The sequence below is a fragment of the Pongo abelii genome, chromosome 2, assembly GCF_028885655.2.
Source record: "Pongo abelii isolate AG06213 chromosome 2, NHGRI_mPonAbe1-v2.0_pri, whole genome shotgun sequence".
Lineage (NCBI taxonomy): Eukaryota > Metazoa > Chordata > Mammalia > Primates > Hominidae > Pongo > Pongo abelii.
The window spans coordinates 77007394-77079482 of record NC_085928.1 but is presented as its reverse complement, the minus strand read 5'-3'; the positions used below and the strand labels follow the sequence as shown (position 1 = coordinate 77079482).

General features: G+C 37.3%; 1 long non-coding RNA gene across 2 annotated transcripts; it reads left to right on the top strand.

Moving 5' to 3' along the window:
• The first annotated feature begins 24251 nt into the window (after window positions 1-24251).
• On the top strand, window positions 24252-65691 carry LOC134761125 (uncharacterized). Of its 2 annotated transcripts, none has more exons than XR_010139402.1 (4): window positions 24252-24313; window positions 35755-35801; window positions 42493-42646; window positions 65040-65691. It is a non-coding gene; the product is annotated as an uncharacterized LOC134761125 (long non-coding RNA). The 2 variants fall into 2 exon arrangements; XR_010139403.1 differs by having other exon boundaries at window positions 24265-24557; window positions 65040-65317.
• Window positions 65692-72089: the final 6398 nt, after the last annotated feature.

Sequence of the window (72089 nt, the reverse complement as noted above, 5' to 3'; positions counted from 1 at the left end):
CTTTCTTCTCATAGAATATGCTACAGTTTTTCTTCATAAATCCTGTGTCAATTGGTGATCACTTAGCTCAAAATAAGACCAAACCAAAATAAATAAACCACTTAGCTTGTTATGACCATAACATTCTCTCCCATAAAAAAAAAAAATTGACTCCAGATTGTAGCCTTTCCTCTTATAAGACAACGATCTGCTGATGAAGCTACATTTCTCAAAATATTTCACCTCAGCCACTGAGAAAATACCTTCCCATCAGTTCTGTCATCACCATGCACAGGTGAGGCAGCATGGTGGCATGGGTAAAAGTACTGACTCTAAAGCCAAATCTGTCACCAAGTTCCCGTGAGGATTACATGAATGACTAATGGAAATTATGTAGAGTGAGCTGCATGGCACATAGTAAGCATGCAATCAATAATAGAATTTATTAATATTGTACTAACCCAGTCTTCATGTGCAATATCTACTGATTTAATATATCACTTTATCTGTTGGTGGTACTTTTATTCTGAAGAGCACTTTCACATGCATTGTTGAATGTGGGAGGCAAGGATGCATCTAGTTAGCAGTCTAGCCTCAAACAGTCCTGTTTTGAACCCTGATTCCATTTATCTGCATGACCATGGGTAAGTCATTCAACTTCTCTGAACCTCAGCTTTCTAATAAGTAAAATTGGGATTATAACAATTCTTGTTTTGCATACTAGTTGTAAGATACAAAGGAAATGCTTAGCATAATACCTGTATTTATCGTGGTATGTTGTCTTTATCTGTTCGGGCTGCTATAATAAAATGCCTTGGACTGGGAAATTTAGAAACCAAAGAAATTTATTGCTCACAGTTCTGGAGACTGGGAATTCCAAAACCTAGGTGCCAGCAGATTTGGTGTCTGGTGAAGGCTTGCTCTCTACTTCCTAAATGATGCCTTCTTGCTGCATTCTCACATGGCAAAAAAAATGAACAAGGCCCCTTAGGCCTCTTTTATATGGGCAACTGTAATGAATATTCTTACCTTTATGGAGCCCTATGACCTAATCCCCTCCTAAAGTCTCCACCTCTACTGAGTTGCAGTGGGGCTTAGGTTTCAACATATGAATTTTGAGGTGGGAGGACACAAACTTTCAGACAATGGCAACTGCATAAATTATTGTTGTTATTATTGCATTCAACCTTATAATCGCCACTCCCAAAACAATTCCGCTGCTTGGATATGTCAATATCTCTGTGACTCAACAAATCTAAACTGAATGTATCCCATAAGATAACCTTCCTCCTAAATTGGTATTTTCATTGTCTTTCCAAATATACTTATTTGATAAGACTTTATCTCATCTATCATATTGACCTTTTATATCGATGAGGAAAAAATCAGAGAGTTTATGTGGGTTGCCTATCGACACACAGTGATTAGAGAGAAGTGAGCTGATTTCAGGACTAAATTCAGAGTTGTTTTTTTTTTTCCCTCCGCTGCTGCAGTTTCCTGTTACTTTTTAGTGTTACATCATTGCAATAGGTCATCTACCTTAGTCATCCTTTAACTTTGGGTGAATGACTATAAGAATTACACATATTTTTCATCTTTTGAACTGACAAAGCATCCAGTCCAACAAAATCTATCCCATGGCCTTGTAATAAAATGTGCTTTAAAATGAGTACCACACAACCATTCATTTTGGGATATGAAGTAAACATAATGCTGGTACCTGCTGAGTAAATTGTTTTTCTTAATGCTATGTCTTTGTTACTTTTCTCTGGTAAACCCAAAGGTTGAATGTACTTTAATGCAATGAAGCTAACCAAATGTGCAAGTAAATGACAAATGCAAAGCACACTGCTAAGTGGCACACATGCATTGTGTTATACTAGAATACAGTTACCTCCCCCACAAAACTAAGCATTCTCCCCCATAAACTTCTTTCCTATTTAAAGAGATTAGTTGCATTGATACCTAAAACTTATTTGTTATCTAGCACATAAACAAAATCTGTTACTTACACAAACACTACCTTTCCGATAAACACAAACACATACATACCTAAGTCTCACAATGTAATGCTTGAGAAAGTAAAAATAATTAGCTCTACATATCACTCATAGTGGCTTTATTGTTCCTTGTGAAATCAACATTTAAGCATTTGAGACAAAGCCCACTTTATGCAAGGACTGAATTAGTACGTTGAATTGTGTATTGGACTAGAGTTTCTTGGGTTTAATTAGAGTTTTTTTTAGAGTTTTTGAGGTTTTTTCTAGTAAAGCATAAAGCTCCAAGAGTAACAATTTGCTGACAAAATGAAAATACTTTCATGCCTATCCTAGATCCTAGATGTTACAGACCAGAAAAATAATGTTTTAAAATGATAGAATAAATACTCAAAACAAGAGACTGGAACCAAAATGATGCTTTGCCAAAGGGTCTGATTTCTACCCCTTCCCATTTCTTCTGAATCCGTCTCTCCAAGGTCTGCAATGACCTGAACACAAAATGTCCTTTTGTCCTCAGGCCTCATTTTCTCTCCCTCTGAGATGTTACTGCACACTGTTTACAAGTCCCTTTCTCTTTAAACCCTCTCTTTTATACATTAGTTCATTCCTAGAATGCCTACATCAAGATATGCTATGTGCCAGGCACAATGTTAGGTGTTAGGAATACAGCAGTGAACAAAACAGGCAAAAATCTCAGCTTTCCCAAGGACTGTTTTGCTCTTTTAAACATCTTCAATATACTTGCCCCTCCAAGTTTCTACCCTTGGCCTCCTCTTTTCACTTGGTGCTATCTACCAATTTCACCTCATTCCTCCATTCTGTCATTTCTCAAGGTTTCCTTTTTGCAAAAGATATTCAGAATTACATCTATATGTCCTTCATCTCTCAATATTCTCCACCTTCAAAATGGTGCCAATGTTTAGATACAGCTGCACCTCTGTAACTCAACTGAAATGAGTTCCAAACTGAACTTTTCCCCCATAAATTAAGCTTCTTGCAAAGAAAGTTTCTATTTCTGTTATCTTTCCAAATACCCATGTATAAGAGGACTCTGTCTCTTGTCGACCATATCTAATCATGTCTCATATTTTTGGTTCTATATCTGTGATAACTTTAGAATTCATTTTCATTCTCTAGCAACATTTCGACTAATTTAATAATTTCCAGGGTAACTTTCCTATCTAAAATTGTTCATTTTTCCAGTCCAATCCATTCTCTTTGCACACTAAATCATAGTCTGATAATTTTCGCAGGCTTCTCAAAAGCCTTCAGTTGCTTCTTGTGACTTAATAGATAAATGTCTGGCCTTCTAATCAAGACCTTCTCTGGAGGATCTCTTTCTGGCTTCTCCTCACAACTTCCATATTCCACCATCTGGTGACATAAAACTACTTGCCTATAATCCATAAAGGGCCCATGTATTCTACTTCTAATTGTTGTAATTTTATTGTTCCTCTAAGCTGGAATGTCAGATTTCGTACTGTCTTCATTAAAATTATCCATGTATACTATAGTAAAGATAATATCCTCCCATAAAGATTTCCATCATTTTCCTAAATTACAAGTCATCTTTCCTTTTAAATTAATAATATCTATAGAATCTACATTAAGATTTATTATAATATCGTCTACTCAGTTGGACTACAACCATGCACCTACATGTGAAAAATAATACATTTAATGGATTTGGAATAATATATGAAGAAAAAGGCACAAAATGAGAAGTCCAAGAAATCAGAATCCTGAGGCCAAGATTACACCAAAAATTTATTATTTTTGCTTTTATCATTAGTGTCTATTTCTATTGCTACCGCTCTCATGTGGCAAAGACCATAATTAGTGGTAAGATGTCCTAATATATCTAGGACCAAAAAAAATTGAATTTCCAATGAAACTACCTATGCTGAACTAATCAGAACCCATGACACTGCTTATGGAGTTTCTAAATAAATATACTTTCAACAACATGGCAATGACCTTAAAGTGTTACTGCAGAGAAAAAGATTTCCCGAGACCCACTGAGGAGTGGTACTATTTCCTATCATCTTTAAAAATGGAAATAGCCTTACTGATGTATATTATCAAGTTATTACCTGTTTATGGTAAATAAAAATCTGAAAATACCTAAAATGTGAAGATAGAAGTGAAAATTATCTATAATCCCACTAGGCTGCTATAATCACTGTGAAGATTTGATATATTTTTCTAGGATATTTGTTCTGCATATACAAATACAAATATTTTAAATAATAACTGAGGTCTAACAGTACATGCTAATGTGGACTCTGCCTTTTTCACATAAACTATATTAGGAGCATATTCTCATGTCAGTATATATATTTAAATCTGCAACTTCATGTTCACACACTTACAGTGTATGACAACCCACAATTTAATTACTCATCTATCCATTAATGAACATTTAAGATGTTTATATTCCCTTTCAAAACTTTTAAAATTCAGCTATTAAAACACTTCACTAAACACCTTGAATACTCATACTAGAAGGATGAAATATGAAAGTATAGAGATTTGATTCTTTAAGAGATTTGATAGGTTATTTCTTTCCCAACTAATCTAAATAATCTTGGTAGCTTACAATGGACACATTGTTATGTGCTTACTGACCATTTCAGGGTTTTTTTTTTCTTTCCTTTTATAATTGCTTATCCTTGTGCATAGCTTTTTCTTAGAGGGGTTATTCTCTTTTTCTACTTGATTTACAAAAGCTCCTTCTAGTATCATTACTAATTCATTTTATTGCATATATGTTTATCATTTGACTCTTAATTTGATAATAGCAAAGCTATGGATAAATATGTTGTCATATAAGTGCTTTAATTTCAAACCAGTTATATCTCCTAATCTTATACATTTTTTTGCTTTTGAGACAGAGTCTCACTGCTCCCAGGCTGGAGTGCAGTGGCAGGATCAAGGTTCACTACAGCCTCAACCTCCCAGGCTCATGTAATCCTCCCACCTCAGCCTTCCAGGCAGCTGGGACTACAGGCACGTACCACCATGCTCAGCTAAGTTTTTTTGGGGGAGGGGGCAGGGGTGGGGGAGATGGAGTTTTGCCATGTTGCCCAGGCTGTTCTCTAACTTCTGGGCTCAATAGAGCTATGTTACTTATAGTGGCATAGACACTGGAATGTTCAGTTATTTTATCTTTATAATACACTGTAATATCTAATAGGGCAAACATCCTCACCTCCCTCTTTTAAAAACCATCCCATCTCTCCTAAGTTTTTTTGCTTGTTTCCAGATTTTTTATATCTATTTTGTTCTACAGTCAACCATCAACTTTTCAGAATGAGAACTGATGATTAGTACCCTCAAGTGGAACTATGCCTCATGATCCCACATCAACCAAGACTATGATACTAACCAAAATGCCACTTTATTAATTTTTAATTAAAAGTTATTGTCAGAGGTATTGGAATAACTCACATTCTTTAATCAGCAGATTATCTTACTATGGTAAGTCAATGATTTCTTTTCAATAAGAAATTTTCATCCTAATTATTTAAACTCCATCAACTTCATTCTCTCCTTTTATGCAGTACATGGGAAATTATGATTGGAAAATTTCCTAGTGAGCAGAGAATCAGATGATGATGACAAAAATACATAAAAATGGTGAATTGCATCAGAGTTACCCTGATGCATCCATTACACAATACAGATGGTCGAAGCGATGGAATCAGAATACTTGGAGTGTGTGGCACAATGTTCACTGGACAATAGACAATGAATGTTTAGATGGGCACTGGTGATATCAGCTGTAGTATTAAATCTGTGCCTCTTTGTCAAGTAAGACTTCCGGTGGGTTTATTCATCAAACAGCCCAGTCTTGCTATTTCAGTGAGTGTTTTCTCTTCGTATGGCTTTGCTCACGTAAGATTTAGTCCCTTGCTACTCAAACATGATCTATTGACCAGCAGCATCAGCATTATTTAGGAGTTTGCTAAGCTGTCAAGTACCACCCCATATCTACTGAATCCAAATCCACATTCTCAAGTGACTCATTTGCACAGTAAAGTTTGAGAAACACTGACTATTCCATAATGAATTGATCTTATAGTTTGACATTCAAAACAATAATCATAAATCCCTAGTTTCAGATTCATAGGAGCACCTTACTGTGACCTCCAGGTTATGACAGTAGTAAGTACCATGATTCGTGAATAATAAATAGCAGTACCCCTTATTTAATAGTCAAAATGCAAACAGCCATCTATACCTGACAACAGGTCCTGCATTCTAGTTACCTGGTATGGTTAGGCTTTGTGTCCCCACCCAAATCTCATCTTGAATTGTAATCCCCAGGTATTGAGGGAGAGACCTGGTAGGAGGTGCTTGGATCATAGGGGCAGTTCCCCTCTGCTGTTCTCATGATAGTGAGTGAGTTCTCACAAGATCTGATGGTTTTATTAGTGTTTGGTAGTTCTTCTCTTGCTCACCTCTCCTTTCTCCTGCAGCTTTGTGAAGAAGGCCATGTTTACTTCCCCTTCCATCATGACTGTAAGTTTCCTAAGGCCTCCTCAGCCATGTAAAACTGTGAGTCAATTAAACTTCTTTCCTTTATAAATTACCCAGTCTCACATATGTCTTTATAGCAGTGTGAAAACAGACTACTACATTACCCTTTCGAGTTATGGTACAAAAACATTGTCAGTGTCAAGAAAATGATGACAATTCACAATTGTTCCATGTTTGTACATTTTTTTTCTTATTTCTCCTAAAAATAGTTTAAGATTCTCATTTTGCATTTCATGTCAAGTTCTGAAGTTGTCATATTCCATTGTACAGCTTTCCTAAGCTTTGTGTGACTAATCCAACACATGTGACAACATTGGTTTCATTTTTAATAAGTTCTTAAGTCCTTAAAAACGGGGAGAAAAGAATAGCTAAAGAAAGCAAGTCTTCTAGAGGAGAAAATGACATGATTCTTAAATAAGGTTTTGCTAGAGTAACCTCTGTGTTATTTAGTGGATCTGGGACTCTGAAATTCTGCCAAAGAATTCTTTGTCTCTCTAATTCACTTGGTTAGCTTTCAGAAATGCTAACAACTATTGACTAGACTTTCACAGTATGTCAGTCTTTCCAAATGAAGAAAATGGAGGGAAAGTGAGCTGAACGTGTTCTTTGCCTAGGGATGACTGTAGGATGTTTATTGACCACTCATGTCATTAATCACTTTTTATTTCAACTGACTAAGTTCTTCTATGGTGTATGAGTTAAAAGCTAAAGTTGCTTAAAAGTATTGAGAGGAGGAAAAGAAAACAAGAAAAATGCCTAGAGGTGGTGTGCAGTTGAAGCTATTTCTGTCCTTACAGAGTAAAGCATATTATTTCAAAATGTTCAAGAAATATAGGTGCCATGGATTTTCTGCAAAAATACAGGCCCAGAAATCAGAGACTTTTGCAAACACTACACTTTGAACTGTCAAAACAAAAATAGCCACATGGCAACATCCTTGTCCTTTTATTATTGTCAGTGAATCTAGCCTTGAAGAAAAAGTGTCAGGTAAAATTCCAAGGGCCATCTGCAACATCACAACAGGGCTTTAGGGTAGAAGATAGATAGCAGTTCTGTGGATACAAGATTCCTATATAAGTTCTCTCACTTTGGATACCATATCTAACCCAACTTCATTAGACTCCATTAAAAGCATTGTGATTTGTGCATAGTAAGTGTTTGAATAATATTTTGTTGTAGGAAGAAAAAAGAATGAGGAAGGAAGGGGGTTAAAATGTTCTATTAAATAAATGGGAGTGTTCCTTGTAATACGAGAATGTCATTTCTACTTCCAAGACCCACTCCTTGTTCCCAGACACTGTAAACTTTCTCAGTTGTTCACAGTTAATAGAGACTATTGACAGAGAATCATAGAAAAGCTTATTGATATCATGAAGCTCACTGCGGTTGAAGAGCAAAATAATGAAATATCTCAAATCCTCTCAAAGGAGCAAAGTTATAAAAAGCTTCATATAGAGATGAAGATCACCCTCTCACCACATTGCACAATTTTCTTTAAGCTCTGCACATAACTGCCAACTTCCTCCTGCCCCTATCAGGAGCCATGGTTGTGGGACAGAGAATAAGCCTGACTGTGAAAATGAACTTTTCACTGAGTTCAGGATGTTTTTCCTGATGGTCTCACTTGATAGCTTCATCTTTTTGTTTTATGTCTTCTTGGCATATTTGTGCTACCCAGAACCTCCCCATTAAGGTTACAAAATTCTCCAGAGGGATGTGGGCACTCTCATTTCCTTAGAATTAGGAAAGTTATATTGTGTTCTCCTCCATATCCTCATAGCCAGGAAAACAAGTTAAATAAATTAAAAATTACAAAAATGAAAGCCCACATTTAAAATAACTTGAATTAAAGGAATGTAACTCTGTGTAACTCTAACCATAAAAAAAAAGACAGATGAAATGTAAGGCTGAAGAATGTATCAATGGCAAATAAATTAACCAACAAAAGATGCTAACTCAAGGTTACTAAAAAGAAGTAGAAATGTCATGTATTAAGGGCAGGTTCTTGACCTATGCATACCTAATGTTCATTTTTGCAGAAGTAAACTTTTTTAGATTAATTACTTATTTTTATGAATAACTTTAATAATACACACTAAGTTTTGAAAAGTAGTAAAACGTAAGAATAACCATAAAATTCTACTTAGCTTTTAGTCACTCATTTATTTCTATCATGGCTAGTATAAAACTTGCCTCTTGTACTTATGATAATACTTTCTCAGTAACTTAAAGCCTTTCAGCATTTATGAAAACAAATCATTGATTTAGAGCTACGAGCATGCTATGCACAGAGGCCAGGCTTTTGCAATTTAATTCTGCAGACATCGTCTTCATCAACATATTATACACAACTATTAAGCGACTCGGTGTTTTCCTAACAATGTACTAATAATCAAAGTTGTTATAATGTCATTTCTTCCACTTCATGTCACCAGAATTGGAAAGATTTAAATTGTGCATGAACGAATAACACCTACGCTATTGGAAGTTGGTTGATCAGATGTCCACTCTTGGTAACTTATCCCATGGAATGCCCACCATATCCCAATATAATGCGCTCACAGACTAATGTTCACACAGATGCCTATGCCATGACCTTCAGAACCTCAGATTGTTTACCTACCTGTATGTAGTAGACAATGCTAGCTCTCACCAATGTTTTTAATTCTCATATATCAAAAGTACATTTCCCAGAAACATTGCAGTGCCTGGTTCTAGAAAATTGGCTGGGAATGGCAGGATGTAGATGTCAATATGTGTCTCTCCAAGGTCCTCTTTTCCTGCCACAGCAAAATGTGACAGTCTCCTGCAAAATGGAGATACTCCAAACCTAGAATGTTGAGTACCACATGGCAGAGAGTTGCCCTGGAGAGTCACCCAGACCCAGACTGTGAAAAAGATTTTTCAATTATCTTAAGCCACTGAGATTTTGGTGATTACCCCAGTGCAACCTAGATTTTCCTGACTAAAACAGTAATACAAATCTTTTATTTTACTATGTTGTATTCTTATATCTAGTCCCATAATGACAGATTTCTGCAAAGTAACTTGCTGGGATTTCCAGAATAGTCTGTCCTGATAGAACATAAATTTCCTCTTATATGAAGGTAACTCCTTCATCCCCGACCTCTTTTCTAGGCTCTCAGCAATTGAGATAACCCACCCAAATTGGAAGAATATTACAATCAGAAGGGGGAAGACATATCTGGGTCCTAATCTGTGACATGTGAATATTTCAGAAATATTTCTGAATATTTCTATTCACATACTTACATGAGGGTCTTTTCCTTTGTCCAAGTAGGATTTTTGAGTTCAACATTTTACTGATATTGTTCTAACATAATTTTCTGCCTACTTGTGCTCTGCTGCAAAAATGGGTCACTCCCTAGGAACTCTAAGTTGAACCCTTTTTACAGCGTTTGATACTAGCAGTTGGCTATTCCCTGCTTCTGTGACAGTATGACAGGTTTATTCTGGGATGATAAATTGAACGGGTTCATCCGTATTTCACACACAAACCCCTAATGAACAGGTTAGCAATTCATTGTTTGAATGGAGGATGGATTGGAGAGAACACGTTTGTGTGTTTTTGAGGGTGCCTGTGCTTTAGATCCCTCAGAGAACACTCAGAACTGGATGTCAGCATTTATTCTGTGAACTCTTTGGCTGTTTTCTGTTGTTGTTGTTGTTTAATCATAGCTTAAAAGAAATGAGATTCAGTTAGATCCTATTAGCAATTTCTAGTGACGACGTTCTTTCTCCTTTTTTCTAAGGCTAAATTGATACTTAATAATAATTATTTTTTGTATGGGTATGCAGAGGTGAATACTGGAGAAGGTGTTCTTTGAAGAGGAACATGATGCCTATTATTGATCTGAGCCAGGTAAAATTATCCATAGAATCTTGCTCCCTCTAAACTCTGAAAGGCCATTTATTCCCAAGAAAGATCAGTTGACACGGACTTTTATCCCTCCAGGAGATGCTAGCTTCACAGCCTAAAGAGAGAATTGTTCAGGATCTGGAAAGATGAGACCCTTGCTGTCTTTGTTTCCCTCTGTCCCAGCTTCTAACACTGCGGGCACCTCACAGGAAAAAATAGAAAAAGAAGACTTGATCAAGCTCCAGGCATGGAAAATATTTTCACAATTGTAAGATGAGAAAGATGGACAAGACTGAAAACACATCCCTTTAATGTTTAGAAAATGATCTTCCTCTGAGGTTAACCTTTACAATGTTTCCTGCATTTCTCCTCTACTCTCATACTTGATCTCAGTTTGTATTTACCATGTTTTTAGCTTTACACACTGTAGTAGGCAGAATAATGGTTCCCCAAAGATGTCCAAGTCCTAATGCTGGAAACTGTTAATATGTTATGCTACGTTGCAAAAAGGACTAAGCAGGTAGGATAAAATTAAGGACTTTGACGTGGAGAGATTATCCAGGATTATTTATTTGGGTCCAGTCTAACCATATGGGTCCTTAAAATTTCAGAATCTTTCCTGGCTATGGTGAGAGAGTAATCTGACTTTGGAAAAATTGCCAGAGACATGCAACATTGCTGTCTTGGAGACAGAGGGATGAGGCCATGAGAGAAAGAATATGAGAGGTTTGTAGGAAGTGGAATTGGCAAGGAAACAAATTTTTTCCTAGAGGTTCCAAAAAGGAACCAGCCCTGACATCTTGATTTCAGACCAGTGAGGTCTACATGCGATTTTGAATTACAAAACTGTAACATGATAAAACTATGCTGCCTTAGGCCACTGTGTATGTGGTAATTTGTTACATCAGCAATAGAAAACTAATACATACACCAAAACTGTGCAAATGAGTTCTTATTGTATCTTGAAAACATCGTCCTTCGTGTTATCTATTTTGGTTAGTTATTTAGAAGATGAGATTCCAGTTTATCAGATTCCAAAGCCTATGTTTATTTCTTTTTGTTTTTGTTTTGTTTTCCCTACTTTGCCGTGTTGTGTCTCATTTGGTATACAAAATTAATCATGCATTGGTTTCAATAAATTAAGCATCATCATCCAGATCTGACACATTTGGTCAGACAGCAAAGCAGCATAATGCTCAGGTGAAGAGAAGGAGATTTTGAATGTGGCAGACCCCTCTAGAACTCTGGCTCTGCCAATTACTATCTCTATGTCATTTGGCCACTCTACTTCTCTGAACTTCAGTTCTTTCATCTGTAAAATGAGACTAATATTTGTAGCTGTTTTGTAGGGTGTGAGAATTACTGCCTTAATACATGCTTTTGAGAATTCTTAGCACACAGCGCTTAATAATGCTAACTGTTTTTATGGTGGTGGTTATATGTCATTATGATTCCAGTCAAATCCCACACATAAGCAAATAAAAGGAAGACCTTTTTGATTAATCACAGTTTTGTGGCCTCAGTGTGGATTCTCTTTTTCAAAAACGATTTTTCCTTTTATGCTGTCTGATCAGCATTTTATGAGTCTCCAGATCACCCGCCTTGGGTGTTCACAAGTTATTTTATGTTCACCATCCTCCTTTCCCATCACAAACCTTGTGTTCCCAGTTTCTGAAAGATTCCATGCTTTACCCTAAATATCTGATAATTGACTTGCAAAGAACTGCTACTTCTTAGTGAATCTCCACCCATGCAGGTAAAACCAGAACCCTCTATTAACACAACACTTATGATGTCTTTCTCCTATTTTGTACAGTTATCTCAACCACAAACAATAACCAGGGCCCTTGTAACATTACAACAAATTACAACCATCCTGAAAAACTTATGGGAAAAATGCCTGATTCCTCTCAGGGACAAATAAATCCCAGACTCAGGACAACTTTGCTCACTTTGATCAGCATGGGAAATTTTTATAACGGAAAAGCCAAACATCATTTCTGTGAGGAGTTAGAGACTCTCTAGACCTGACTTCTGTTTTAAAATCATATTAACAGATCCCTTTGACAGTTTCAGGATGTGATCCATTTATTATAAGTCTGTTATCACTGTGGAGTGCAATGATTAGCAAAGTCTTTGTAGCTAACAGGAGATAAAGATATCAGTGTGATGGCAAATTTAGAGAGCTGTGAACTTATTCTGGTTTTCCTTGTGGCAGGGCCCAAGAGCGCTTCCTTCTCTCCCCTGCTATTTAAATTACATCCATCTCATACCAATTGTGCAATTTGGGCTGCAGAACAATTATGGTTTTGCTGGTTAGGCCAGGCTGTATTTTGTTAAAAAAATTTTAATGTAATAATCTGAGTTCTATCTACAGCAAAAAACTGAGCTTTAATAATCACAGCAAAAAAAAAAAAAAAAAAAAGAAAGAAGAAGAAAATAGGTAGGCTTCTGAGCAAATCCCATTTTTTATAAAAAGAGATCTACTGGGAACTTTCTGCCCCCTTGCTGGCTTCTAGATATGGAGGAAGTTTCTAAGAAAGAGTAGGAATGATCTTTGGAAGAATGTAAGGAGAATGAGTTTATTGGTTAATACATTAAACCTGTGTACTTGCAAAAATGGAGATATTTGGCATGCTGGCCCAGAGAACTTGAATTCGAATCTTTACAACACTACTTAGAAACTGTGATTTTAGAAAACTTAAATACCTTTTATGAGTTTCAGTAATTTCATCTGTAAAGAGAAAAATACTACCTGCTCTATTCAACAGGGTTGGGAGAATACAATAATACAATGACCAGGAAAGTATTTTATGAAATATAAAGTAGTTATTTAATTTGAGGGTTTTTTTAACTACATGTAAAAATAGATATCCTGTTTCTGGAACTGAAAGAGACATTTTAGGTTATCTAGACTTAATCCTTAATTTCACAGTGAAAGAAATCTATCTAGAGATGAGATGAGTCAACCAGGTTTGGAGAATGAGTCAGTGGCAGAAGGATACAAGCACATTTACATTTTTAGCTAAAAGACACAAGCTCTGTCACTTACTACAGGCAGAAATAATAATTCTTAGTTCATTTGGTAAAGCCAGCATTGCCTCATTAACAAAAAAATTACAAGAAAACTATAGACTAATAACTTTATTGAATGCAGACACAAAAATCCTGAATAAAATGTTAGCAAATCAAACTCAGCAATATATTAAAAGGATAACAAAAACCAAGTAGAGTTCATGCAAGTAATGTAAGGCTGGTTGAACATTTACAAATCAGTCAATGTAATTCATCATATTAACAGAGTGAAAAACATACAATCATACCAACACATGCAGTAAAGGAATTTGACAAAATTCAAACCCATTCATAACAAAAAAGAAACCCTTTCAAAGAAGTAGAGAGAGCAGGTGTAATCATAAGGGTGATTTTGGATGAGAGTAACATTTAAATAGGTAGACTTTGAGTAAAGCAGATTGTCCACAATGTGGGTGGGCTGCCTCCAATCACTCGAAGGCTTTAATATAACAAAGACTGACCTCCCCAGGGCAAGCTGTTGGTGAAAGATAAACACATAGAAAAACAGAGCAGAAAAAAGAACCTAGAAATAGACCCACATAAATATAATAAATTGAACTTTGACAAAGACATGAAGGCAATCTGATAGAAAAAGGACAGTCTTTTCAACAAATGCTGCTGAAAGTATTGGGTATCTATATGAAAAAAAAAAAAACCTAGACACAGACCATACACTTTTTACAAAAATTAACTCAAAATGAATCATGGACTTAAATGGATAATGCAAAATTGTAAAGCTTCAAGAAGAAACTGCATGACCTTGGGTGGTGATGTGTATTTAGATGCAATACAAAAGTCAGGTTTCATGAAAGAAACCATTCATAAGTTGGACTTTATTAAAATTAAAAATCCAGAGCCCATAAAAGATAATAAAAACAAGTCACAAATGTGAGAAAATATTTAAAAATCACTTGTATCGCAAATATAGAAAGAACTCAAAAATTAATAATACAAAAGCAAACAATCCAAATTTTTAAATGGTCAAAAGATCTGAACAGACATCTCACCAGAAAAAAAGTTATGGCTAAAATCCAAAAAACTGACACTATCATTTGTTGGCAGGCATGCAGACCAGCAGGAATTCTCAATCATTGCTAGCAGGAATGTAAAATGGTAAAGCCAATTCGGAAGACGGTTTGATATTTTCTTACAAAGCTGAAATCGACTTACCAACAATTGTACTCCTAGGTATTCATCCAACCTATTTGAAAATTTATGTATATACAAAAATCTGCATTCAATATTTATAGCAGCTTTATTTATAATCACCAAAAACTAGCAGCAACCAAGATGTCCTTCAATAGGAGAATGTATAAGCAAACTACGCTTTATGCATGCAGTGGAATGAGTTACCAAGCCAGGCAAAAATATAATGAATTAACGCGATTGTGAAGTGCAAGTCAGCCTGGAAAGCTACACACTACATGGTCTAATGTATATGACATTCTGGAAAAGCCAAAACTGTAGACAAAGTAAACAGATCAGTGCTTGTCAGGGTCACAGGGAGGGTTGAAAAGGTTAAGCATGAGGGAGGCAGATTTTTTAGGAAAATTAAGGTACTCTATGATACCATAATGGTAGATACAGGGAACAGTTCATTTGTCAAAATCAACAGAACTCTACAGCACAAAGAATGAAATTAAAAGAAAAAATTATTTAGGTGGCTAGGGGACTCCAAGATGGAATGCAGACTGACCAGAAAAAAATTAACTGTATTAAAAAAGTATGGAATAACCTCACTGAAGAGGGTAGGAGAAAAGATACTGACTTAAGTTACTTTGTAAATAAGTAGAAACTATAAGACTAAAAGCAAAAAACTTTTCTTAAGTACTGTCTCTGGGTAGTAAAATTGTTTCCTATGGGGGTTCAGGTTAACTATTCTGAAACCACTATACATGTATGCTGAAATGGAACAATTAAGTAAATTGCCTGCAGATGGTGGGAGATAAATTTCTCATTGTTGGAAGGAAAGGCTATAGAGAAGCAAAGGGGGAAGGCTAGAATGATTCATGTGATACTAGATCAGTTTGAGACATCAGTATGAACTCACATTGACTTAATATAAGTATAGATGGAAACATACACACACATACACACACACACACACACACACACACACACATACTTGCCTATTGAAAGGGCCTGGAATCTACCACACCCTAGCAGTGACAATGAACATAAGATTTTGGTTTCTAATATCAATTAAAGGGACTAGGGCTCTTTGAAGAAATGTCTGATTCTAGGGCCAGAACAGGGACTACATAATCTGAACCTGGAGGTTTTTTGTAGTGCTAGAAAGCAAGGCAGTACTAAAGCACACACAAAACAAAGGGACACAGGAATCAACCTAAAGAAATCCCAGTGGCCAAAGCTGGGACAATTTGAGCAACAGAATAAATAATGTGGCATTATTTTATAACCCAAAGTATAAAATAAGTATAAGCCCATGCTGATACAAATAAATGATTGCATAAACAAATAAATAGGGAAGACAAGGCGCCTCTCCCATACGGAAGAATCCCAAATGCTTTATGTGTAACTCCCATCAAGGGGGTGATGCAGAACTCCCCACCCTTTATGTACAGCTTGAGTATAGTGACTTCATTCCAGAGTGAACAATATGGAAAAGAGTGCTTGGAAGAGTAACTTTACAAGGAAGAAATCTGATAAACACTACTTCAGCCAGGTGATCAAGTTCAAGTCGATGATGAACTTGACCATTAACAATGTTCAGTCATGTTGATAGCACATACCCTAATGTGATGTGATAAAGATGGCATTTTACCTCTACAGTACTCCTCTATAAAACAATAACATCAATCTAACCACAAGAAAAACATTAGCTAAATCAAAATTGAAGGTCATTCTATGTAATGCTTGACCAGCACTTCTCAAAACTCTCAAGGTCATCAAAATCAAAGAAAGACTGAGAAACTGTCACAGCCAAGATATTGGTGCATTAGTTTCACCAAGATTATTGGTGCCTCAATACTGGTGCATGAGTTGACAAATGTACCACACTAATATAAGATGTTAAAAATAGGGGAACCTGGGTGTGGGGTATATGGATTTTCACAACTTTTCTGCAAATATAAAACCATTCAAAAATTAAAAGTTTACTTTAAAAATATACATGCTTTCTACCACTTAATAACTGTGGTATCAACTGTACTACTTTAAACTCTCTGAGAATCATTTTCCTATTTGTAAACTGGGATAATCCTGTTGCGAGGATTATAATACACGTAAATTCCCTATCACAGTGCATAGCACATAGATGTTAATAAACATTAGTTCTTTGTCTTCTCTTTCCACACATAATACTATGCATTTCAAAATACATCTGTTCTATCTTTTTAAAGAAGGGTTCATTACTATTTTAAATAAAATCATTTTCTCAAAGAATATTTAATATCGTGGCACAATTTAAAAACTAGTTTTTGGAGATTCCTAGTATATCACAGTAACATAATAATTGCAAGGAGCAAATACAATCTGTCTCTATTTTATGATAACTTGCCTATAGTACAAAATGGACTGTTAATTGCATAACTGAAGTTATAGCTTATCAAATCAGGCCATCAACATTAAGCCTATGATTGATTCCCTTTTTAGGGACTGGAGCAGGAAGATGTAAGGGCCTATTTAGAGTTGACTAAGGTAAGAAAGATATGGAGGAATTACATGAGGACCCAACATTTACAGAGACAGCTTCAATATAAAATATGCAAAGATGCAAATTTGAACATTACCTGGAGAATTTCAGGGTGTAAGACCACAGAACATTGTTTCAGCAAAGGGAGCAGTAACATGATACAGTTAAATAATAGAACACTCTAATTATCTAGAAAAGTTTGAAATGCCTAAGGTAATAGTGCCTGCAAGCTCATAGTATTACAGAAATAATTCCATTTTTCAAAAATAACCACCAAATTTGCATGAGGAATATCCAAAATTGAAAAAAATTGCCTGGTGTTGAAATATGCATTTTTATTTTGATGTTAAATTTTTCCAACACCTGCTTTAACAAATTGTCTCCAAGTGAAGATGTATATATGTTATGTATGTATTTTATGTCATAAAATATTAGAAAAGGAATTATACTTGTAAAGTGACCAATATGTTATATGTGAGAATAACTTTTAACGTTTTAAAAGACTTCCACATACATCACTTGTTTCTTCTCAACAACCCCATTTTAAGTCACATTTGGCTCCATTCCCATTTTATAGATAAGTGAATGTAACCTCAACTAACCTCATTACACAAGCATTAATTGTGAAACTACTACATGCCAATGCAGTACACTAGCTGCCAGGTGTGCATTCCTAAATAACACTGACATGGTCCCACCACTGGGAAACTCAACTCCAGATGACTTTGTTTTATCATGTCGCAGACCACCCTGACAGATTAGTGGCACTGCCAGATTAGTGGCTACTGCACATCTGATAGGATCCCCAGAAGAGGACGCTGCTCCCAAAGGCTTGGGGATGTCAAGCTTGGCCCTTCTAAAAGGTGTGTGGCAAACTGATGACTGCACCCCAGAAAATGTTGTCTCAGCTCCCTGTTAATCTTTCTTCTCTTCAAACAGGGTATCCCAGCAGTGCTCAAGCTCAGGATGAAAAAGGAGAAAGTAAATTTTTTTCTTTCTTCCACCAGCAAACCACCCACCAAATAACCCAGCTTTCTCAAATGTTTAACATGATAGTAAATTTATCTTCCACAATTTTAATATATTTTGGAATGAAAGATTATCTTTTGGTCAATGGTTAGGTCTATTATTTACAAAGAACTAATTTGACCAATATTTTCAAAAGCCAGACAATGGCAAGTTGAAAGTGGTAATGCAATTATTCCCTTAAACCTTAAGACAAAGGAGAATAAATACATTTATTTACATGAACACATTTCTTATTATGGTATTTGAAGCTCACACTTTTTATTTTAAAGCATATATTAAAATTGGAGCTAGTCATTTGAGCTTTGAAATAAACATTTCAGGATAATAGATGCACACTTGATAAAAAGCTGACTTTTGCAGTACGTATCTACATTCACAAAAAAATGGAAAGATATTGACAAAGTGCAAACATTTTTATTTTTTTTCTTTTTTCTTTTATTATACTTTAAGTTCTAGGGTACAAGTGCAAAATGTGCAGGTTTGTTACATATGTATACATGTGCCATGTTGGTGTGCTGCACCCATTAACTCGTCATTTACATTGGGTGTATCTCCTAATGCTATCCCTCCCCCCTCCCCCCACCCCACCACAGGCCCCAGTATGTGATGTTCCCCTTCCTGTGTCCAAGTGTTCTCATTGTTCAATTCCCACCTGTGAATGAGAACATGCGGTGTTTGGTTTATTGTCCTTGTGATAGTTTGCTGAGAATGATGGTTTCCAGCTTCATCCATGTCCCTACAAAGGCTGCACAGTATTCCATGGTGTATATGTGCCACATTTTCTTAATCTAGTCTATCATTGATGGACATTTGGGTTGGTTCCAAGTCTTTGCTATTGTGAATAATGCTGCAATAAACATACGTGTGCCTGTGTCTTTATAGCAGCATGATTTATAATTCTTTGGGTATATACCCAGTAATGGGATGGCTGGGTCGAATGGTATTTCTAGTTCTAGATTCTTGAGGAATCGCCACACTGTCTTCCACAATGGTTGAACTAGTTTACAGTCCCACTAACAGTGTAAAAGTGTTCCTATTTCTCCACATCCTCTCCAGCACCTGTTGTTTCCTGACTTTTTAATGATCGCCATTCTAACTGGTGTGAGATGGTATCTCATTGTGGTGTTGATTTGCATTTCTCTGATGGCCAGTGATGATGAGCATTTTTTCACATGTCTGTTGGCTGTATAAATGTCTTCTTTTGAGAAGTGTCTGTTCATATCTTTTGCCTGCTTTTTGACGGGTTTTTTTTTCTTGTAAATTTGTTTGAGTTCTTTGCAGATTCTGGATATTAGCCCTTTGTCAGATGAGTAGATTGCAAAAATTTTCTCCCATTCTGTAGGTTGCCTGTTCACTCTGATGGTAGTTTCTTTTGCTGTGCAGAAGCTCTTTAGTTTCATTAGATCCCATTTGTCAATATTGGCTTTTATTGCCATTGCTTTTGGTGTTTTAGACATGAAGTCCTTGCCCATGCCTATGTCCTGAATGGTATTGCCTAGGTTTTCTTCTAGGGTTTTTATGGTTTTAGGTTTAACATTTAAGTCTTTAATCTATTTTGAATTAATTTTTATATAAGGTGTAAGGAAGGGATCCAGTTTCAGCTTTCTACATATGGCTAGCCAGTTTTCCCAGCACCATTTATTAAATAGGGAATCCTTCTCCCATTTCTTGTTCTTGTCAGGTTTGTCAAAGATCAGATGGTTGTAGATGTGTAGTATTATTTCTGAGGGCTCTGTTCTCTTCCATTGGTCTATATCTCTGTTTTGGTACCAGTATCGTGCTGTTTTGGTTACTGTAGCCTTGTAGTATAGTTTGAAGTCAGGTAGCATGATGTCTCCAGCTTTGTTCTTTTGGTTTAGTATTGTCTTGGCAATGCGGGCTCTTTTTTGGTTCCATATGAACTTTAAAGTAGTTTTTTCCAATTCTGTGAAGAAAGTCATTGGTAGCTTGATGGGCATGGTATTAAATCTATAAATTACCTTGGGCAGTATGGCCATTTTCACGATACCGATTCTTCCTATCCATGAGCATAGAATGTTCTTCCATTTGTTTGTGTCCTCTTTTATTTCCTTGAGCAGTGGTTTGTAGTTCTCCTTGAAGAGGTCCTTCACATCCCTTGTAATTTGGATTCCTAGGTATTTTATTCTCTTTGAAGCAATCGTGAATGGGAGTTCACTCATGATCTGGCTCTCTGTCTGTTATTGGTGTAGAGGAACGCTTGTGATTTTTGCACATTGATTGTGTATCCTGAGACTTTGCTGAAGTTGCTTATCAGCTTAAGGAGATTTTGGGCTGAGACGATGGGGTTTTCTAAATATACAATCCTGTCATCTGCAAACAGGGACAATTTGACTTCCTCTTTTCCTAATTGAATACCCTTTATTTCTTTCTCCTGCCTGATTGCCCTGGCCAGAACTTCCAACACTATGTTGAATAGGAGTAGTGGAGAGGGCATACCTGTCTTGTGCCAGTTTTCAAAGGGAATGCTTCCAGTTTTTGCCCATTCAGTATGATATTGGCTATGGGTTTGTCATAGATAGCTCTTATTATTTTGAGATACATCCCATCAATACCTAATTTATTGAGAGCTTTTAGCATGAAGGGCTGTTGAATTTTGTCAAACGCCTTTTCTGCATCTATTGAGATAATCATGTGGTTTTTGTCTTTGGTTCTGTTTATATGATGGATTACATTTACTTATTTGCATATTTTGAGCCAGCCTTGCAACCCAGGGATGAAGCCCACTTGATCATGGTGGATAAGCTTTTTGATGTGCTGCTGGATTCGGTTTGCCAGTATTTTATTGAGGATTTTTGCATTGATGTTCATCAGGGATATTGGTCTAAAATTCTCTTTTTTTGTTGTGTCTCTGCCAGGCTTTGGTGTCAGGATGATGCTGGCCTCATAAAATGAGTTAGGGAGGTTTCCCTCTTTTTCTATTGATTGGAATAGTTTCAGAAGGAATGGTACCAGCTCCTCCTTGTACCTCTGATAGAATTCGGCTGTGAATCCGTCTGGTCCTGGACTTTTTTGGTTGGTAAGCTATTGATTATTGCCACAATTTCAGAGCCTGTTATTGGTCTATTCAGGGATTCAACTTCTTCCTGGTTTAAGTACAAATATTTTTAAACAGTCATTTAGCCTGTCCATTATTCCAAATAATTAGGTTGGTGCAAAAGTAACTACGGCTTTACCATTAAAAGTAATAACTGGTTTGATTCATATCATTTATATTAGCTTGTCAGTTCACTCAAAATTGTTAAACTCCTGCTGGTGTGCAAGCACAAAATGGTGTCATTGACTTATTTGGGTTCTCAAGTGTATGGTAAACAACTGAAAATGGGCTTCATGGCCCTTTCACCAACTAGAGAATTAAGCATCCAGAGGAGGAAGTGGTTTGAAAAAATAAAAGCACAGCCAAGCAAAAAATGTGTTTTGATTTTTAAGTGCAAAGTCCAAATTTGTTTTCAGTTTGTCTCTAAACCTCTTTCAGAGTTTTTCTTCTAGAACCTCTGTTTCTCCTGTGGGATCATACTGAACAATGTTTTGACATCTCAGTCATTTCCATAACAACAGATTACAGAAACAAGACAAGCAGTCAAACAAGTAAAATGGTTTGAATTTAAAAACAGTTCTGGATCACTACAAAGACAGACATGGAATTGTACCCTGCTTGTGGAGAGAAAAACTACTGATCTCTTTTTACTGTTGATAATTCATTGAAGGAAAAACCACTATGACTTTGAAATTTAGTCTTATTGTGCTTTTTTTAAAAGTTATGTTGTTCCTGATATCTTTATACATTTTTAAATTCCTTTCCCACCTATCTTTTCTTCCTGCCATTCCATCCCCTTGTGATTCTTGCTAAATTTGCCAGTTGGAATGTGAAGGCTAAATTATCAGTACTGATGTGTCAATATCACTCAGAGAAAAAGGTGCCAATATTTCATCCTAGCAGTCATCATTCCCATAAAAAAACACACTTTGTTGAAAACAAACTAGTTGATTATACAAAACCTCTACTAATTGGTTATTTACATTTACAAAAAATTCAATATAGCCAAAATATTAAGGAAGCTGAATTTATTGAAGAGTGTATTCACAATGACTAAACCTGGTTGAGTACGTATGCAGCCTCAGCGAGTTACTCATAATGGGAAGAGCATGGCTTCTGGAATGTAATAGACCAGGATTCAAACCCTCGGCCTAAAATGTACATACTGTTAGCATCAACTATAAACAAGACTTATATATAAACTCTTTGAGCCTTAATTACTACATTGAGAAAATGAAAATAATACTTAGCACCAAAGGATATAATCATGTGCTGTTAAACGAAAAATTTGAAAAGCCATGATCTGCAGCATTTGTCAATTCCATGGTGTAATACTCATACCATGGCCATTTTCAAGCTAGCAACGTAACATCAATGAATGAGGACTTGGGAAGAGATGCACAGAATCAGCCCTCAAGAGCCAGGATGAATCAGTTTCAACATAGAAAGTTCTTAGAACAAAATGATCCTTAATCTTAAATTGGCACAGTAATAGTCATTCAATAAATAGTTTTTATTGTTAGTATAACTATTAGCCAAATTCACAAGGATAAGTAGCCTATCAATACATACCTGATCCAAAAAACAATGAAACATCTAGACAATAATTGAAGTTCTATATCATAGGTACATATGGAATATTACTGACCTTGGGCAACACTGTCACCCTAAGCCTAAAATTATTTTATTTTTTCTTCTGAACACAATGGAGGAGTTAAATCATGTGGATATCAGCTTTTCTCAGTTGATGTTTCCAAATTATTGGTCCCAGATTATCAAGACCCATTGAATTGAAATAATTGCAATGCTGGAGTCAGAGCCATCAGAATATTGAAGGTATGTATCGACAGTGTGACAGGCAATCCTTTCATATATAGAATAAGCATGGTGTCAAAGTGTATTGGCTTGCCAGGTTTATGCACAGGTTATCATAAACCAGAGATTTATTATGAGAAGAAAGTAATATCCAAACAACTGTACATAGCTAGAGTGCTTCCCCCTTTTATTGTGTGCTTGATAAATCATTTATTATGCCAGTGAAGATAAAGTAAAATTTACGTGTCCCTCAAGTGTTGTTGTCTGTAGTAAATAATGCTGATTGAACTATGCATCAAAAAAATGAAAGTTTATAACCTCTTGGAATACATGCAACTTTCTCTGAATGAAAAATGGAAGGTTATAAATCATAGATAACCACATTGTGAAATAAAATATGCAAGACCTCCCTTACATTAGATGGAGTTCTGTCCTATTTATTTGCTTGATTGTATTTTGGCAACTATAATCTTTATGGCATAGCTGGTAAGGCCAATCATGAGGAAGTCAGCTCCAAATGTATATTAAGGATTTATTTTAGTCACCTCTACTTCTCTTCTACTTGGGGTGGGGGACTCATAAATATGGCCCGCCCATACATTAAATTGCTTAGTGAGCCATAGATTTAAGCTGAGAAAAGGAAAAGCGAACTCATATATTATTAAATTCCATAAAAGCTATTAAATCAGCTAAGGAACACAATCATAGAAAACGAGTTTAAGAAAAACTGAGTTTTTTATTTTGATTTCACTTGAGGAAGAAAATATAGATGCAAGAGCTGGTTTTGCTGGAAAAGTTTCCATGTTGCATAAATATATAGAAGAAAAAGCTAATTCTAAAGAAAGAGAATACATTTTAATCTTTAATCATCTTCTTGATTTTAATAGGCCCAAATTTGAATGCTTAGACAATAGGCATTCATTAGGAGGTAAATATCAAATACCTGCTTTGTATGAAAACAAACAAAAAAAATGAAAAAAAACTGAAGAAATTTAGGGTAAAATGGTAGATGAGACACAATCCCAAGTTTCAAGGAATATGCAATCAAGTTAGGGAGCAAGGGCATAAGGCAGTATATCTAAACAAGACAGAAGACAAGTGTTGCAAGAGAGCTACAAACACTGCTATATGAACTATCAAATTCGCTTGTGGAATCTGGTTAGGATTTTAAAAGAACTGACTGTTACTGGGCCATGAAAATAAGATAGAATTTTAACAGATGACAGTTGGGGCGGGAGAAGATCATTACAGTTGGAAGATATAGCAAAAGAAAACTAAACATGGTACATGAAGGGAATTTTTTTTTAGAATAAGAAATTTTCCAATAAGCACAAATTCCAAGTTACATTAGACTTCCAGGACTGGTTCAAGGCCGTGAATGCCAGGATAACAAATCAATAAACAGTTAAAGAGTAGGAGACCGGTCACATGGAGCATGACTGATAGAACTGAAAAGGAAGCCTCTCTAACATTTCTGTACTCCCCTTGGGCTTTCGGAAGTCCTTCTTGATCCCAGCTCTCTAACAAGTAGGTCAAGGGGTTCAGATGCCATAAAAAATATAAGCAGGTTCATTGTTCACTTGAGTGAAACTCCGGCACACAGTCTGTAGGAAGTAATGAGAACCTCCTTACTCCAATTATCATTATTCTCCCCATGTGAAAAAAGCTTTCTTCCTCCTTGCCCGGAGCCTGTACTTCTGATGGAGTTTCCAACAGTGCCAAACAGCAAGGCATAACTCCATTACTCCTGGAACTATTCTTACATATTTATCCCTGCTGATATTTGTGATCTGAAAAAGGTAGTTTGAATAGAGATGAGCCTATATGATATGAATATAGGTTTTGTTTTGCATCATTTGACTAAATTAAATTCTAACCAGAATAACAAAACTCCACTTTTAAAGTAGTGTACTCAAACATGGATTTGGTCTAGTTATGATGTAGCTTAGCTCATGTTGCTCATAAATATGTGTAAACTGTTCATTATCTCATGCCTTCCTAAATCCCTGGCTTGTTAGAATAATCTAGTGAGACAAGATATACAAGAATTTTGTAAAATGTAAAATTCACCAGTATTAGGCTTGTTAGAGCAAAAAAAATTTCTTGGTTTGTAGATTCAGTGGCAAGATTATCGTAGGTTTTAATAAGATACATTCAGTGTGAAAATTCCAAATGAGAAGAAATGTAAAATTTTTATCATCTGTTTGCATGTGATTTCAGTTTTTCCATGTAAATAAACATGTATGGTTTGCCCAAGTTCACACGACTAAGTACGTATAGAACTGAGATCTGACTTTCTTCACACCAATTCATCAGGTCACTTTTTCCTACCATAAAAATCTTACCTGGTTGATAATACAAAACACTGCTATTTTTCTTGCTTCATCTAGGCTCAAATTTCATAGTACCAGGTACCAAAATACCAGATTAACTAGGTCATCCAAAAAATGGTCTTTATGGCAGAACCATATGTAAGCCTTCAAAATTCCAAAATGTATTTTAAACACTACTTACTGAATCATCTTGCAATTAACATGTACCATTCTGTTTGCAGTTCATAGCACTTTATTTTCCCTGAATGTTTTACAGAACTTTATAGAGCTTTATAAAACTTCCATCTTCTTGAGTGCAGTATTCTTAGGGACCATTGATAGTTGTTACTGGGTGAAATTCAATTGTCTCCATTTTATTTGATGTTGCTAAGATAACCTCACACTCAAAATCACATGAATGTTGTTATTTTTAATATTATTCAGAGTAAAACTTGTGGTTTTTTTGCTTTTTAGCAAATGTGGTTTTTTAAAAAATAAAAATAGCAAAATTCTATTTTGGACTATCCCTCCAGTGGTTATTGTCTTAGTTTCAATTGACTGTTTGCAGTATGCTTTCTCTATCACTTCCCAACTTTTATCTGTAAGATTAAAATGGTTGCTGTCACTTTAAAAGTGAATGCACCACTAGGGAATACAAAACTTTTTCTTTAACTATTAAACTATGAAATCCATAATACCATTAAATAATTTAATTAGGTTGAAAATGATCATGCATAAATATATTATAATGATTTTATAACATAGTCATATTTTACATTTATGAAAAGTATATATTGAGATAACTAGAAATATGCAAATAGACATATATATTTATGTCTAGTAAATATAAAATAAGACCACATGTACCATATGTACATCATACATCAAAAAATCTGATATGATAAATATCAAAATAATGAATCTAAAACTATTTCCTAGAAAAATGTAATAAGTAAAATGCCCTTATAAATATATTTTTGAGGCAAAAATCTAAAATCATATTTTAATTCAAAAAATACACACACACACTTACAAATTATCTATGCCCACAGTTCACTCATTCTATTATTGTTTTATTTTTTTCAGTGATCTCTCAGAGGCCTTTACAGATTCTGAATACAAGTCTTTCGTATTGGGAATATTATCCTGCTTTGTGGCTTGCATTTTCACCCTCTTAATGCTACGTTTGATGAACAGTTCTCAATTTGATGAGTTACAACTTATCAATCTTATTTTGATTGAGCTTCTGGCACCTTAAGAAATATTTTCCTCTCCTACCTTATGTATTTGACTAGAATGGTACTGTCCACTAGTCATGCGAGATTACAGAGTACTTGAAATATGGCTAGTCCAAACTGAGATGCATGCTAAGTGCAAAATACACACTGAATTTAGAAGACTTAGTATAAAATAAGAATGTGAAATATCTCAAATAATTTTATATTCATGAAATGTGTTTACATTGCTTACCTTTTCATTCATTTCGTCCCTCTTTTCTATGCTTTTATTTACCATATTAACCATAGTAATTTTAAATTCTTTGGCTTCTGACTCTAATATCAGTTTCATTTGTGGGCATCCAAAGTTTGTGTTATTTCTTTTCTCTTTTTTTCTTTTTCTTTTTTTTTGAGACAGGGTTTCGCTCTTGTTGCCCAGGCTGGAGTGCAATGGCGCCATCTCTGCTCACTGCAACCTCTGCCTCCCAGGTTCAAGTGATTCTCCTGCCTCAGCCTCCAGAGTAACTGGGATTACAGGCATGTGCCACTACACCCGGCTAATTTTGTATTTTTAGTAGAGATGGGGTTTTGCCATGTTGGTCAGGCTGGTCTAGAACTCCTGACCTCAGGTGATCTGCCTGCCTCAGCCTCCCGAAGTGCTGGGATTACAGGCATGAGCCACCAAGCCCAGCCTGTGTTATTCTTGATACTCACATTTACATCTCTCTTTTCATGTATAAAAATTAAATTTTATGCCATGTATTATATATAAATGAATCAGAGATTTATGTTACCTTCCACCAACTAGTAGTTCAACTCTCCTCTATTAAGCAGTGAGGAGAGGGGGTGGTCACTTTAATCCACTAAAGGATTGAGCTGGGTTGGGGTGGGCTGTCATTTTAGCAAGACTTAGTCCAACACTGGTATGTCTCTGTTCCTCAGGTGTGGTGGTGCTTTTGTTTGTGAACCTGGCATGTCTCTATCTTCTCAGCTCTAAAATGACAAGATTGTCTTTAGAGATTGGAGCTTAGCCTTTTAGCTCCTACCCTATGTGGGCTTCAAAATATGCAAACTTTTCATTTAAGGAAAGTCTCACCCTCTATAGGAACTTTGTTTCGTAAGTATTAAGACACAACAGCAGATTTTACTCTGCTTTTCTGTGGCCCCAGCTACTCAGAACTCAGAAAACATCTTGCAGAGATAACTGGTCCTAAGTTTGGTTCTCCTTTAGTTTCTCATTCATCAAGCCAGCCTCTTGCTGGTTTCTCTTTTCCATGATAAATCCTCTTCATGGACCAAGAATTACACTTACTGCAAATTCAGAAACAGCAGATGCCCACAAGTAAAAATAGTTGGTTATTGTTAGTTTTCATATGAAAGTCTTCTCTCATTGGAAGTTGTGGTAGGTAGAATTTTAAGATGGCCTCCAAGCTTTCCTACCCCTGGTACACATGTCTTGCCTATCTCTGGGTAGTCCAAAGTGAGATGCATGCTAAGTGCAAAATACACACTGAATTTAGAAGACTTAGTATGAAATAAGAATGTGAAATATCTCAAATAATTTTATATTCGTGAAATGTGTTTACATTGCTTACCTTTTCATTCATTTTGTCCCTCTTTTCTATGCTTTTATTTACCATATTAACCATAGTTATTTTAAATTCTTTGGCTTCTGACTCTAATATCAGTTTCATTTGTGGGCATCCAAGGTTTGTGTTATTTCCTTTCTCTTTTTTTCTTTTTTTTTTTTTTTTGAGACAGGGTTGCGCTCTTGTTGCCCAGGCTGGAGTGCAATGGGCACTCCAATTATGAAGGATTTTACTCCTGGGACTAGGCTGATACGGTTTGGCTCTACGTTCCCACTCAAATCTCATCCCAAATTGTAATCCTCATATATGAGAGGAGGGGCCTGGTGAGAGGTGATTGAATCATGGGGGCGGACTTCCCCCTTGCTATTCTCACCATAGTGAGTGAGTTCTCATGAAATCTGGTTGTTTGAAAGTGTGTGCCACTTCCCCTTCACTCTCTTTCTTTTTTTTTTTTTTTTTTACTTATTTGATTTTATTATTATTATTATTATTATTATACTTTAGATTTTATGGTACATGTGCGCAATGTGCAGGTAAGTTACATATGTATACATGTACCATGCTGGTGCGCTGCACCCACTAACTCGTCATCTAGCATTAGGTATATCTCCCAATGTTATCCCTCCCCCCTCCCCCGACCCCACAACAGTCCCCGAAGTGTGATGTTCCCCTTCCTGTGTCCATGTGTTCTCATTGTTCAATTCCCACCTATGAGTGAGAATATGCGGTGTTTGGTTTTTTGTCCTTGCGATAGTTTACTGAGAATGATGATTTCCAATTTCATCCATGTCCCTACAAAGGACATGAACTCATCATTTTTTATGGCTGCATAGTATTCCATGGTGTATATGTGCCACATTTTCTTAATCCAGTCTATCATTGTTGGACATTTAGGTTGGTTCCAAGTCTTTGCTATTGTGAATAGTGCCGCAATAAACATACGTGTGCATGTGTCTTTATAGCAGCATGATTTATAGTCCTTTGGGTATATACCCAGTAATGGGATGGCTGGGTCGAATGGAATTTCTAGTTCTAGATCCCTGAGGAATCGCCACACTGACTTCCACAAGGGTTGAACTAGTTTACAGTTCCACCAACAGTATAAAAGTGTTCCTATTTCTCCACATCCTCTCCAGCACCTGTTGTTTCCTGACTTTTTAATGACTGCCATTCTAACTGGTGTGAGATGGTATCTCATTGTGGTTTTGATTTGCATTTCTCTGATGGCCAGTGATGGTGAGCATTTTTTCATGTGTTTTTTGGCTGCATAAATGTCTTCTTTTGAGAAGTGTCTGTTCATGTCCTTCGCCCACTTTTTGATGGGGTTGTTTGTTTTTTTCTTGTAAATTTGTTTGAGTTCATTGTAGATTCTGGATATTAGCCCTTTGTCAGATGAGTAGGTTGTGAAAATTTTCTCCCATTCTGTAGGTTGCCTGTTCACTCTGATGGTAGTTTCTTTTGCTGTGCAGAAGCTCTTTAGTTTAATTAGATCCCATTTGTCAATTTTGGCTTTTGTTGCCATTGCTTTTGGTGTTTTAGACATGAAGTCCTTGCCCATGCCTATGTCCTGAATGGTAATGCCTAGGTTTTCTTCTAGGGTTTTTATGGTTTTAGGTCTAACATTTAAGTCTTTAATCCATCTTGAATTGATTTTTGTAAAAGGTGTAAGGAAGGGATCCAGTTTCAGCTTTCTACATATGGCTAGCCAGTTTTCCCAGCACCATTTATTAAATAGGGAATCCTTTCCCCATTTCTTGTTTTTCTCAGGTTTGTCAAAGATCAGATAGTTGTAGATATGTGGCATTATTTCTGAGGGCTCTGTTCTGTTCCATTGATCTATATCTCTGTTTTGGTACCAGTACCATGCTGTTTTGGTTACTGTAGCCTTGTAGTATAGTTTGAAGTCAGGTAGTGTGATGCCTCCAACTTTGTTCTTTTGGCTTAGGATTGACTTGGCAATGCGGGCTCTTTTTTGGTTCCATATGAACTTTAAAGTAGTTTTTTCCAATTCTGTGAAGAAAGTCATTGGTAGCTTGATGGGGATGGCATTGAATCTGTAAATTACCTTGGGAAGGATGGCCATTTTCACGATATTGATTCTTCCTACCCATGAGCATGCAATGTTCTTCCATTTGTTTGTATCCTCTTTTATTTCCTTGAGCAGTGGTTTGTAGTTCTCCTTGAAGAGGTCCTTCACATCTCTTGTAAGTTGGATTCCTAGGTATTTTATTCTCTTCGAAGCAATTGTGAATGGGAGTACACTCATGATTTGGCTCTCTGTCTGTTATTGATGTATAAGAATGCTTGTGATTTTTGTACATTGATTTTGTATCCTGAGACCTTGCTGAAGTTGCTTATCAGCTTAAGGAGATTTTGGGCTGAGACGATGGGGTTTTCTAGATATACAATCATGTCATCTGCAAACAGGGACAATTTGACTTCCTCTTTTCCTAATTGAATACCCTTTATTTCCTTCTCCTGCCTAATTGCCCTGGCCAGAACTTCCATCACTATGTTGAATAGAAGTGGTGAGAGAGGGCATCCTTGTCTTGTGCCAGTTTTCAAATGGAATGCTCCCAGTTTTGGCCCATTCAGTATGATATTGGCTGTGGGTTTGTCATAGATAGCTCTTATTATTTTGAGATACGTCCCATCAATACCTAATTTATTGAGAGTTTTTAGCATGAAGTGTTGTTGAATTTTGTCAAAGGCCTTTTCTGCATCTATTAAGATAATCATGTGGTTTTTGTCTTTGGTTCTGTTTATATGCTGGATTACATTTATTGATTTGCGTATATTGAACCAGCCTTGCATCCCAGGGATGAAGCCCACTTGATCATGGTGGATAAGCTTTTTGATGTGCTGCTGGATTCGGTTTGCCAGTATTTTATTGAGGATTTTTGCATTGATGTTCATCAGGGATATTGGTCTAAAATTCTCTTTTTTGGTTGTGTCTCTGCCAGGCTTTGGTATCAGGATGATGCTGACCTCATAAAATGAGTTAGGGAGGATTCCCTCTTTTTCTATTGATTGGAATAGTTTCAAAAGGAATGGTACCAGTTCCTCCTTGTACCTCTGGTAGAATTCGGCTGTGAACCCATCTGGTCCGGGACTTTTTTTGGTTGGTAAGCTATTGATTATTGCCACAATTTCAGCTCCTGTTATTGGTCTATTCAGAGATTCAACTTCTTCCTGGTTTAGTCTTGGGAGGGTGTATGTGTTGAGCAATTTATCCATTTCTTCTAGATTTTCTAGTTTATTTGCGTAGAGGTATTTGTAGTATTCTCTGACAGTAGTTTGTATTTCTGTGGGATCGGTGGTGATATCCCCTTTATCATTTTTTATTGCATCTATTTGATTCTTCTCTCTTTTTTGCTTTATTAATCTTGCTAGCGGTCTATCAATTTTGTTGATCCTTTCAAAAAACCAGCTCCTGGATTCATTAATTTTGTGAAGGGTTTTTTGTGTCTCTATTTCCTTCAGTTTTGCTCTGATTTTAGTTATTTCTTGCCTTCTGCTAGCTTTTGAATGTGTTTGCTCTTGCTTTTCTAGTTCTTTTAATTGTGATGTTAGGGTGTCAATTTTGGATCTTTCCTGCTTTCTCTTGTGGGCATTTAGTGCTATAAATTTCCCTCTACACACTGCTTGGAATGCATCCCAGAGATTCTGGTATGTTGTGTCTTGGTTCTCGTTGGTTTCAAAGAACATCTTTATTTCTGCCTTCATTTCGTTATATACCCAGTAGTCATTCAGGAGCAGGCTGTTCAGTTTCCATGTAGTTGAGCGGTTTTGAGTGAGATTCTTAATCCTGAGTTCTAGCTTGATTGCACTGTGATCTGAGAGATAGTTTGTTATAATTTCTGTTCTTTTACATTTATTGAGGAGAGCTTTACTTCCAAGTATATGGTCAATTTTGGAATAGGTGTGGTGTGGTGCTGAAAAAAATGTATATTCTGTTGATATGGGGTGGAGAGTTCTGTAGATGTCTATTAGGTCCGCTTGGTGCAGAGCTGAGTTCAATTCCTGGGTATCCTTGTTGAGTTTCTGTCTCGTTGATCTGTCTAATGTTGACAGTGGGGTGTTGAAGTCTCCCATTATTAATGTGTGGGAGTCTAAGTCTCTTTGTAGGTCACTCAGGACTTGCTTTATGAATCTGGGTGCTCCTGTATTGGGTGCATATATATTTAGGATAGTTAGCTCTTCTTGTTGAATTAATCCCTTTACCATTATGTAATGGCCTTCTTTGTCTCTTTTGATCTTTGTTGGTTTAAAGTCTGTTTTATCAGAGACTAGGATTGCAACCTCTGCCTTTTTTTGTTTTCCATTTGCTTGGTAGATCTTCCTCCATCCTTTCATTTTGAGCCTATGTGTGTCTCTGCACGTGAGATGGGTTTCCTGAATACAGCACACTGATGGGTCTTTAGTCTTTATCCAATTTGCCAGTCTGTGTCTTTTAATTGGAGCATTTAGTCCATTTACATTTAAAGTTAATATTGTTATGTGTGAATTTGATCCCGTCATTATGATGTTAGCTGGTTATTTTGCTCGTTAGTTGATGCAGTCTCTTCCTAGTCTCGATGGTCTTTACATTTTGGCATGACTTTGCAGTGGCTGGTACCGGTTGTGGCTTTCCATGTTTAGCGCTTCCTTCAGGAGCTCTTTTAGGGCAGGCCTAGTGGTGACAAAATCTCTCAGCATTTGCTTGTCTGTAACGTATTTTATTTCTCCTTCACTTATGAAGCTTAGTTTGGCTGGATATGAAATTCTGGGTTGAAAATTCTTTTCTTTAAGAATGTTGAATATTGGCCCCCACTCTCTTCTGGCTTGTAGGGTTTCTGCCGAGAGATCCGCTGTTAGTCTGATGGGCTTCCCTTTGATGGTAACCCGACCTTTCTCTCTGGCTGCCCTTAACATTTTTTCCTTCATTTCAACTTTGGTGAATCTGACAATTATGTGTCTTGGAGTTGCTCTTCTCGAGGAGTATCTTTGTGGCGTTCTCTGTATTTCCTGAATCTGAATGTTGGCCTGCCTTGCTAGATTGGGGAAGTTCTCCTGGATAATATCCTGCAGAGTGTTTTCCAACTTGTTTCCATTCTCCCCGTCACTTTCAGGTACACCAATCAGACGTAGATTTGGTCTTTTCACATAGTCCCACATTTCTTGGAGGCTTTGCTCGTTTCTTTTTATTCTTTTTTCTCTCAACTTCCCTTCTCACTTCATTTCATTCATTTCATCTTCCAGGGCTGATACCCTTTCTTCCATTTGATCGCATCGGCTCCTGAGGCTTCTGCATTCTTCATGTAGTTCTCGAGCCTTGGTTTTCAGCTCCATCAGCTCCTTTAAGCACTTCTCTGTATTGGTTATTCTAGTTATACATTCTTCGAAATTTTTTTCAAAGTTTTCACTTCTTTGCCTTTGGTTTGAATATCCTCCCGTAGCTCGGAGTAATTTGATCGTCTGAAGCATTCTTCTCTCAGCTCGTCAAAGTCATTCTCCATCCAGCTTTGTTCCGTTGCTGGTGAGGAACTGCGTTCCTTTGGAGGAGGAGAGGTACTCTGCTTTTTAGAGTTTCCAGTTTTTCTGCTCTGTTTTTTCCCCATCTTTGTGGTTTTATCTACTTTTGGTCTTTGATGATGGTGATGTACAGATGGGTTTTTGGTGTGGATGTCCTTTCTGTTAGTTTTCCTTCTAACAGACAGGACCCTCAGCTGCAGGTCTGTTGGAGTACCTGGCCGGCCATGTGAGGTGTCAGTCTGCCCCTGCTGGGGGGTGCCTCCCAGTTAGGCTGCTCGGGGGTCAGGGGTCAGGGACCCACTTGAGGAGGCAGTCTGCCCGTTCTCAGATCTCCAGCTGTGTGCTGGGAGAACCACTGCTCTCCTCAAAGCTGTCAGACAGGGACATTTAAGTCTGCAGAGGTTACTGCTGTCTTTTTGTTTGTCTGTGCCCTGCCCCCAGAGGTGGAGCCTACAGAGGCAGGCAGGCCTCCTTGAGCTGTGGTGGGCTCCACCCAGTTCAAGCTTCCAGGCTGCTTTGTTTACCTAAGCAAGCCTGGGCAATGGTGGGCGCCCCTCCCCCAGCTTCGCTGCCAACTTGCTGTTTGATCTCAGACTGCTGTGCTAGCAATCAGCGAGACTCCGTGGGCATAGGACCCTCTGAGCCAGGTGCGGGCTGTATTCTCCTGGGGCACCGTTTCCTAAGCCCATCGGAAAAGCACAGTATTTGGGTGGGAGTGGCCCCATTTTCCAGGTGCCATCTGTCACCCCTGGAAAGGGAACTCCCTGACCCCTTGCACTTCCCGAGTGAGGCAATGCCTCACCCCTGCTTTGGCTGGCGCACGGTGCATTCACTCACTGACCTGCGCCCACTGTCTGGCACTCCCTAGTGAGATGAACACGGTACCTCAGATGGAAATGCAGAAATCACCCGTCTTCTGCGTCGCTCACGCTGGGAGCTGTAAACTGGAGCTGTTCCTATTCGGCCATCTTGGCTCCTCCTCCCCACTCTCTCTTTCTGAGGCCATGTAAAACATGCCTTGCTTCTCCTTTGCCTTTTGCCATGATAGTAAGTTTCCTAAGGCCTCCCAGCTATGCAGAACTGAGAGTCAATTAATCTTCTTTTTTAATATAAATTACTCTAAGTTAGGTCTTTATAGCAGTGTGAAAACAAACTGATACATAGGTTATGTTATATGGCATGGTTAACTTTGAGAAAGGGAGATTACCCAGGTGGGCCTTATGTAATCGCATGAGTCCTTTAAAAGCACAGAGTTTTCTCTGGCTGGCTGCAGAAGGGAAAGTCAGAGACAAGTACTTGGTCACACCTGGAAAACGAAAAACCCATGTTGTAAACAGCCAACAGACAGGTATGCCTCAAGGAGGTGAAAGTGGTTTCCAGCCAACAGCTACAGAAAAACTAGGACCTGCATTCTACAAACACAAGAAAATTAATTCTCAGAACAGCCAATGAGACTGTTACAGTATTCCAAGCCCCAGATGAGAAGTACAGCCCCAGTTGACAATCTGATTTTAGTCTTGTAAGACCCCAAGCAAAGAACTTTGCCATGCTGGGCACAGACTTCCGAACTATAAACTATGACTTATTAATGGGTGTTGTTTCAAACCACTAAGGAGAAGTTAGTAATTTGTTACACAGCAATAGTAAACTATTTTTACTTATTTAGTAAACTACTTTTACTTTATTTAATCTTCCTTAATTATTCAGTTCCTTAATACCTTATAAATATATAACTACATATAATAATTTATATATTTAGTGTACCTGATTTTTCTGTAGCTACTTACATTTTATGCAATAGAAGTCTGCTTGATTTTAAAGTATATAAATATGAAGTGGAAGATAATCACTCACTCATAAACAATTCATCAAATATCTCACTTCTAAACTACAGAAAAAGAAACTATGCAAAATGCTTAGCATATTTCTTATAGGTTTTTTCCACACTTATATAAACATAGATTGGTAAATGGATAAATGATAAAAAATTGATGGACAGGAAATTTAACAGAAAAGAAAAATTGGGGAAATGATCATATAGGTTAATTGATGGATTTAAATTACAAATTAATAGATACTTTTTATCTATTAGGATACAAAGCAAATGATGAACTACTGTCCTAAGCCAACTGCATCAAGGTATGTATATGTGTTATATGGGAATTTAAAGTCATGGATAGAAATATTTGCCTGTTTGAGTAAATATAAAGCTACTATATATAATTTTTTTGGAATAGATATTTAACAGATATAAAATTAGGTTTCCGAGCTTCATCTGTGATTATATAAATAGCAGTACTCTCACAAAACTGAACCTCCTGGCTTCTTACCATTAATACCACGTTGATGCAAAATAGATACAAAATAACAGTAAAAGTCATTCCCATAGTATATTGCTCTGTCAAGAAAATTTCAACTGCTTATATGAAAATGACGTAAAATCTTTTACCAATTGATTTTTTAAAGTTGTACTTCAATGAATAGCTCTCACAACTATATTAAAAATATCTATGACTGTTCTATATTATTCACTGCATGAACCTGAGATTTTATTCTGTTTTTGACAATGCTAAAAATGACATACCTACCTCTGTCAGGGAAGGGGGCAAATATTAACTATTTTTAAAGAGAATTCTTTTGTGTAAACAACTCTTAGATTTATCAAGCTCAGAAAAGCAGTCCATCAGCCAACAGTATCTGTTGAGTTCTTACTGTGAGGTGAGCAGTTGCTAGTGCTGGGGATTCTGAAATTGATATGCATTCATACAGTCCTTATCCCAGAGGTTTCAGTATGTGGTTGGTAACAGGCAACAAATTATTACAAATGGCATATATAGGTAAAGGAAACTCAAGATGTAATGAAGACCTATAACAAAGGAACATAACTGAGTCTGAGGGTTCAAGCCAGACTTTCCTGAGAAAGCAAAGTTTAATCTGAAATTTAAAGGATAAAATGGTATTATCCATGCAAAGAGGGGTGGTACAATCATGCCAGGCAGAGGGAGTAGCAAAATAAAATCTTGGTGATCTTGATGTAGGGAATGAGGGTAACACCCTCAAAGAACTGTGAGAAGTTCAGTGTTCAGAGTAAGCAGGGCCCAAGTCTTGCAGAGTCTTGTAACCCCTTAAGTACCATACCATGTACTCCCCCATCCAGTGCTACTCAAAGTGTGGTCACAGAACAGCACTGGATCCTGAAACATTGATAACCAATATAAAATGAAATAAGTTCAGTCATGTGGATGAAGGCTTTAGAATCTCTTATAGCAATTTGACCCACTAATTTTATGTCCATTGAATTTAATGACAATGAGAATTCGTATTTTGCATATCTTTGTTTTTCTCTATCATTTTCTATAGTAATTTTTGGATTTATCAAATTATCTGTCAACAATGCATGACTTTTTAAAATGATCTTGTATCATAATCATTTGAAAAACATTACCCTAAAGTACCCTGATTCATTCTAGGTGATGTTGACACTGGAAATAAGCTGGACAGACAAATCGTAGGTTGATAATGGTTAGTGGGAATGAAAATTCTTCTCTATCAGGTGCTCTGAAATGTATAAGACACTTTCCAGTTTATAAAATGCAAATGTATTTTTGCTTCTCACACAAACTTTGTGAGGTTGCTACATACATATGTGATCAAAGGTCACCTAGCGAATAAATGACAAATTCTACCATCTTGGCTTGTTGATGACCAACCTTAGGGACTCATGTAGAAGACCTGGGTAGTCCGCTCACGCCCACATGCTTTTCATTTCCATTCATCTAAACTCTTCGACACATGCTAATGAGCTGAAATGTGACTTTGGATGCATCTTTCCTTTTTCAAGTTGTGCACTGTCAGGGTACTAAAGATCTCAAATGTGCTATGGGGCTTCACCCCAGGAAAGGGAGAAGCAGAAAACTAAATAATCAGCACCCAGATAGAATTGACAGCATAAATTTGTCTTCTCCTCCTTCTGGGGCAAAAATCCTGCAATCTTTGATTTGTAAACAAAGCCATGTCCTTGATCAAAAACCAAGAGATCTAATTGTTAGCTATTTTAATATAGCACATCAATTATATTTCATTTCCCCAAGAATGTGAAATTCTGGGATTTTCATTCATCTTCATCTGTACAGAAGCCCTGATGTAAATCTTTTACACATTGCTTAACAACCACAGAAATATACTTTGTATGGGAAATCCCTACAACACTTGAACTTCATCCCACAGTTAATACTGCATCTCCCTGGCATTTTGTTTACAAGAATGAAAGAAAACAAGCCAATTTAGTAACAGAAAAATTATAATCCATGGAAATAAGAAAAATGAATGGAATAGGATCCTCTTGAGACTTCAATATGATTAACAAATGTTTAAGATGTATAAATGCTAGTAAACTTAGAGTCCAAGCCCAATAATTTCTCCAGTTAGAAGTGCCTGCTTCTGAAGAAACTACACAACATCTAGATCTTAATGCAGTTGCTAAGAAGTCATTCAACAGAGTCTGGTAGAGATGGGTTCATCTCCTGGATCTACCACTTGTTAGACATTCAATCTTGGGAAAATTAGTATGTTTCTCTAAAACAGGAATAATAACAGCATCAACCTGATATATAAATGAGGTCATGTATATATGGCACTTATTCTACCTAACCTAACAAAGTATAACCACATTGTTGCTGTGGTTATTAGTATCTATTACTTCAGTAACTTCTCACATATTTTTGTGATAAAGACATGTCTTAAATATTATTATCTCTCCAAAATCAAGATACTTCTTATAGCCAATGGCACAGCATAGTTTTTTCTGGAAACTTTTTCTATTTTAATATTACATAAAATGACATATTACAACCCATGGTGTTAATATTATCATTTCTTAGAAACCACATTAAACTCATTTTAGGCTACAAGGAGACTTAATTAGAACCATTATGCAGAATATTATTAACAAAACTTCAGTTACTTAAAACTTTCACGCAATGTTTCTTAGAATTCACAGCTTGACTTTATTTTTTTTTTCCAGGAGAAAATAGAAATAGTTCTTTTCTTTTTTTTTTGAGATGGAGTCTCGCTCTGTCACCCAGGCCGGAGTGCAGTGACTTGATCTTGGCTCACTGCAACCTCTGCCTCCTAGGTTCAAGCATTTCTCCTGCCTCGGCCTCCCGAGTAGCTGGGACTAAAGGTGCCCACCACCACCCCTGGCTAATTTTTGTGTTTTTTAGTAGAGATGGGGTTTCACCATGTTGGCCAGACTGGTCTCAAACTCCAGACCTTGTGATCCACCCACCTCGGCCGCCCAAAGTGCTGGGATTACAGGTGTAAGCCACCGTGCCTGGCCTCTTTTTTTTTTTTTTTTTTTTTACTTTAAGTTCTGGGATACATGTGCAGAGCATGCAGGTTTGTTACATAGGTATACATGTGCCATAGTGGTTTGCTGCACCCATCCACCCCTCATCTAGGTTTTAAGCTCTGCATGCATTAGGTATTTGTCCTAATGCACTCCCTCCTCTTGCTCCCACCCCCGACAGGCCCCGGTGTATGATGTTTCCCTCCCTGAGTCCATGTGTTCCCATTGTTCAACTCCCACTTATCTTAACTTTCACGTGCAACTTCTACTCTGTATCAAGGAGACAAGGGTTTGTTTTCTTATCATGAATTAAATAGAGTTTGACAAGTATTTAATGAGTTGTGTTGCTGGATGCTGTAAGAACTACAAAATATAGGACAGACTTTCCGCCCTTAATGAACTTCTTAAAGGAGGCATATGTCTACATGTAACATATAAAATAGTTTTATGCTTACAAGAGGCACTGAATCAAGATTTGCCAAAATTAACCAAAGACAGTAAATGAAATTACATATATAGATAGACTACTTTGGAAAAATTTAAACACAGGCTCTGTATGCTCTAAAGGGTCACAGAATTTTAAAGCCTGAAGAGATATTAAAAATCAGCCACTTTGTGAAGGCAAGTCATAAGTCATCTGGTCTAGCTGCCACACTTTAAGACAGGGATCCTGAGCTCAAGATAATTTAGTGAGATTCACAATGTCCTCTGACTGGGAACTGACAGATCCAGAGAGCAAAATCCATCTTCTGTCTCAGGATCCAGAATAAATACGTAATTTCCTGAGTAGCTGAGCAGAGCACAGTGGATATTAATGTCATATGTATATTAGGTGCCATGCTAGAGGAGGTGGAAGGAAAGGTCGTCTTTACCTGTGTAGCCATGTCTAACTAAAATTAAAGGGAGGTCAGTTGCTGTAGCTTACAACTCTAATCCCAGTGCTTTGGGAGGCTGAGGTGAGATCACTTGAGGCTAAGAGTTCAAGACCAACCTTGGCAACATAGCAAGACTCCATCTCTGGAAAAAAAAATCTTAGCTAGGTATGGTAGCATATGCCTGTAATCCCAGCTACTTGAGAGGCTGAGGCAGGAGAATTCCTTGACCCCAGGAGTTTGAGGCTGCAGTGAGCTATGATCATACTACTGCACTCCAGCCTGGATGACAGAGTGACATCCTAAAATAATTTTTTTTCAATTTATTAAATTAAAGGGAATTTCATTACCACATGGAAAAATAAGAAGAAAATAGTCAATGGAGAAAAATTAGGAGCTGGCCACAGAATTCTGGCTGAAAGTTAAACAGGAGCAAATGTCATTAGGTTAAAGCATTTGGGAATGCTGATTTTGCATGATTTACAATAGCAAAGACTTGGAACCAGCCCAAATGCCCATCAATGATAGACTGGATAAAGAAAATGTGGCACATATACAACATGGAATACTATGCAGCTATAAAAAAGAATGAGTCCATGTCCTTTGCAGGGATATGGGTGAAGCTGGAAACCATCATCCTCAGCAAACTAACACAGGAACAGAAAACCAAACACCGCATGTTCTCACTCATAAGTAGGAGTTAAACAATGAGAACACATGGACACAGGGAGGGGAACATCACATACCGGGGGTCTGTCGGTGGGTGCGGGGAAAGGAGAGGGAGAGCATTAGGACAAATACCTAATCCATGCAGAGCTTAAAACCTAGATGATGGGTTGACAGGTACAACAAACCACCATGGCATATCTATACCTATGTAACAAACCTGCAGGTTCAGCACATGTATCCTAGAACTTAAAGTAAAATTTTTTTAAAAATTGCAGATTTTATATGCAAAAAAAGTCAATATTGATGATTTCATATAGTGAAACCTAACACATTGTTGCATACAGAAAAGAGTCAAGAAAACAAACTGGATTTGTTAGCACCTCATTCCTCATCTGACCCCGTTTTCCTTTTAGTTTTGTTTGGGGTCTCTGTAGCCAGGGCAGTTAGGGACAGAACCTTAAGGAGGTGTCTCCATGAATTACTATGTAAATTACATAGAGGAGTAGAGCCCAGACTGTCAGCCCAAGATAACAACGTGAGTTACAGAGTATCTGCATGGAACCCAAAAACAGAAGGACACTCTTGGCATAGACTTAAAGGTCAACTTGTATGAGCACTGGCAGCACCAAGTGGCCTTGAACACAGAGTATTTTTAAATGGGAGACAGAAACAGTAGATCAGTCAAAACAAATGCTAGGAGTTCCCAATATACTTACTGGGGACGTGCAAGAGGTGGAGTGTCGTTCAAGAATATGAGGGAGCAGGAGACATTGCATTGGTAATATTATTGTCATCACTAACATATCCTTACCTACAATATTGGAATATATTCAGATTCTGTCAGTCTTTTATCTCCCTTTCTCTGTCTCTCTTTCTCCCTCTCACACACACGCACGTGTGCGTGCACACACACACACACACTCCTACCCATACAATATATTGCCAATGGTTCTTTTTCAATGGTGGCAATATAGGTTTCAGACTTTTGCTTGTCAGTCTGTTGTGTATTTTGTATAGTAATACATGGTACTTTTAATTTTAAACTATACAAATCAAGAGGTTTTAAAGAGTTCTATCCATGATTACAGCATATTTTATGCTAATTTTTAAAACACAAAAGTAATATGTTAAAGACTACCTTAACATCAGAATTTCTGTTTAGATATGAATACCACTGTATCCTGATAATACTAAACACAGTGAGGATATTACACCTGCCTAGTACATTTATGATTTTATTGCTGATATTCATTCTCCATGCTAATCTGCAGGAAGCATTATTACTGCTGTATTTTATAAATAATGCTCTTGTTTGTGGTAACGCTTAGCTGAAATGTAAGAACTTGCAAAATATTTTAGTTTTTAAATTTGTCTTCTTAAATGCTGCTTTTGGTGCTTTATAAAGGTCACAACTACATTTTAATGTTCACTACATGTAAATATTGGAAAGTGTGAGAAAGCCAATTAGATATGTTCTGTTTTATTTACAGAGTGCTTGCAGCTCTAGTTTGCTTACTATATCAACACCTTGTCAGATAAATTATGAAAGTTTATTCATTCATTCAACAAATATATATAGTGAACACCTACTATGAGCAAACAATAATGGCCTTTACTGGAAACAAAATTTACATTTAAAGATAATTCTAGCTGCATAGAACAATAAGAAGCCATATAATGTGCTAGTTAAGAGCACAGAACTCAAGTAAGTTTACCTAGTTCCAAATATTAGTTTCATCATTGATAGATGATTTGTGAACTTAGAAGAATTGCATAATCTCTGTCTCAGGTAGTTATCAGTAAAATGAGGATAATATTATCTGCATGACTGGGGTGTTATTTGCAATGAATGAGATCAATTATGTGTCGCATATAGAAAAAGCTATGTTTTTAGTGTTTGGTGTCCCTGATACACTAAAATTTTTGTTGAAATTATCAATAGACCTACTGTTTTCTCCAGAAGAAATATTGGTGATTGGATAAATGAATTTAGAAAGTCATGACATTTCAGAGCTGGAAGAGGATTTATTGATTACCTAACAACCCCATCATTGTACAAGACCACAAAAGCACAGAGATACAAAGTCAAGTAGTTGGTAAGTTTCCAAGCTTGATTAAATCCCACTTTTAGGGCTAGGTGCAGTGGTTCACGCCTGTAATCCCAGCACTTTGGGAGGCCGAGGCGGGTGGATCACTTGAGGCCAGGATTTCGAGACCAGCCTGGCCAACATGGTGAAACCCTGTCTCTACTAAAAATACAAGAATTAGCCAGGTGTGGTGGTGCACACTTGTAATCCCAGTTACTTGGAAAGCTGAGATGGGAGAATCACTTGAACCCAAGAGGCAGAGGTTGCAGTGAGCCGAGATCATGCCACTGCACTCCAGCCTGGGTGACCAAGTGATATCTCATCTCAAAAAAAATAAAAAAATCCCACTTTTATGACTTCCTGACCAGCATTCTTAGAATAGATGCCAATTGCATGTCCACTCATTCATGCTACAAATATTTATTAAACAGCACTTCCCATGGCAAGCACTATTGCTAAATACAAATGACACTTGGACAAATCAGATGGGTTACTTATCCTCTAAAGGTTCACCTTCTATTGGGGTGCACATGTAAATGCATAGTGTTATGTGTGCTCTGATAAAATATGAATTGGTGGTAGTATAATGTGGAAGTGGTAGTACAATGAAGACAGTGAACAAATCTATCTAAAAATTGTAGAAAGGCTTACACGAGATATAACTCTTGATCATGAATGTGGACTAAGTATTTAGACAGAGGTCTATGTGTCTAAAGTATTAAACAGGAAGGGGGAAGGATTCATTAAAAGAAAAATATAAAAGACAGTGAGTGACCAAATGGTGAAAGGTTTTGTATGCTGATATGGTTTGGCTGTGTCTCCACCCTAATCTCACCTTGAATTGTAATAATCTCCACGTGTCAAGGGCGGGACCAAGTGGATATGACTGAATCATGGGGGCACTTTACCCCATACTGTTCTAGTGGTAGTGAATAAGTCTCATGAGATCTGATGGTTTTATAAATGGGAATTCCACCACACAAGCTCTCACTTGCCTGCAGCTATGTAAGCTGTGCCTTTGTTCCTCCTTTGCCTTCCACCATGATTGTGAGGTCTCCCCAGCAATGTGGAATTGTGAGTTCATTAAACCCTCTTTTTCTTTATAAACTACATAGTCTCGGGTATGTTTTTCTTCACAGCTTAAGAATAGACTAATACATATGCCCTGATATATAGTTTTGTATTTTACTTCTAAACTAGTCACAAGGAAATAAATTAAATGGAAAAGAAATGATTATCCAAAGATATCATAGAAGCAATATCATGAAGAAAGAGTGAAGTTCAGATTAAAAAGATTTGCTATACCCAAAGCAAAATGAGTGAACAGAGATGGAAATCAGAAACAACCTTCATAATATTATTTTGTTTCATGCACTTAAAAAGCGTCCTCCATAGGCATGGGCAAAGGTTTCATGACAAAGATGCCAAAAGCAATTGCAACGAAAGCAAAAATCGGCAAATGGGATCTAACTAAACTAAAGAGCTTCTGCACAGCAGAATAAACTATCAACAGAGTAAAATGACAACCTACAGACTGGGAGAAAAAAATTTGCAAACTATGTATCTGACAAAGGTCTAATATCCAGCATCTATAAGGACCTTTGACAAATTTACAAGAAAAAAACAACCCCATTAAAAAGGATATGAACAGACAAAGGATATGAACAGGCAAAGGATATGAACAGACACTTCTTGAAAGAAGACATACACGTGGCCAACAAACATATGAAAAAAGCTCAACATCACTCATCATTAGAGAAATGAAAATCAGAACGACAATAAGATACTATTTTACACCAGTCAAAATGGCTATTATTATAAAGTCAAAAAATAACATATGCTGGCGAGGTTGTGGAGAAAAAGAAATGCTTTTACACTGTTGGTGGGAGTGTAAATTAGTTCAACCATTGTGGAAGACAGTGTGGTGATTCCTCAAAGACCTAGAGACAAATACCATTCAACCCAGCAATCCCATTACCGGGTATATATACCCAAAGGAATATAAATCATTCTATTATAAAGACACATGCAAGTATATATTCACTGCAGCACTATTCACAATAACAAAGACATGGAATTAACCTAAATGCCCATCACTGACAGACTGGATAAAGAAAATGTGGCACATACAAATCATAGAATACTATGCAGCCATAAAAAAGAATGAGATCACGTCCTTTGTAGGGACATGGATGGAGCTGGAGGCCATTATCCTTAGCAAACCAATGCAGGAACAGAAAACTAAATACCATGTGTTCTCACTTCTAAGTGGGAGCTGCAGCATGAGAACACATGGACACATAGAGGGGAACACCACCCACTGGGGCCAATTGGAGGGTGAAGAGTGGGAGGATGGAGAGGATCAGGAAAGATAATTAACGGATGCTAGACTTAATACCTGGGTGATGAAATAATCTGTACAGCGAACCACCATGACAAACGTTTACCTAAGTAACAAACCTGCACATCCTGCACATGTAACACTGAACTTAAAATAAAAGTTAGAAAATTTTAAAGGTATCCTAAAGGCATCAAGCATGGCAGAAAAAAAATTAAGTTTATAAAAATAAGAAAATAAGAATGGGTTATCATTATCCAATGCCTCTCTACAAATTAAGGGGCTAGGTCTGCAGAGTGTTATGGGTGAAAGGTTGTAGTTGACAAATTCTGTACTTAAAGATATTGCCCATAAAATTTGAAGGCAAAACAAAAACAAATCTTAAATGTACAAAAGTTCAGGAAATAAACTAGATAACATTCCTGAAAAAAATCACTCAAGGGCAAATTTCAAGTAATCTAAAAAAATTCAAAATAAAGACCACACAAATAAAGATGTAGCAGCAAAATATAAAAGATTAAAGAAGTTAATTAAAGCCAGTTAAACAGAAAATTACAGGTAAGTGACTTCTGTAAATATGGATATAAAATAGCTCTTGTCTTAAGGAAATTATAAAATATCATACGTGCATATAATAAGATAAATCAAATACTTATATAAAGTGCACCCCGCATCATACCAAAGGGAGGAAGGAAATCATTCTGACAATGATGGAGATATAAAATTAGTAGAATTAAAAACAGGCTTCGTGCTGTTAAAGGATGGCAAGACCAACCACTGAATAGACAAGATTTTCTAAAGCTGAATTTATTGCTTATTATCATAAAGAAGAACGCTGACAGTCAAACACAGTCTTTCCAAGCAGAAAAAACTTCTAATCATACATAGGGTTTTTGGAAAGCATGATATTCAGAGATTGGTAGGTTTTCAGAGGTATAAGGAGTTGACATCATCAGTAAAAGTATGGTAACTTGGGTGAGAATGCCTTTGATTGCTTGGCACTCCAAAGGCATATACACTGGAATGAATCTGTTTCTGAGTGGCTAACTTTTGGTAGCAAGAGTCTGTCACTGACAGTTTGTCACTGATGGGTTATAAATGTTATGGATCAACTGAACAGCTTTAAAACTGATTTTGCTGAAACGGGCAGATCACCTGAGGTCGGGAGTTCGAGACCAGCCTGGCCAACATTGTGAACCCCTGTCGCTACTAAAAATACAAAAAATTAGCCAGGCATGGTGGTGCATGCCTATAATTCCAGCTACTCGGGAGGCTGAGGCAGGAAAATCGTTTGACCCCAGGAGGCAGAGGTTGCAGTGAGCCGAGATCATGGCACTGAACTCCAGCCTGGGCAACAGAGTGAGACTCTATCTCAAAAAAATAATAATAAATTAAATTAAACTAAAATTAAACTGATTTTGATGCTCCCTGTAGCATGACTACCAAAGATTCCATCTTTGCCTAAAGTTTGTGGGAACTTTCCATTTTCAATAACTACCAAGTTACCAAAGGGGGAAAAAAATTACATTGAAAATCTATAAAATGTTAAGAAACTGTATGAACAGAAAACATAAAATAAGATGACAGATCAAATATTTTTGTTACTTTCATTGGTAATGTTATAAACATTCTTATTAAAAGAAAATTATTCTGATCAGCAGGGGAACTCCTCGAAATGGCAGAAAAGATTGTGCTGGATTAATTCTGTGACCATTAACAAGTATAATTTCCCTACAAGATATTAAAATAAACTGCCTAAAGCTATTGACAAGCCAACAAAAACAGGCTAAACTGTAGGGGACACAGTTCTTGAGAGAAAGAATGCCTCCTTTAAACAGCTTTACACTGAAAAAGATTTCCTAGTTTCCTGCAACAGAATGAGATTAGAGTCCAAACAGAAAGCAGCTTTACTGAGCTGAAGAGACAGAAATCAGAGTTTAGGGTAACCCTGGAAATCAGAGAACTCCTGAAAAGAAGGGCACACATAGGAATAACCTTAAATTCTGCATATAAGTCCCTCAAATGCTTGGACAACATTAAATAACATGTATTCAGAACCAAAATTCAAGAAACCTAGAAGGAAGCAGTAAGCAGTTAGGAGGCAGAGATTTCAGCAGTTGCCTGATACTAAGAAGACAGTTTATAAGTCAAGTTCTGTCAAGTTAGTACAGCTTAGTGAACACACTGGGCTTTCCGTTAACATCACAGCGGGGCCTTGTCTTACAAATGAGCCCAGGACTAAGAACTATACACCTTACGGTTAAGAATAAAACTAAAATATAACCATCATAAATAAACCTAAAACGAAGTCTCTGTAGAGTCAAAGTGATCTATCGGTGATTTAATTGTCTGCCTGCAAAAATAAAACTTGTGTCTTTTAGGCAGGTAAGATCCAGAGGCTCCTCAATGCCCTATATGCAATAAAAATTACTACACATACAAAGCATGAGAAAAATATGGCCTATAATCTGAAGAAAAATGTAGCCAGTAGAAGCAGATCAACAGATATCCCTGATGTAGAGTGGCTATTATAAATAGGTTTAATTTTTTACAAGAGAATAGGACAGAATTTATAAAACAATAAGAAACATTGGAGAAATTATGCTATCAAAAGTCAGATAATATTCTAGATTTAAAATAAAATTTAAAAAAATTATTAGATGGACTTGGTCTACATGAAAAAGAAAAAATTAGTAAACTTTAAGAGAAGTTATTAGGAATTAAACCCAGAAAGATTGAAAGAAAATGAAAGGGACCTGTGAAATGTAGGATAATATCAAACAACCTAACATATGTGTGATTGGAGTAGCGGAAGAAGAGGAAAGAAAAATGACACAGAAAAACATATTTGAAGACATAATGGCTGCACATTACCCAAATTCAGTGAAAACCACAAATTTAAAGATTCAAGAAATTAAGCAAATCCCAAGTATGGAAAATAGAAAGGAAAACAAATGAAAGCTCATCAAAAGTGGAAATGCTGAACACTAACGTTAAGGAGAAAAATGTTAAAAGCAGCCAGCGATAAAAGAAATATTACATATTATTTTGTTCCTATTGGAACATGGTTAAAAATAATGGTTGTCTTTTCATCAGAAACAAAAGAGTCAGAAAGACAATACAATAAGATCTTTAAATGGCTGACAGAAATTTTAAAATGTCAACCTACAGCTCTGTATGTAGCAAAAAAATAACCTTCAACAAAAGGTGAAATGAATATATTGTAAGATAAATAAAACCTGGGAGAATTTTCACCAACATAAAAGAAACACTAAGAAAAATTTAAGCTGAAAAAATGATACCAAATTAAAAAATCATGTCTATAGGAAGAAGTGAATAGCACCAGAAATACATATATGTAGAAATTTAAATGACTATTTCTCTTATTTTGACATTATATATATATATACATATATATACATATATACACACATATACATATATATACACATATATATATAATATGAGATTCTGGGATTTTGTAACATGTAGAAGTAACATATATGAGAATAATAGCACAAAGGAAGAAGGAGCAATAAAGAGAATAATCATATAAAATCATTCAATTGTATATGAAGTCATATAATACTAATTCATGGTAGCTTTTCATAAGCTAAGCCATATCCCCCAAAATAACATGCAAAGTTAAAAAGGCATTTAAGGCTGGGTGTGGTGGCTCACACCTGTAATCCCAGCATTTTGGGAGGGCAAAGTGGGTGGATCACTTTAGGTAAGGAGTTTGAGGCCAACCTGGCCAATATGGCGAAACCCCGTCTCTACTAAAAATACAAAAATTAGCTGGGCATGGTGGTGCATGCCTGTAATCCCAGCTACTCAGGAGTCTGAGGCAAGAGAATTGCCTGAACCTGGGAGGCAAAGGTTGCAGTAAGCCAAGATCACACCACTGCACTCTAGCCTGGGCTACAGAGTGAGATTCGAAAAAATAAAATATAATCATAAAAATACTCAATACATCCAAAGGCAGGAAATAACAAAGAACAAATGGGACAAATAGAAAAACATACTATTCTTCAAAATTGCACTTAATATAACTGGACAAAACATTCTTATCAAAACACAGAAATTGTCACACTGGGTAGAAATAGCAGGATCTATCTATAAGCTATTTACAAGATATGCAATTTAAATATATAGAGGCAAAAATGTTGGAAGTAAAGCAACAAAAAAGTATATACCATGAAAACACTAAGAAAACAGTATGAGCATGGTGTGGTGGCTCACTCCTGTAATCTCAGTGCTTTGGGAGGCTGCACTGAGAGGACTGGTTGAGGCTTGTAGTTCAAGACCAACCTGGGCAACACAGCAAGACCCATTCTTTACAAAAAATATAAAAAGTTAGCCATGCATTGTGGCACATGCCTCTAGTCCCAGCTACTTGCGAGCCTGAGGCAGGAAGATTATTTGAGCCCAGAAGTTCAAGTTTCCAGTGAGTTATGACTGGGCCACTACACTCTAGCCTAGTTGATGAAGTAAGACCCTGCCTGCCTCTTCAGGAAAAAAAAAAACCAAGAAAAATAAATAAATAAATATGGTATGGTTTTATTCATACAAGAAAATGTCAACTTTAGGACAAGAAATTTTTTGAGAAAAAGAAAATATTTTCATAATGATAAAAGGTTAAATTTAGTAAGAAGGCCTAACAATTTGAAATGCACATGCAATTCAAAACGGAAATTCTAAAGGTGTTACGCAAACTGGCAGAACTAGAGGGAGAAATAATGAACAAATCCATAATTACACATAGAGATTTTCATGCTCCTATTTTTTACTGATAAACAAGAAAATGAGAAAGAATATAAAACATTTAAATAATATTATTAACCAGTGACCAAATTGGTATTTATATAACTCATAGACAAGGAATGACATTTGAAGGTCTTGGGTGTGAGACTTTACAAGATCTATAATGAAGACAGGGTACTAAAAATACAGTGAGTAGAATTGAAAAGTTACAGAAGTGTGAATATGATGGCATGTTCAGAGAACCTCAAATGTACAGTTAATAATACTAGAGATAAACCTGGAAAAGTTGGTAAAGATGTACATGGAATTTGGCACTAAAGAACTTTTGGCAATTTTTAAGGAAGGGGAGGGTCATGATCAGATCCTTTTTAGGAAAGTATAGAGGAAGGAAATATGGGACTATTTAAAAAATAAACATAATACATAGGCCAAATATGGATCATTTACAAAGATGTGAAAAGACCACAGATAGAGCTATGAAATAAATATCAATACATTTCAAATGATGAAATCATATAGTCTGTTCTCTAATGACAACACAAATAAATTAAATAATGAAGATATATATATTCTAAATATTTGGAATTTAATTTCCAAATTAAATATTTCAATTCTTCTAAATGTCCATTAGACCAAATATTACAAGGAAAATTAAACTTTTAAAAAACAGATATAAATAAACTAATAAGGTACTCAGTATCACATGTCTTAATGTATGACTTAATAGAAACTGGATTCTCATACTGTTTCTTCATTCAGTTCATTGTGACAAGTTGTGTTGGTTGAGATAGCTGAATAAAACAGCCTCATACAGATATGTAGTTGGAAAAGGAAGGTGTTTTTTTGAAAACCCTTTCAGCTAATGTGGATATTGTTCTTTTATACTATATCAAAACTCAAAAACTGATGAAACCTGAGAAGTTAGTTTCAATACAGATTATGAAACTGTTAGCAAAACACCAGGGTTTAATTCTAAGTTATGCTGCTCACTGTACAGAATGCCAGTCACTGAGACAACACATGCTGCCACCAAGGAGAATGGTAGGTCAGTCTCAGACTTATCTCCCTGACTGAATAAAACTAGGGTGCTTATACAGTGAGGAAGGTGGGAAAACAGGAACTAAGGAAGGGTAAGAAAGCAATCATGATGGATGAAGGATCTAGACCCTCACTGTCTGGATGCAGTGATCTAGTAAGTTTTAATCTCTTGCCTGAGGGTTGGTTTCCTGAGGAAGGAACACAGATACAAATGTAAGTTTCAAATTTTAAAACCAAAGGTCAATTTCTATGTTTATTCAAAAAACCTGCAAAAATCAGTTTTATGGGCTAATTATGCCACATTCAAAACCATATTGTAGCACACTGAATGGTGGCCCCCAATAATATATATGCATACCTTGATCCCTGGAACCTGTGAATATTACTTTATATACCCAAAGATATGATTATGTTAAAGATTTTGAGAGGAGGAGCTTACCCTGGATCATCCAAGAGGACCCTAAATGCAATTGCATATATCTTTATAAGACAGAGATGGAGAAAGTTTTCAGACAGAAAGAAGGAGGCAATGTGGCCATGGGGGCAGAGATCGGAGTGATGTGGTCACCAGTGAATGAATTGCTGAAACCACCAGATGCTGGAAAAATAAGTTTCTTTCCTAAAGTCTTCAGTGGGAGGAAGGGCATGCTGACCCCTTAGTTTCAAATATCAGGCCTCCAGAAATAACAGAGAACACATTCGTTATTCCCAGTTGCCAAGTTTATGGTAATTTGTAGCAGCAGCGCTCAGAAACAAAGAGACATATCAATAAACTTTTCACATTCTATTACATTAAAATCCATCCATCTATCTTGAACTTTGAATAGATCTTTCACTCAAGCATGATTTTGTAACATCATTCATTGTTTATGTGCAAAACATTGGTTAACTAAGTTATTCAGATATTCCAATGTTGACACATTTCATTGTGTAATATCAAAAGCCACATATATTATCAACACCAATCTTATCAAATACATCTTTACATATTGAGAAGCTGGTGGTTACAAGATTTTTAAAATTCAAATATTTGCCTGAAAGTTCAGCTTTTATCCCTGATAACACATACTGTCGTTTTCCTTGAAGTGACAGACACACTTGATTTTTGAGAAGTGTCTAAAAAATACCCCATCTGAATAACCATAGACAGTCATTTTTATTAAGTAAAAAATGTTGTTCCATGGAAAATGCCGCCAACTTCACTTACAATTTAAGTGTTCTATTTGTCAGGATAGCCATTGAACTTCAGAATGCACCTGTAGTGATTTATGTGGACTGCCCATTTTTTCACAAAGAATATTAAAATTGAGTGTACTCAAGGGTCAAAATTTACAATTAGCAATTTTTACTGTTTTGTCAAGGACATTTTTATATGATGCTGTTATGTTTATTTATTGTTTCTTCCTTTTGTTTTTGACTGTGAGTACACAGCAGTGAAGAAAACAATAACTATTAGTGCAGTTTGTTGCCATTGCTTTGATTATGCTAAAATGCCAGCTGATTTATTTTTACCCACCATCGCTTTTGTTGCATCCATGCAAATGTTTACATGAAGGAAAAGACAAATAACACCTTAGCATTGTTATAAAAATACTTCTGGTCTTAAACCACCCAAAGGGTTTCAGGAGCGCCCCCCCACCTCCCAGGAGTACATGTGTTCCACTTCAATACTGATGTAAAGCAAGTGGTTCCATTGCAAATGGGATTTAAGATGGTAGAACCACTTTGGAAAATTATGTGGCTTTGCTTTTTTTTTTTTTTTTTTTTTTTCTTTTTTGAGGCAGAGTCTCACTCTGTCACCCAGGCTGGAGTGCAGTGGTGCAATCTCGGCTCACTGCAAGCTCCGCCTCCCAGGTTCATGCCATTCTCCTGCCTCAGCCTCCAGAGTAGCTAGGACTACAGGTGCCCGCCACCATGCCTGGCTATTTTTTTTTTTTTGTATTTTTAGTAGAGATGTGCTTTCACCGTGTTAGCCAGGATGGTCTTGATCTCCTGACTTCGTGATCTGCCCGCCTCGGCCTCCCAAAGTGCTGAGATTAGAGGTGTGAGCCGCCACACCCAGCCTATGTGGCATTTTGATAAACTTTAACTACCTACCTACCTTAGGACTCAGCAAATCTACTCTAAGTAATATATCCAAGAGAGATGAGGGAATATGACCATAAAAGATTTGTCCACAGATATTCATAACAGCTTCTTATCCATAACTGAAAATTAGAAGCAAATAATGTCCAGCATCAGGTAAAATGTTTAAAATTATGTTATATCTGTACAATACAATGCTTCTCAAAAATCAATACAGTGAATTACTGATAAAAGCAACAAAATAAGTGAATCGTCAAAACATTAATTTGAGGGAAATAAGCCAGGCTACAAATAGATATGTTAGTTATGGTTATGTTTATGTAAAGGTCAAGGACAGGAAGACTTGACCTGTGGTTATAAAATGAGAAGAGAGATTCTTCTAGGAAGTGGGTTGACTGGGACAGGACATGAGCCAAAAGTTTCTGTGGTAAAAGAAATGTTCTCTAGCTTGATGGGCATATTGGTTACACACCAAACTCACCAAACAGTACTCTTAAACAGCATGTATTTCACTGTATGTAAGTCATACTTCAATACAGTTCTTAATGTTAACAATCATTTTTATTATTTATTTTTATAGTCTGGAATAAATAAATACACACACACACACACACACACACACACACACACACACACACTATAGATATACAAACTACATGCTATCAACAAGATACATGGAACAAAGTGGCCTGGAGAGACTAGAAGGAAAAAGATGGGCAAACAGAGACAATAAAAATACAATAAAAATAAAGCAAAGATTCTAATAATAATATCAAAGGAGAGTTCAGGATAAGCTTTTCAGTAGATAAAGTTGCTGTCTGTTGTGAAACATGCAACTAACAACAAACATAAAACTGTGGTGAGATTTTTAGGCACTTGATAACCTAATATGTAAATATATAAATTAAACATTTAGACATAAAGTCAGAAATAATTTCCTAAAAGTTTTTAACATAATCTTTCAGCCTTTGACAAATGAAATAAATGGAAATAGAATATAATTAATATATTTGTGCATAAATATGTCGTTCATATATAAATATATATACTAAAAGTACAAGCCATAGCATATGAAATGTAGAAATAGTAGCAAATCTTTAAGCATTTAACTGAGGGTTTAAATATTTTAAAATGCATACTTAGAAATTTAAAGATAGCCAGAAACAAATTTAATAGAACATTTTTAACAGAGTCTTTGATAGAATGAGTAAACAAAAAATGGGCCTGAGTAATATATTAATAGGGTGTACTTTATGTGTAACTGTATTTCAAATCCTAAATCCTATATAAGTATTGCACCTTCTATTCAAGAGCCAATGGAACATTTAAAATGATTGCTCATATATCAAGCCATAAAGAAAACACCAATAAATTCCTAAAAGTAGAAATAAATCCATCCTCATTTGCTGCAATTTACTACTATAAAACAACAAACTAATAACAAAAGTAGTATTTGTTTTGTTTTGTGTTGTTTTTGAGATGGAGTGTCAATCTGTCGCCCAGGCTGGAGTGCTGTGGCACAATCTCGGCTCACTGCAACCTCCACCTCCCAGGTTCTAGCAATTCTCCTGCCTCAGTCTCTCAGCTATGCAAGTAGCTGGGACTACAGGTGCCTGCCACCATGCCCGGCTAATTTTTATATTTTTAGTAGGGATGGGGTTTTACCATATTGGTCAGGCTGCTCTTGAACTCCTGACTTCAGCCGATCCACCCATCTCAGCTTCCCAAAGTGCTTGGATGACGGGCGTGAGCCACCGTGTTCGGCCGTAATATCTTAACTAGATTTATTTTAAGATATATACCTTCAAAGCAATTTTCAAAATAAAAAACATGCTATTCTTGTTCATTGCAGTTACTGCACAACACAAAATGCGAATTTTGAAAAACATATCGAAGAAAAAAAAGGATTCAATTCAAGAAGGAAAAACAGACATTCATCACTAGGATTAAAATTAAGTATCTTATTTCCTCTAAGTTGAAACTTTGCTTTGTCCAAAAGTTGATTGTACTATTAGTGAAAACGTATTTTTTACAGACCAAAGTAACAAGGGAACTTAGTTAAAATGATGAGACTTTGAATAACATCAAAAAATTACAAATAACTGTGTAAGGAGAGGGAATTTGTGCTGGTGTTTTGAATACTGGGAAGTGTAACCTTACAAGTGCACTGCTGGCCCCTTGTAGAGAGAGTTAGAAAAATCTCTTCCAGGCCGGGCGCGGTGGCTCACGCCTGTAATCCCAACACTTTGGGAGGCCAAGGCGGGCAGATCACTAAGTCAGGAGATCAAGACCATCCTGGATAACACGGTGAAACCCCGTCTCTACTGAAAATACAAAAAATTAGCCGGGCGAGGTGGCAGGCGCCTGTAGTCCCAGCCACTCAGGTGGCTGAGGCAGGAGAATGGCATGAACCCGGGAGGCAGAGCTTGCCCTGAGCTGAGATCACGCCACTGCACTCCGGCGCTCCAGCCTGGGCAACAGAGTGAGACTCCGTCTCAAAAAAAAAAAAAAAGAAAGAAAGAAAAAGAAAAAGAAAATTCTCTTCCAACCCTATTCCCCCCACCCCACCCTCCTCCCCACTCCTCATGTATAATGTATCAGGGAGCCGGACTGGGAAGGGGGAGGAGGAAATCTCATCTCAGTCTAATTTAGAAGCATTTGAATGATTTAAAACTCTGCTCCATCAGCAAATGACAGGCTCTCTTACCCTTCCATTGTTTGTGGATGAGTCCGCAGTAAAAAAGGCTAACATGGTATCTATGAAAACAAAATACTGCAGTATACAAAAACAGAAGCTTGACCTGAAAACTCACAAAAAGAAAGCCCCCTGATAATGATTTACCAAAGGAACAGAAGTAGTGTTAGACAAAAATGCCATATTCTTTTGGCTCTAGGTAGAGTCTGTTTGGATTCTATGAAAAAAAAAATAGCAGAAAGGATTTTCAGAAAACAGAATGAGATGAAATGTTAAATGATAGGGGAAAGTTTTCAGGGAAAGAGTCTACACAATAGTAGAATCTGAATTGGAAGCTGAACAAAATGAAATTAACATTGTGGAAAATAAAATTAGCAATTTGGAGAATCCTCTTGAAAAGATCCACCAGAATGCAATTTAGATAGAGATTTAAAACAAATATTCATTAAAAATAAAAGAGAAAGACTCTAAGCACAGATTGTATGTAAACCAAAAGGTATCTGAGACAGGTCTCAATCAATTTAGAAAGTTTATTTTACCAAGGTCAAGGACACGCCCATGGACCTCAGGAGGTCCTGGCAACATGTACCTCTTAAAAGTATAAAAGATATACCTGGTCTCAAGGAGGATAAAAAAGAAGAACATTTGAAAAAATTATTAAATGATAATTGATAAATAATACCAGTAAAGAAAACCTGCATGTCCTAAAACCCTAAATCACAGATAAAGATGAATCCAAAAACCCCCTCAATAAACAGCAGCAAAATGTTTGAATTGTATTTTTACTTGGTTTTTCAACTTTGCATTTAAAAAAAAAATTAAACTTAAAATTCAAAAGAATAATACAATTAATTGCCATATACACCTCTCAGCAATTGTTACCTTTAAAATATTACTATATGCTGTGTTCTCTCTCTCTCTTCCTCCAAAAATAAGGTCATTCATTTTCTTACATAACCAAAGTGAAATGATCAAATTCAGAAAATGTAACATTGATAATACTAATTATAAAATTTTTATTTAATTTCACCAATTGTCCTTAATAGGATTTCTTTGACCCATTTATGACCTAATCTAGGATCATGCATGGTATTTCGTTGTCATGGTTCTTTAGGCTTTAATCCAGAATAGCTTCTCACTCTTTTTTCAAAAATTTCATAGCATTGACATTTGAAGAGTACAGGTCCATTGTTTTGTAAAATTTTCCTCAATTTGACTTTGTCTTGTGGTTTCTTCACGATCAGTGTCAGGCTATGCACTTTTGACAGGAATACTGTAAATGATGTATGTTCTTCTCAGTGTGTCACATCAAGAAGTAAATATCAATTTTTCCCATTACTAGTAATGTTAACTTTGATCTTTTGGTTAGATCCAAGGTAGAGTCTGCCAGGTTTCTCAGCTGTAAAGTTACCATTTTGCCTTTGTGATTTATAAGTAATCTGTGCACAGATATTTGAGACTGTATACATACATTCTTTTTTATTTAAATTCATTAAAATTCACTCACTGGTTTGGGCATCTATTGGTAAGTGTTTTCTGCAATAATTGTTACTATGATGGCTGCAAAATAGTGATTCACAATTTTATCATTGCTTCTACATTTACTGGTTGTCACTCTACTGTAGGAAATAGGTCCTCCACACCTCCATTTACTTTGTTTACTTATTTATGTATTTATTTATCAGCAGTTTCACAGGTCATTTTAATTTAAAGATGATCATCCATTATTATTTTGATGTTCACATTGTCCTAGCTCAAGCCAGTGGGAGCCCTTTCAGGCTACCTCTTTGCTCTTTCACTACTTGCATTTTAAAAGTTTTATGCATACCTGTCTGCCAAAGTTGTGACATTTTTAATATGAAGAAGTTTTTAATTTTGAGAAAATCTAATTCATTTTTTTTCTTTTGTGGTTTTAATTTCTGTGTCCTGAGACACATTTGCCTACACACAAGTCACAAAGATTTTCTCCTATGTTTTTTATCTAAAAGCTTTATAGTTTCATTTTTATATTTCAGTCTATAATACATCTCAAATTAATTTTTGTGTTTTATGTGAAGTAGGGTCTAGGTATATTGCTTTCCCAAAGGATAGCTATTTTCCTAACACGATTTGTTAAGATTATTCATTTTCCTATTGAATTTTTGACCAAAAAAATCAAATGGACATCTAAGTGTGTCTCTAGTTTTTAGCCCTTTATTCTATTAATCTATTTATTAATTCTATGCCAGTAAAATAATAATTTGATTACAGCATATTATAGTTAATCTTGGAGTTATATAGTGTATGTCTCCCAAGTTTGTTCATCTTTCTCAAGTTTGCTTTGGATAGTCTAGGTCCTTAATATTTCTGTATGAATTTTAAAAGCAGGGTTGTTGGATCTTGATAGAAATTACATGGAACCTATAGATCAATTTGAGGTAAAATTGACATCTTAACAATATTTAGTCTTCTATTAACATGGCATATTTCTCTATTTCTTCAAGTCTTCTTAATTCCTTTCAGTAGGTAACTAAACTGGACACTATACATCTTTTCTTAAATGTGTTCCCTTATAGGTGGTATCAAAAATGTCACTTCATATCTTTCACCCTTAGCTGAGCTGCTAGCAGTGTACTCCAAACACTCACGGTTCACAGTGTAGCTTTGAGATATGGGGAGAGTTAATACACAGATTTAGGGGCTCCCCCTTTCCCTCTCCTTTCCAGGACTACCCTTAGACTTCTGAAAGGAAGTGTTTGCTTCAAGTTCTAACCTCCAGTTCTTGCCAAAAAAGGCTGCAGGTTTTCTGTGGGAGGTTTAATTGGCAGTGTGACACTGACTATGACCTGCCCTCAAACTAAAAATTATAAACTCCAGAAACTCACTCTGTGCTCTTTCCTTTTTCTGCATGTCAATTCCCCTCTAAAATCTCACTGCTCTTGTTCACTCCCCAGCGTTTTCACACAGTTGTTTGTATTGTGTCTAGAGTTCATGATTAGCAGGAGGATTTGTCCTGCTGGAGCTCACTTAGCCCTGCTGCTTGAATTTCATTTTTGAATTATGACCCTATAAACACACAGGGTGGGGAATGTAAGAGGTTATCTAACCACAAATGAAAACAGAGTGAGGTGTCCTCAGGCTACTCTTCTACAAAACAAATGCCAGAAAGGAAAGGGATTTAACTACTGAATTTTTGGCGAATAATACATAAACCTAAAAATGTACATGCAGTCATGATATCTTCCCAGCATGGCAGTGAGGTTAAAGGGTTCTTGGATATACATGGACATTGAAACATAATGATCACTGACACATTTAGGGAAAAAAAAATCACTAGCATTTTCCTATCAAAGTGTGAGGCAAGGGCCAGCATCATCAACATCACTTGGAAGGTTATTAGAGTGCAGAATATTAGCCCCCACTGCAGACCTAGTGAATCAGAATTCCAATTTTAAAAATACTTAATGTGTATTTTAAATTTGAGAAGCACGTCTTTAGCCATCTGAGATTTAGCATTCTAGGATTTCTAAGATGTCAATGCCAAATCACACTTTTAAAATATTATCAGATTTTTACCCAGTTTAGAAGTCACAACAACAATCTAAATGCAAAGAGCATAATGAAGATATTCCTTGATACAAATAATTATCACAAAAATGGAAAAAGATGAGACTAGCACTAGGAAAAATGATGTACAGTCATTGGATATTTAGTTATGAAGTTTATAATGATATGGTAAAATGTTTACTATGTCATTCTGAACTGTAATGCAGGAAACAGAAGAGTGCATGCAATAACATCTCAATGCCCGGATAAAAAATAATCATAAAAAATATCAGATGAAAATACTGTTGACACTGGATAGTGATGTGTTCCCCACTCATTTACATATACTTTCCAAATATGAATGCATTTTGAAATAAGGATAAATACATTTTGAGTAACCAAAGAAATGTTATCAATGGAGAATTGCAGAGGGCCATTTTTGTGAATGTGTTTCATCAAGCCATTTACTTCATGCAGATTCTATCACTCTACCTTAGATGCTACTTCCTTTCTAGCCCAAAGGCAGAGTACGCAAACAGCTCAATGTGACACAAAATAATCAGTGAGAACTAGTGACTGAAACATTCTAGGCTTTTCTCAATTGCTTTGTGATAAAGAGTGAATTCTATAACCACTCTGGGCGACATTTCTCATATTTGGGTAAAAATATAAAGTTTGATATAAACAACATAGGCATGTTATAAAAATTAATGAGCCTAAGATTCATGAAACTCTTAGAGCTTGAAAATGGGGGAAAAACTGTATACACAAACACAGCAAAACTATGGCAAAAGTCCCAGCATTGTAGGAATTTTCTGTTTTTAAAATTATTTTCTAACATCTCAAAAGCAAGGGTAAATTTGTGCTGTATCACAAGGAGCATCCCATGGAACATTCCTTATCCCTGGGAGTTTATAATCTAGATACAAATTGAGTATCATAAGGTTTGTGGTTTATGCCCAATTTTCTAACCCTATTTTCTAAATACACATTGTTGCTAATTTTTGTTGTGCCCACAAACACAATCTAAGCCTTCCCTCTAGTCTTCCAGTCCCTTCTTCCTGGGAATCATTGATATCAATTATAGCCTACCCCAATGTCAATTACAATTATTGCTTGCTGCTGTTCAAGTACAAATGATCTAATTGTCATCAATTTGCAGTTCCAATTACCTGGTCATATCCTTGCCTTAAGGTACCTCATCTCACTGGCAACTGTGAAGTTGGCAGGGAGGGGAAATTTTACAGGATTTTTCTTAATATAAATACAAAAGGACAATTTACTACTACTTTTCGTATCACTGTGACACTCTCAGTTGTTCAAGAGTTCCTTTCAAGTCATCAAATGTTTTCACAACATAACAAAAACCACATATCTTTTTACCCTGAGAAGCTTTCTGGCCTGTTTTATGGATATTAAGTGTCCTGAGAAGCTTTCTGGCCTGTTTTGTGGATATTAACTGTGTATCTGTGTATTAGTCTATTCTTGCATTGCTATAGAGAACTACCCGAGACTGGGTAATTTATAAAGAAAAGATGTTTAATTGGCACACAGTTCCATAGGATGTACAGAAAGCATAGCTGGGGAGTCCTCAGGAAACTTACAATCATTGGTGGAAGGCCAAGGGGAAGCAGGCACATCCTACATGGCTGGAGCAGGAGGGAGGGGATAAAGTGGAAGGTGCTACACACTTTTAAACACCCGATCTCCTGAGAACTCACTCACTATTATGAGAACAGCAAGGCAGAAATCCTCCCCCATGATCCAATCACCTCCCACCACGCCTCTTCTCTCTGAATATTAGTTAACCTCTCTGCATCTCAGTTTCTTAATCCTTTCTGTTCCTTCCAAATGCCAAATTATTTTATGCCCTAAGGCCTTTCAAGCTTCTGTTCTCCAGATAACTGTTTCTCCGGCATTACTGAGATCACAGCTCAAATGTCTCCTTCTCAGAGAGAACTTTGCCCAAGAATACCCTCAAATATAGCTTCTCTTCTCACCCCACTCCACCCTCATTATGCTATATTCTATTGCTGACTTCATCAGAGTTCTCCCTAGAAACACAACCAATAGAAATAGAAAGAGAGATTGATTATAAGGAATTGACTCACAATAATCTACAGCATGGGCCAGCAGTCTGGACACCCAGGAGAGCCAGTAGTACAGTTGATGTTCAAAAGTAATCTGCTGGAGAATTCTCTCTTGCTCAGGGAGGCTGGTCTTTGCATTCTATTCAGGCCTCCAACTGATTGGTCAAGGCCCACCCACATTATGGGGGTAACATGTTTTACTTTTAAAAGTTCTTTGATTTAAATTTTAATCTCATCCAAAAACGCCTTCCAAGCTGACACATAAAAATTAACCATCACAACTGTCCTCTTTATTTTCTTCAGAGATACCTGAAAATCTCTAATAAGGATGAGAAACACATTGTTATCTCAAAGACTGCTATGAATTTGTTTGCTTTCTGCCCTTCCCATTCACTTTTCATATAAGCACCATGAAAGCAGGGACCTTGTGTGTCGTTTTTACACTGATATCCCTTGCCGATTACATTGAATGTTATTAGGGATATAGTAGACACTGAATAACCTTTCTTTGGAGGGGGGGCAGTGCGGGGAGGTGGCAAAGTCTTGCTCTGTCACCCAGGCTGGAGTGCAGTGGTACAATCTTAGCTCATTGCAGCCTCTGTCTCCTGAGTTCAAGTGATTTTCCTGCCTCAGCCTCTTGAGTAGCTGGAATTACAGGCGCACACCACCGCAACCGGCTAATTTTTTGTATTTTTAGTAGAGATGGGGTTTCGCCATGTTGGCCAAGCTGGTCTCAAACTTCTGACCTCAGGTGATCCACCTGCCTTGGCCTCCCAAAGTGTTGAGATTACAGGTGTGAGCCACCATGCTCAGCCTGAATAAACATTTTGAGTGAAGAAAGATAAAACTGGATGATAATTTTTACCGACTTTATAGTACTGCTGCATTTCATTAGCTTTTTTTTTTTTTTTTTTTTTTTTTTTTTTTTTTTTACCTATCAGTAAAATACCTGCTACACATTTAGTACTTGCAAAAATGTCAGCCTGTGGGCATTCACAGACACACACACCAAACACGCATGAAAGGAAAATATCTTGCCACCAAAATCACTAGGAAAACTCAAGCCAGCTGGGAACTGCATAGGGCACACCTGCCTCCCATTCTATTCAAAGTCACTCCTCTGCTCACTGAGATGGAGGGATATCTGACATCCAATCTTTTCCAAAGGATTGGAAAGACTAATCAGAAACTCAAAAGAATGTAATCATTTGTGTATCACCTGTGACCTGGAAGCTCCCTCCCCACTTCTGCTTCAAGTGTTCCTGCCTTTGCTTCATGTTGTCCTGCCTTTCCAGACCGAACCAATGTACTTCTTACATGTATTGATTGATGTCTCATGTCTCCCTAAGTGTATAAAACCAAGCTGTGCCCTGACCACCTTGGGCACAGGTCATTAGGATTTCCTGAGGCTGTGTCATGGGTGCATCCTCAACCTTGGCAAAATAAGCTTTCTAAATTAACTAAGACCTGTCTCAAATTTGGGGGGCTCACACACTCAAAGTATTTATACATATACTTTTTTTTTCTGATTAGTGAGATACATATATGAGGTTCCTGGGTACTGAACAACAGATGACAAACATGTTAATGTGATTTCCCAGGTATACCTATTTTCCTACCAATTCTTAGCTAAACAATCCAGATTCTTAACAATGCTTGCAGGCTTTTAACTCACTACAAAGTTAAGATGGAGAAATACACTGGATTGCTTTTTCTGGTTATATATTGGCATGTCTATCCTAAGCATATGTAAGGGTTTGGTCTGGGCAAAAATTTCTGGAGCAATATTCCACAAACACAGGCACCCAGGGCAAATATGGACAAACAGGATCACGTCAAGTTAAAAAGCTTCTGCATGGGGAAGGAAACAATCAACAAAGTGAAGAGACAACCCACAGGTTGGGAGAAAATATTTGCAAACTATGCATCTGACAAAGGATGAATAACCAGAATATATGAGGTGAAACAATTCTATAGGAAAAAAATCTAATAATCCAATCAAAAAATAGGTGAAAGATTTTTATAGACACTTATCAAAGAATAACGCAAATGGCAAAAGGGCATATGAAAAGGTACTCAACATCACTGATCATCAGAGAAATGCAAATCAAAACTACAATGAGATATCAAGTCACCCCAGTTAAAATGGCTTTTATCCAAAAGACAGGCAATAACAAATGCTGGTGAGAAGGTGGAAAAAAGGGAACTCTTATAGACTGTTGTTAGGAATGTAAATTAGCACAACAACTATGGAAAACGGTTTGGAGTGCCAGAAACAATAAGTTCCTCTTCAAACTTCCTTGTTCTTTCTGGTTGTGTAAACATCCCTTTATGTCTGATTGGTAACAGACAGCCTCTCCCTTCCCGCCGAATTGGCCCTATTCAATTTCAAACAATAGCCAATCGGGTCAGCTTAGATTGTGCGGTCCAACTCTGGCCAATGGGGAAAGGACATAGAAACAGGAGCTCCATTAGGGAGAAAAACCCGTGCCCTACCCTGCTTGGTGTGCTCTTGCAATTGCATCAAACACAGGCAGCACCCTCCTGCAGAAGTAAAGTTGCCTTGCTGAGAAATTTTCTGTTTAAGTGCTAGTTCTTCTTTGTGTCACCAAGCACTTGTTGCTAACAATTTGGGGGCTTGTCTGGGATCCCATTCTCCTCTGGGGAAGGGTCTTCAATAATCTCTCATGACAAGACGTGTCCTGCTGCCACATTGTGGTGGCCTCAGGGGTAAGAGATCAAGACCCACCAAGCGTGACAAATAAACTTGGACTCTCAGTAACATGGGAAGAAAAGGCCTACAAATAGGTACCATGGTAACCAGGTAACTCTGTGCACAGACCAAGGTAAGAAAAGCTGTGGTGTGTGAAGTATTTCCTTAGTGGTTGGGACATCCTTTGAAAGCCGGGGAAATAACCTTGCAGATCAAATAGCAAAGCAAGCTGCCTCTTCCAATTTTCCATCTAACCCCGTCTTCCCTCTCCAGCTGCAATCCCCATCTTTTCCCACACAGACCAAGAAAAACCAAAAAAAATAGGAGGTGAGGAAAGCCCAGAGGGAAAATGGTTATTACCAGATGGAAGGGAAATGTTGTCTAAACCCCTCATGAGAAAAATACTGTCACAGCTTCATCAAAGAACCCACTGGGGTCCCCAAGCTATGTGTGACACAGTCCTTAAGGTTTATGGGTGTATGGGGATCTACACCCTTGCTAAGCAAGTTACACGTAGTTGCATAGTGTGCAGAAAAACTAATAAGCAAACCTTAAAGAAGCAACCTTTCGGAGGAAGAAACCCAGGGCTAAGGCCATTCCAAAGCATCCAAGTGGACTACACTGAAATGCCTCCAATAGGTCACCTCAAATGTTTATTAGTAATAGTAGACCATCTTAACCACTGGGTAGAAGCCATACCCTTCCCAAGTGCAACAGCAAGTAATGTAGTTAAAGCTCTGTTAGAACATATCATACCCAGGTTTGGACTAATAGAGAATATTGATTCAGACAATGGGACCCACTTTGCTGTGCTCATTATTAAAAAGTTAACCCAAGCACTAGAAATAAAGTGGGAATACCATACTCCCTGACATCCACCCTCATCAGGAAGGGTAGAAATAATGAACCAGACTCTAAGAAAACCACCTCACCAGATTAATCTTGGAAACCCAGTTACCAGGAACAAAATGCCTTCCCATTGCCTTACTAAGAATCTGAATTGCCCCTTGTTAAGACCTTGGCCTGTCTCCTTATGAAATGCTCTATGAGCTGCCTTACCTAAATTCTGTAACTGACCTTCCTACATTTGAAAAAAGGGATCAGTTTATTAAAAACTATATACTTGGTCTGTCTTCCACCCTTTCCTCCCTCAGGACTCAAGGCCTTCTAGCACAAACTCCACCCTTGAAATTCCCAGTTCACCAACACCAACCCAGAGATCACATCCTTATCAGAAGTTGGAGAGAGGGAAAGCTTGAACCCACCTGTGAAGGACCTTATCTGGTGCTCCTAACAACTGAGATGGCAGTCTGGACTGCTGAGAAGGGGTGGACCCATCATACCTGAGTTGAGAAGGCATCACCGTCTCCAAAGTCATGGACTGTCACTTCCAGACCAACCCTCACCAGAGTAACATTAAAGAGAAAAGCCTAATCTGTCTGTCCCTTTTTCCTCTTTTCTTTCCTCTAGCTGCCCTACCTACATCTTCTTATTAACATAACTAAGTCAAACTCACCTCAAACCATTACTTTTGATGCTAGTCTTGTTACACCTAGTGGAGACTTGCAAAGTCAAAGACAGCTCTCTACTTCAGAAAAGTATCTTTGCCCTTCTTGGAGCTCCTGAGACTGGGCAGATTCTGTTTAATGGACTCCCTTAGACTGGGAAGATTCTGGAGAAGATTCTGTTAACTGGGAATCTTGTCCTCCAAGAACAGAGCTTCTCTGCCGTAGCTGATCCAATGTTCTATGGACTACCAAAATTCAAGGTTGGACCTCCCCAACAAGTAGCTGTGTATCCCTAAACCCATACATTCTTTTCACTAAAGGAAGCACACCCCCCCATTTGCCAACAAAACCAATGTAATCCAATAGAAATATCCATTACTCAACTTCACAAGATTCTTCCCCTTCATTAAGTCATTTTTATGGTATGGGAGCAGAAGTCACAGGAGCAGACCCTACAGGATATTTCAAAATGCATTTCATTGCCCCTTTCATCCCCTCCTCCTTCTCCATCTTCTTCTCCTTCTAAAGCTTCTAACCAAACTACTATCCTTTCCCTACCCAATAGCAACGCCAAAGTGGCCATTGTAGAAGTTAAATATTTAAAGCAAACTTTAGCCATTGAAACAGGGTACCAAGATGCAAATGCCTGGCTGGAATGGATTAAATATTCTGTCTGCACACTGAACAGAAGTGACTGTTATGCTTGTGCAATAGGCAGGCCAGAAACCCAAACTGTCCCCTTTCCACTTGGATGGTCCTCTGACCAACTGGGCATGGACTGTATGGTAGCCCTCTTCCAAAACCACAAAGCCTAGGGAAATAAGGCATATCAAACCCTTTCGCTGCTATTCCCAGAAGCTAAAAGCCCTATGGGTCAGCCCCTGAGGGCCATCTGACCTCCAGCTATCGATGTCAATTTCATCTCGTGTCTCTCAAGACAAGGGGAAAACTTGGCATTCCTTGAAAGCCTAACAGAATGCAATGAATCTAAGCCTTTTCAGAAGTTAACCAATCAGTCTACCCTTGTTCATTCCCAAGTGGATGTATGGTGGTATTGTGATGGACCACTATTGGGTACTCTGCCAAGTAACCGGAGCGGCATTTGCCCCCTAATCCAATTGGCCATCCCTTTCACTCTGGCATTTCACCAACCAAATAAAAAAGGATGGTTGCACAAAAAGAAGTGCCCCTCATGGGTCTTTTGACCCTCACATTTATATAGATGCTATCAGAGTTCCCCAAGGGGTGCCAAATAAATTTAAAGCCTGAAATTAAATAGCCGCAGGATTTGAATCTCTATTATTCTGGTGGTCAACTATAAACAAAAATGTAGACTGGATAAATTACATTTACTATAATCAACAGTGGTTTGTCAATTACACAAGAGACGCCATTAAAGGAATAGCTGAACAATTAGGCCCTACCAGCCAAATGGCTTGGGAAAATAGGATAGCCCTTGACATAATACTGGCCAAAAAAGCTGGAGTTTGTGTCATGATTGGAGTCCAATGTTGTACTTTTATCCCTAACAATACAGCCCCCTGATGGAACAATTAGCAAAGCATTATGGGATCTTACCGCCCTAGCAAATGAATTAGCTGAAAGTTCTGGAATAGATGGCCCCTTTTCAGGTCTCATGAAGAGATGGTTTGGAAAGTGGAAAGGACTCATGACCTCAATATTTACTTCTCTTGCAATTGTTACAGGTGTACTTATTACCGTAGGTTGCTGTTTCATACCTTGTTTTCATGGGTTAGTTCAAAGGCTTATAGAAACAGCTCTTACCAAAATCTCCCTCAATTCTCCTCCACCCTATTCAGATAAACTCCTACTTCTGGACCACCAAGAAGAACAACAAAGCCAAATTATGTTAGAAAAATGTTAAGAGGAAGAACTATAAAAACAAGAGGGGGGAAATTGCCAGAAACAATAAGTTCCTCTTCAAATTTCCTTGTTCTTTCTGGTTCTGTAGACAACCCTTCCCACCTAATTGGTAATCCACAGCCTCTCCCTTCCTACCTAATTGACCCTATTCAATTTCAAACAATAGCCAATCAGTTCAGTTTAGATTGTGTGGTCCAACTCTGGTCCAATGGGGAAAGGACACAGAAACAAGAGCTGTGTTATGGATAAAAACCCCTGCCCTACCCTGCTCAGTGTGCCCTTATGATTGCCATCAGACATAGGTAGCACCCTTCTGCAGAAGTAAAGTTGCTTTGCTGAAAATTTAAGGTTTAAATGCTGGTTCTTCTTTGCAGCACCAAGCACCTGTTTCTAACAGGAGGTTCCTCAAAAAACTAGAAATAGAGCTACCATATGATCCAGCAATCCCACTGCTGGGCATATACCCAAAAGAAAGGAAATCAGTATATCAAAGAGATATCTGCACTCCCATGTTTGTTGCAGCACTGCTCCCAACAGCCAAAATTTGGAAACAACCTAAGTTTCCATAACAGAAAAATGAATAAAAAGAATGTGGTACATATATACAATGGAGTATTATTCAGCCATAAAAAGAATGAGATCCTGTCATTTACAACAACATGAATGGAGCTAGAGGTCATCATGTTAAGTGAAATAAACCAGGCACAAAAAGACAAACTCTGCATGTTTTCACTTATTTGTGGAATCTAAAAATCAAAACAATGAAAATCATGGACATAAAGAAGAGAAGGATGGCTGGGCGCGGTGGCTCATGCCTGTAATCCCAGCACCTTGGGAGGCCAAAACGGGAGGATCACCTGAGGTCAGGACTTCGAGATCAGCCTGACCAACATGGAGAAACCTCATCTCTACTAAAAATACAAAATTAGCCAGGCATGGTGGCACATGCCTGTAATCCCAGCTATGCCAGAGGCTGAGGCAGGAGGATCACTTGAATCTGGGAGGCAGAGGTTGCAGTGAGCTGAGATCACGCCATTGCACTCCAGTCTGGGCAACAAAAGCAAGACTCCATCTCAAAAAAAAGAAAAAGAAAAAGAATAGAAGGATGGTTTTCAGAGGCTGGGAAGAGTAGTGGGAATGGAGGGTAGGTGGGGTAAAGTGAGGATAGTTAATGAATAAAAATATATAATTATAAGAACTACTATTTGATAGCACAACAGAATGACTATAGTCAACAATAATTGTAAATTTTAAAATAACTAGAAGTATAATTAGATTGTTTGTAAAACAAAGGATAAACGCTTGAGGGGATAGATACCCCATTCACCATGATATGCATATTTCACATTGCATGCCTGTATCAAAATATCTTATGTACCCCATTAAAAACATACACTTAGGTATCCATAAGCACTGAAAATTTAAACTAAAAAATTTTTAAAAAGAACATGTAAGGGAACTTAGAAGTACTTTCCCCAAGTGTATGTGTGTACGTATGGGTTGGTGGTGGGGGGCAGTGGGTGGGCAGAGGTTGGGGAGTGTATAAGCCAAAGACATACTCTTTAAATGCTAAGCCTAATATTTAAAACAAATTAATTTTGTTCTCCATTGAAGTAAAGGCAAGAAGAACTGAGCAGGCCAACTACACAAATCCTATTCCATTCTCAAACATATTCCCAGAGTAAACACAGTTCATAAACCACTGCTCAACTGTAACCTTCCCATTTTGCCCATGAAGAAACTGAGGCCCCAAAAAGGTTATGACTCGGCAACATGACCCATGATTAGTGAATGGGTCAGGATCAATCCAGAGCATCTAAACCCCATACTAGAGTTTTTCCCATGATAACTACATATGAGCTGTATACTCGTGTGTTTATATGATTTGTTCATTAATTCAACAAGTATTTGGTAAACTTTCTTTATGCACCAGGCACAATACTTAGGGACAAAGCAGTGAACCGGTAGTCATAACCCTTACTCTCAAGGTGTTTTCAATCTTTTGGGGAATTAGTTATTTTTTTAAAATCACACATAAAAATAATCTAATTAAATTCATAAGAACGAAAGCAGCAGGAGATCCAAGGTCATTGGCAGCCTGAAGTTAATTTCTGAATCCACCTCCTTTGCCACACCACTGAGTTACAAAAATAACCATGATCCCCTGTTGGGGCTTCTATTCAATCCCAATGCGTTTGACATGTAGAACTCCCAGAAAGGAGGTTGAGGTGCAGGATGCCATTGTTTGCAGTACCAGGAGGAGCACTGGGTGGTTCAAAGCACAAAGAACTTACTTTTCTTTTTGTGTCTTAGCCCATGCCAGTTTCTACCATTTCATTGATTACTACATATCCAGAAGGCACTTGTGGTTACCACAGACAACATTTCTGCAGTTCCAGAGCCACAAATAGGCAATGGAAAACCTGCTTCATCCTTCTAAGTTTTTCAATCTTTTCCTGCAGTTGTAGGCTCATGGGAAATCACTTTACTGTTCATGCTCAATTCTGGGGCCCTGGGAAACTTCGTAAGGGGTGCAGGTTACATTGTCTCAGAGATCTAGCACAGAATCATTTCTGCTGTTCCACTCCAGTGACATACTGGGAATAAACGGAAGTTTGAATACTCATGCCACCACAGAGTCAGCTTGAAGATTCCCTTGGGTACTCCAAGTCAACCTGATGTTCCTTCCATCTCTTACCATGGCCCCCTACTAGGAAGAGGGCTAAAAGAAATTGCAGTGCAATGGCCCTTCTCTGGGGACTCACCACTAAACAATCTTCACTTCATCTCTAACTCTCCTCCCATCCCAGCTTCCAGAATCCACAGAATTTTATTGTGGAGACAGGAGTCTGTGGAGGAAACGTTACCTGAAAAAACAAGGATTCTTTCACCTGGTGAGTAACAAACAACTCTCCACAAGGAAGCATGTTTTGATCAATAAGAGTTGTATTATCACAGGTAAGGAGAGCCCTGAAAGGATTCTTCACAGTACTGTCTCCCTAAGGGAAAGTGACAGAAAGGTGCTATGGGGCAGATGGAGAGGGAAGAGGGTGCAATACTGCATGTAGAGGAGGGGTCCCAGTGGTGCACGCCCATTGAGTCATTATGCCAACACATGGGTGGCATGAGATGGTAATGAAGCTATAGCTTGGCTGGGGCAGTGGCTCCTACTTGTAATCCCAACACTTTGGGAGGCCGCGGCAGGTGGATCACTTGAGGTCAGGAGTTCAAGACCAGCCTGGCCAACAGGATGAAACCCTGTCTCTACTAAACATACAAAAATTAGCCCAGCATGGTGGTGCACACCTGTAGTCCCAGCTCCTCGGGAGGCTGAGGCATGAGAATCACTTGAACCCAGGAGGCAGAGGTTGCCATGAGCCGAGATCATGCCACAGCACTCCAGCCTGGGTGACAGAGTAAGACCCTGTCTCGAAAAAAGAAAAAAAAAAAAAAAGAAGAAGACGGAGAAGAAGCTCTAGTTCCTCCCAGGCTGAAGATTTTAGCATGGTGTTGAGGAAAGTTCACTCAGGTTCATCTGTAAGATGCCACGGTCTGTCAAGAACTGCTTCCAACCAACTAGGTGACCTCATTCCATATAGGGTTTGGGAAAAAAACAGGCTGCAAGGCAGGAGTCTGTAAAGCAGGCTTATTGTTCAAATTTACTAAATTCCTATAGTCCTTGGAGACCCTCTCTGTCTGTTTACATAAGGGAGAGGTTTTTACTGATAATTTAGATTCTACATTTAGGGGCCAGAAAATTCTTTTTTGACTGGGAAGGGCGGCAGTCCTGTGCATCATAGCAATGCTTATTGACAAGATGTCAGTAGAAGCTACTAGTTGTTATAACCAGAAATGCCTCCAGAGACTGGCAAGTATTTTAAGGATGCAAAAGCACCCTCAGCTGAAGTAGAATTGTTATTGGTTTAAAATAGAATACTATAACTTTAAATTGTTTTATGGAATTGCAAGTGTAAAGACACAGAAAATGCTCAACACCGTGGTTCCACCACTTGAGCAGCACCAAGAGCTACCTGTCCCAGCCCGGCCCCAGCCCCAAGCAGGATTCAGAGCTCCTGGGAGGCTAAAATGACTGCTGTTGGCTCCACTGCTGCTGCCAGGGAGAGGTGAAGGTTTCCTATTAATTTCCAGCTAAAAATGACAAAACCAGGCAGGTTTCGAGGCCTTGGATTCACTTCAGGCCAAGGCTAACACAAACAATCCAAAGAAAAGCAGAGAGGGCCATTGTATGTATTGTATAGTTTCCAGAATACAAAGCCCTTTATGTTTATAGGTTCTGTTCCTATAAGCTAGCTACTGTAGAATTACAAAGTATTTTCCAGTTTATTTATTTATTTTTGAGACAGGGTCTTGTTCTGTCACCTAGGCTAGAGTGCAGTGGCACAATCATATCTCATAGTTTACTAAGAAGTAACCTGGACAAATTAACCTCATTGAGTACAAACAGAATGGTGGTTTTCGTATGGCTTATGTTTCTTAGATCATGCTGTAAAGCCAAAATGTTTTGAATATTACTCATTGACAGACAGCAATCATAGTCAAGAGTCTGTGTAATAACTTTGACCAGATTGCTGAAGCTAATGCTTAATAAATATATAATTTATTTATAAGTGCTGCAATTTCCAAATTTTCTTAAGCAGTTCCAGCCATAGGCATAATAATATATACAATAAAATTTTCCCCTTATGCCTTCTGTTTCTTCTGGGTCTAGGCTAAATCTTTGATTCTACTGTTTGTAGAACCTGCTTTGACATTCTTTCTCTGTGTCACCCCTTCTCCTGGACAGCAAATGCA